Here is a 55,201-nt window from a genome sequence, read left to right as displayed (position 1 = left end):
CCATCCGAGATCAATGGACAAAAATAAAACTGTCCTTTGGTTTGATGAGTCCAAATTTGAGATTTTTTGTTCCAACTGCCGGGTCTTTGTGAGACGCACAGTAGGTGAACGGATGATCTCTGCATGTCTGGTTCCCACCGTGAAGCATGGAGGAGGTGGTGTGATGATGTGGGGGTGCTTTGCTGGTGACACTGACTGTGATTTATATAGAATTCAAGGCACACTTGACCAGCTTTGCTACTACAGCATTCTGCAGCGATACGCCATCCCATCTGGTTTGCGCTTAGTGGGACTATCATTTGTTTTTCAACAGGACAATGAACCAACACACCTCCAGGCTGTGTAAGGGCTATTTGACCAAGAAGGAGAGTGATGGAGTGCTGCATCAAGTGACCTGGCCTCCACAATCACCCAACCTCAAACCAATTGAAATGGTTTGGAAGGAGTTGGAACGCAGCGTGAAATACAAGCAGCCAACAAGTGCTCAGCATATGTGGGAAATCCTCCAATACTGTTGGAAAAGTTATTAAAATAAGTTGAATCACCCGTATAAGTATACCGGGATGCACAGGTATCAACTTTGAAATATTCTTTGTTTTTGGGTAATGGCTAGGCTAATGTTGCTTCTAGCACCTAGCATGGCACTTGGTAGTAGCCTGCAATTCACACCTCCCATGTAGATAGTGATAATTAGCATAACTGTCAGTGCTCCTCTTTCCCGCCCAAAATTACTTTGTTCATTGAGCAGCTTTGCTGATCAAGCCAGTAGGTGGAAACCAACTTCAGCGCTGCAATTCATTGCCATTTTGCCGACGTAGGCGATGACTCTACTTCCGTTGGTGGCAAAAATGTTCTTAACCGCTGGGACACTTTTGGGGAAGCTATGAACCCAGTGTGAACCGGCAGAGTTCTATCATGGAAGTTCTAAAGAATCAGGAGAGACTTGGATAATTGTTCAAGCAATCGTACTTTAATATTGATTAATTAGTACAATAATGGAGCTGGTCAACGAACAAGCCATAGGTGATTCGTTGAGAGCCCCACAATACAGGAAATGCAGACAGATGGCCGCCTTGCTTCGCGTTCCTAGGAAACTATGCAGTTTTTTTTACGTGTTATTTCTTACATTGGTACCCCAGGTCATCTTAGGTTTCATTACATACAGTCGAGAAGAACTACTGAACATAAGAGCAGCGTCAACTCACCATCAGTACGACCAAGAATATGACTTTCGCGAAGCGGATCCTGTGTTCTGCCTTTCACCCAGGACAACGGAATGGATCCCAGCCGGCGACCAAAATAAACGACTTCGTAAAAGGGGGAAACGAAGCGGTCTTCTGGTCAGACTCCGGAGACGGGCACATCGTGCACCACTCCCTAGCATTCTTCTCGCCAATGTCCAGTCTCTTGACAACAAGGTTGATGAAATCCGAGCAAGGATAGCATTCCAGAGGGACATCAGAGACTGTAACGTTCTTTGCTTCACAGAAACATGGCTCACTGGAGATACGCTATCGGAGTCGGTGCAGCCAGCTGGTTTCTCCACGCATCGCGCCGACAGAAACAAACATCTTTCTGGTAAGAAGAGGGGCGGGGGGGTATGCTTCATGGTTAACGTGACGTGGTGTGGCCACAACAACATACAGGAACTCAAGTCCTTCTGTTCACCTGATTTAGAATTCCTCACAATCAAATGTCGACCGCATTATCTACCAAGGGAATTCTCTTCGATTATAATCACAGCCGTATATATTCCCCCCCAAGCAGACACATCGATGGCTCTGAACAAACTTTATTTGACTCTTTGCAAACTGGAATCCATATATCTGGAGGCTGCATTCATTGTAGCTGGGGATTTTAACAAGGCTAATCTGAAAACAAGACTCCCTAAATTGTATCAGCATATCGATTGCGCAACCAGGGCTGGAAAAACCTTGGATCATTGCTATTCTAACTTCCGCGACGCATATAAGGCCCTGCCCCGCTCTCCTTTCGGAAAAGCTGACCACGACTCCATTTTGTTGATCCCTGCCTACAGACAGAAACTAAAACAAGAAGCTCCCGCGCTGAGGTCTGTTCAACGCTGGTCCGACCAATCTGATTCCACACTCCAAGACTGCTTCCATCACGTGGACTGGGATATGTTTCGTATTGCGTCAGACAACAACATTGACGAATACGCTGATTCGGTGAGCGAGTTCATTAGAACGTGCGTTGAAGATGTCGTTCCCATAGCAACGATTAAAACATTCCCAAACCAGAAACCGTGGATTGATGGCAGCATTCGCGTGAAACTGAAAGCGCAAACCATTGCTTTTAATCAGGGCAAGGTGACCGGAAACATGACCGTATACAAACAGTGTAACTATTCCCTCCGCAAGGCAATCAAACAAGCTAAGCGTCAGTATAGAGACAAAGTAGAATCTCAATTCAACGGCTCAGACACAAGAGGTATGTGGCAGGGTCTACAGTCAATCACGGATTACAAAAAGAAAACCAGCCCCGTCACGGACCAGGATGTCTTGCTCCCAGGCAGACTAAATAACTTTTTTGCCCGCTTTGAGGACAATACTGACACGGCCCGCAACTAAAACTTGCGGGCTCTCCTTCACTGCAGCCGACGTGAGGAAAACATTTAAACGTGTCAACCCTCGCAAGGCTGCAGGCCCAGACGGCATCCCCAGCCGCACTCTCAGAGCATGCGCAGACCAGCTGGCTGGTGTGTTTACGGACATATTCAGTCCCTATCCCAGTCTATTGTTCCCACATGCTTCAAGAGGGCCACCATTGTTCCTGTTCCCAAGAAAGCTAAGGTAACTGAGCTAAACGACTACCGCCCCGTAGCACTCACTTCCGTCATCATGAAGTGCTTTGAGAGACTAGTCAAGGACCATATCACCTCCACCCTACCTGACACCCTCAACCCACTCCAATTTGCTTACCGCCCAAATAGGTCCACAGACGATGCAATCTCAACCACACTGCACACTGCCCTAACCCATCTGGACAAGAGTAATACCTATGTGAGAATGCTGTTCATCGACTACAGCTCGGCATTTAACACCATAGTGCCCTCCAAGCTCGTCATCAAGCTCGAGACCCTGGGTCTCGACCCCGCCCTGTGCAACTGGGTACTGGACTTCCTGACGGGCCGCCCCCAGGTGGTGAGGGTAGGTAACAACATCTCCACCCCGCTGATCCTCAACACTGGGGCCCCACAAGGGTGCGTTCTGAGCCCTCTCCTGTACTCCCTGTTCACCCACAACTGTGTGGCCACGCACGCCTCCAACTCAATCATCAAGTTTGCGGACGACACAACAGTGGTAGGCTTGATTACCAACAACGACGAGACGGCCTACAGGGAGGAGGTGAGGGCCCTCGGAGTGTGGTGTCAGGAAAATAACCTCACACTCAACGTCAACAAAACTAAGTAGATGATTATGGACTTCAGGAAACAGCAGAGGGAACACCCCCCTATCCACATCGATGGAACAGTAGTGGAGAGGGTAGTAAGTTTTAAGTTCCTCTGCGTACACATCACAGACTGAATTGGTCCACCCACACAGACAGCATCGTGAAGAAAAAAAAAAAACTAGGAGGCTGAAGAAATTCGGCTTGTCACCAAAAGCACTCACAAACTTCTACAGATGCACAATCGAGAGCATCCTGTCGGGCTGTATCACCGCCTGGTACGGCAACTGCTCCGCCCACAACCGTAAGGCTCTCCAGAGGGTAGTGAGGTCTGCACAACGCATCACCGGGGGCAAATTACCTGCCCTCCAGGACACCTACACCACCCGATGTCACAGGAAGGCCATAAAGATCATCAAGGACAACAACCACCCGAGCCACTGCCTGTTCACCCCGCTATCATCCAGAAGGCGAGGTCAGTACAGGTGCATCAAAGCTGGGACCGAGAGACTGAAAAACAGCTTCTATCTCAAGGCCATCAGACTGTTAAACAGCCACCACAAACATTGAGTGGCTGCTGCCAACACACTGACTCAACTCCAGCCACTTTAATAATGGGAATTGATGGGAAATGATGTAAAATATATCACTAGCCACTTGAAACAATGCTACCTAATATAATGTTTACATACCCTACATTATTCATCTCATATGTATATGTATATACTGTACTCTATATCAACTACTGCATCTTTATGTAATACATGTATCACTAGCCGCTTTAACTATGCCACTTTGTTTACATACTCATCTCATATGTATATACTGCACTCAATACCATCTACTGTATCTTGCCTATGCCGCTCTGTACCATCACTCATTCATATATCGTTATGTACATATTCTTTATCCCCTTACACTTGTGTCTATAAGGTAGTAGTTTTGGAATTGTTAGCTAGATTACTTGTTGGTTATTACTGCATTGTCGGAACTAGAAGCACAAGCATTTCGCTACACTCGCATTAACATCTGCTAACCATGTGTATGTGACAAATACAATTTGATTTAATGATTTGATTTGATTTGATATTGGACCTAAAAATCTTAGTCATGGCTGGTTCCACCTTTCCCTGGCAGATCAGGGAAACAGAAGCTACCTTGTTTTCTTCTTGTGGCTATGTGTATCAGGTCATAGCGCACAAACAAGTGATAATGTTTGTTCCGTTACTCCTCTCTGTTCAAGCCAGCCTCTATTCTCTTCATATCTCCACACAGCGGTACCCTTGGAAGACAGTAAAAAAACATGATGGACTGAAAAACTGTGGTCACTCTCAAGAGACTCTTTGCCTTGACCGTGTGACTAAGTTGAACAAAGGCAGAGTGGAAAAATACCAGCTCCTTCTTACAAGACCATCAAACAGACAGTGGAAATGTACAGGTTTAAGGTTCATACAGTGCATGTGCATAACAAAGTTTAGCATTAAGAACTATTAAAGTAATTCTTTATTACATTGTCTCTGCTTTTTTTCCTCACAGTTCAGCCATTGGTGGTTTTGCATCACCTCACCTTAGCTGAGACCAACGGTGGGATTGCATCAACCAATGGACAAATTCCTGTCGGTTCAAGCTGGTTTCATAGCCGTAAAAAAGTATCCCAGCAGTCCCAAAAAAGTATGCCGCCGACAGAAGTGGAGTCACTTCCTACGTCAGTGAAATGGCAGCAGCGCGGTATATTATTTAGTATTTTTTTAGGGGTAGATCAGCTTTAATATTACAGATAGACCGTGGCTAACGTGTTGGGCCAGTAAAATTATATCTATTATACATTATACATTTTCCTTCATTATTATTTTCCCCTAACTCTACCACCCCTCCCCTAATTGGAGTAGACTAACGGACAACAATACTTAGTCTTACACTTCCAGCTTATGCATACTACATAAATTTGACGGGCAGTATATTTTACATTAGTTAACTTTAGTTTGTTTTTAGTCCAAGCCTTCAGTTCTCTCTACACATCCATCTTTTGCACATCTACCATTCCAGTGTTTAATTGCCATATTGTAATTACTTCGCCACCATGGTCTATTTATTGCCTTAACTCTCTTATTTGACCTAATTTGCACTAACTGTATATAGACTTTGTTTTCTTTTTTCTACCTTATGACTGTATGTTTTGTTTATTCCATGAGTAACTCTGTGTTGTTGTACGTGTCGAACTGCTATGCTTTATCTTGGCCAGGTCGCAGTTACAAATGAGAACTTGTTCTCAACTAGCCTACCTGGTTAAATAAAGGTGAAATAAAAAATTACAACAAAAAAATAAAATACCATTAACCCCTCCCATCTATCCCTGAAGACCATCCAGTTTTGATTTCTAGATGCCATACATTTTTCCACTGTGCTGTGATGTTTCACAAAAGTTAGGAACCTTTCCCATTGTTTCTACAGATTGTGAATTAAAGATAAACACATTTGCTAAGAGTATTATTATATTATTGATCGATTGACTATGGCTTTTCAAATCACCCACAAGTGCTATTTGCAGAGTTAGCTCTATGTAAATGTTGCAATTTTTCAGACATTCCTGAACCTGTGACCAAAAACAAGCTACATATGGGCAGTACCAAAACAAGTAATCTAATTATTCTGTCTCTTCGCACGCAGCAAAATATGCAGAGCTGGGATGGGATGCATTCGGAAGGTATTCCGACATTCACTTTTCCACATTTTGTTACGTTAGAGCCTTGTTCTAAATTGTGTTAATCCAAAATGTGGAAAAAGTGAAGGGGTCGGAATACTTTCTGAAATCACTGTATATATAACATTCTATTGGTTGTAAGAATTTTGATCAAGTATTTTAATTGAAAAACTTTACGTTTTGAATCCGATATCATTTTGTGTATCAGTTTGTAAACCATGTGCCATGGAATAAGTACATTGAAAATCTCCTCCCAACTATTTTGCAACCTGTATGGTGCAGCTGTCAAGTTTTTGGTCCTTAAATGAAACTGGTGTGCTTTTTTATTTATCACAATTTTCTTTTGCCAATTTCGGTCTTAGTTGCTCTACACTGCCTGGGCCATGCAGCAATGCTGCCCGGTTAACAAACAAATGTTAGGCAGGAAAGAAGGGCAGAGCACTGAGTGTTTTGCTTGTTATCGCCATCTACATGATGGGGTGTGAATTGCAGTCAATTACCACGTGTCATGCGCTCAGGTAAAAGCAATAAGCCATAGCCATTAGCCCAAACAAAGAAAACCATGTTTCAAATTTGATACACCCAGGTATACTTATGTGAGTGAGTCAACTTCTATGAATTGTATATAATTTAATACCTTTTATTAACAAAGTGTGCTCCATTTGAAGTAGAAATAAACATGATTAAATTAACACAATTTGTATTAATTTTACACTAAAGGAAATAGGTTGACTGTTATGTTAATAACTGTAGTCATAGCAGTCTTGTGGCTATTGTAGTCTTTTGAAAAAAAAAAACAAAAAAAACAGCAATCTCTAAAGTTGTCCCAGGTGAGGCATGCATTCAATGGAGGGGCAATTACTCCTGTGCCTTCCACCACCTGAACAAGGCCACAGTCACGACTTCCCAGGTCGAAGCACTGAAGTTCCAATAACTCTGACAGCATGTGAACTCCCCCCATTAGTAACTTAGTAGGACTGAGAGCAAAACATTGAATGAAATATGTTTGTCCTATTGTTTTTGTTTACATTTTTTCAACTCCAACCAATGAGTAACAATGAGTCACAGGATCTGATGTGGTGTGTATTCATGGATGCCAAGGGAAGCCAGGTGTGCCAAAAACAATTTACAAATAAATTAACACAAATGATAAAAAATGTATCTTTCTTCCCTCTGTGTTTTCATAATTGTCCTTCAGTTCGCAATTGGCTGTATCTAACTCACCGGAGAAAGCGCCCCTCTGTCTCAGAATGTGTACCACATGTATCTGATGCTGTCTGGACAAAAAGAGTACGACATGTTGCCGCCAAAGCGTTTGATTGATTGATGCCAGTGAGCATTTGGCCTCAGTTGATAAACCAATTCTAAAGTAATTAGCCAATCAGCATTGAGTTGAGCTCAACTCTGGGTGGTCCTGGCGCAGCAAAACACCCCCCAGGGGAGGCCAGTCTGGATTTGGCTTCACACCAAAAGCAAAATGTCATTGTCAGAAAAAAAATATGTTTCTGGTCTGCTTGTTGTCCTAAAGTAGCTAGCTAGCTAAATCGGCCCTTTACTAAGCCATGGATGGAGATGGGAACTTGGACTTGCTATTTTTACTTAAATCTCCATACAGGCCAATGACTATAATGGCAATTCTGATCTAACTATAAATTCATACATTGTACCACTGGCCTGAGAAGATTTAAGTTCAGTATATATCCTAGATGTAGTAGGCTCACGTTAACTAGCTAGCTAGTTTAGCTATGGATATTCAATTTAGCTATGGATATTCAAGTTGATATTCAACATGTCATGAGTCCTTCAGTTTTAATACAATGGAGAAAACGTGTTTATATGTCCTTTTGCGCGCTTGGCGCCATTTTGTATTTGTTACAATGCTTAACAATTCCCAACTCCTCTTCAGATTCATATGCAGATCGCTTAACAATTCCCAACTCCTCTTCAGAATCACATGCAGATCACCATCTGGTCTGCTGACTTGCAGAAGGGTCTGATTTATGTCTCCTTAACCTGCTCAGGGCCATTCAGAGTTGTAAAGGGAGAAAAGAAGAGCAGTTTATTGGTCTTGTGATGGGTTGAATGGGGGCGCTGTCAATTACAGAACTGTAAATCTTGGCCTGGAGTGTGGTACTCTGTCCACTCGTGGGCTAACATTACAACATTCCCCTCTTGTGGTTTCAGCTTGGAAGGTTTCCCCTAGCTGTAAACCACAATGTAGGGCTGTCCACGAGTTGTAATTTTGATGCTGAGTCTCCTGACCACGTCGTCCAGTCAGCCATCTTGGTTGACCTAGGCAGTAACTTAGCTACAAAGTTAATGGCACATGACACTCAACCAATACACCATTCCTTTCCTATGAGTGGACGCTGTGGCACTTCATTTGTGGTTGTATGGAAGACTGTTCATGGCAGTTTAGGCAAAAATAGGTAAATAAACACATTAATTCTGGTTACCACACATTAACTATCTAAGTCGACATTTTGGAAAAATTACTCTATTAGGACACTTGTCTAAGATGTCTTACTTAGGGTGTTCCTACTTCAGTGGTGTGTTGCTTAAGGCACTAGTATTTGTGGACTTAGGGGCATCAGCTTAGGGAGCCTGCAGACCTCTGGGGAGGCAGTGGCTGTACTGCTTATAGGACTCTCGCGATCACTTGTCAGCTAACCAAAGACTGGTATTGACTCGAACCTGGCACTAGTGATTCTAGTATAGATCCTTGTTGCATCCTCCATTGGGTGTGTGCGCCTAAGCATGTAGTAAGAACAGACGCCAAGGGCAACCAAGGATCATGATAGCGGTCAAAATACTGTCAGGCATTGTCTACGAGTGGGTGACGGACCAGTCTTTGGACTTCATCAGCAGGGTTTATTACCAGGCCATCATTAAGTAGACTATGATCAACGACCATCGGTCCCTCATAACAAATTTGGTCTTGAATGGTACAGTTCAGCCAATTCAAGAGTGCGATTTGAAAATGAATCAGGGATTTTTATCTCAGTGCCCAGTCTGTCCCCGTGGAGATTGTACATAGCTAGGTCGCCTATGTGGACAATTGCTCCCTCTTGCACACTAACAAAGACAGTCTGGTTAGGAATGCTAATTTCAGTGATTGAGGTCATGAAAGTCATAAGTCAAGGCAGTGGATGTGAATGGTGTGTTAACAAGCCACTTGTCTTCTACTAACTCCACCTGAGTGGTGGACACATCATCCCTGGTTGTCAGCCTTGCATGGCAGCACTCATCGCTGGCTAGGGGTTTAAAAATGTTTGGTGTTGTTCCTAACAAATGGTTCGCTAGGGCAAAAGTAATGAACATCTTTAGTTCTAGTACACTAATAGATTGTTTGTCAGACAAAAGTCTGGCCTTTCCTCCTGGAAAGTTACAATCAGGGATGTGTTGATTTTCACGTGTGTTGTCTTGCCAGAACCATATGTTGAGTACGATTTTTAACCTGTAGATATTCTCTACATCAATGACAAAGAGCGTGAGCAGCAATCCCACATTCTTACCAGCTGTACATGGGCATAATCATGATTTATGACCTCTACCAATTTTACTATTGAATGCATAGTTCTATTAATGAGAGTAACATGCATGTTACCCAGAATAGTGCCTTGGAGTGTCTTTCCTACATGTTGTAACTTAAGTGACTGGGCTTTAATCTGCTGTTGGATCAGGGGCATCTCATCTGTTAGTTCTCTAACATAATTTTTGACAGTGGCCAGACAGACGGCGTTGACGGCAGTGGTACCTAAAGAGAGTAGTGACCCTAAAGCTCTTGCTACTGAGAGTAAGGCTCCAATGAATCGCTTCTGCCGTCTGGGCTCTGGTAATTCTTGGAGAATTTTTCGAGTTGGGCCAACATGTGAGCAGTGTCTAGCTGGGCGTGCTTAACTGCCTGGGGAATGTGTTCACGGTATACGTTCACAGAGTCCACTCTCTAGAGATTAGTGGACAACTGTGTACTCTACAGTTGGTCGTTAATAGTCCTGGATCGTTGTGCAGGATGATAACCGCTGGTGGTCTTCCCGTTAGTACGTCTGGTTGGTTAGATTCGACAATGGCACAGAGTGCCAGGATCAACCAGAGCAATCCCATCCTAATCTGGATTGACCTCCCGGGATAAGATACACCATTGCATTGTAAGGGTTCTTTGTGAAGGTTTGGAAGGTTGGAACTGGCAACAGATTAAGCATCCCTGTACGTGCTGTGTCACATCATGTTCCATGTGTGGCCAGTGGCCCACTTGTTGCAAGACTTCAGACGTAGCCTTGACCCCCTATGGCCTTCCGCAAGGCTCATCGTGGGCATGGGCTATCATCACCCCCCTTTGTGTCTTTGGGACCACACATCTGTGAGTGATGTTGGTGGACCGAGACACAAGCCAATAGGTTATGCCCAACTTTGGGGTGGAACAAGTGTGTGAGCAGGGCCCCATGTTCATGGGAATCATAGTTTTATTGAGGCCACCATCTAGGAGCGATACTCATCAACTGGCAATGGGTCCAGAGCACACAAGAAAGCCTCCTTTTTGTTCAGGGGCTGGGTGGAGTGCCATGATTTCTCATCCGAAATAAGGGATGCTGGAGTGACTGAGTGGCCAAGAGGGAAATCCTCTGTGTCTGGCTCGGTGTCATGGGGTGGTTGAGTAGCTGAAATCGGCTCTTCACTGTGGAGTACAGTGTTGCACCAAGTGTCTTGGGAAGGTGGTAAGGCCAGGGGAGCAGCTGTGTTCACTTGTCCACACTTGGTTCTTGCTCCAGTCTATCAAAAGGACCAAGCAATCTATTAAGTCTGACCCAATTAGCAGTGGCTCGGTTTCAAGGCTGGGAACGTACACAGGGTGAACAAGGGCCACTTTCTGGAAGGTTAGTTTTAGGAGAATTGTGAGAGGTGAAGTTGTTTGGTGTCACCTCGTTCCAATTTTAACTCACGTTTACCCGGGTTGACGATCCTTTTAAGGTCACCCAATAATGTCTGAGAATTAGGGAAATGGCAGAACCAGAATTGATCAGAGCTTCACAGGGCAGACAGTCCTCAGGGACTGTCGTAAAGGTAAGGCCTCTTAGAGTTGTTTTTACTTGCCATCTCCCCGACAAAGTGGAGAGGGGGTGTTTCATAGGGTTACGGCTCGTCATTAGTTTTTGTTTTGATGGTTAAAACAGACGTGCTTATTTCAGGGTCTGGAAGTCACATGGTTGGATTTTGAGTGGAAGCGGGAGCAGACCTATTAATGTTATACTGATGTTACACGCCTAGTGATAGCGATTTGTTTTCCCTGTTTAGCTTTTCATGTCTTTTCATCTCTTTGAGCAATTCTTCCGCAGAGGCCGTGCTCAGCATTGCATTCCCATTCCATATTTTGTTACCTTTTTGGTCTGACCCTTTGTCTGACTGATTAGCAACATGTGTTTTATTAGCTTGGCTGTCATGCAACCTATTTTGAGCGTACCGGTCGTTATTTTTATGCCTACCATGATAGGTGGGGGAGTTGGAATTATTGCGTTGTGGTTGGTAGTCAGGTTGATAATTTTGGGGGGTGGCCGCATTCCCTGTCTGTCGTGTAGGTGGCTATGGCAATGGATACAGAGGAGGAGAAGGTAGGTCCTCCGGAAGTTTAGTTTTCCTCCATTTTTGCTCAGCTGCCCGCTTCCCTGTTTTGTAAGCTTGCAATGAGTCACTCATCCACGGGCTGGAGTAGAGAGCCGAGCCTGTGGGAGGAAAGGAAACAGTGAGAGTTATGGGAGGAAAGGAGACAGTGAGAGTTATGGGATGCGGAAAGGGAGGAGAGTAGGGTCGAAGTGGCAGAATCAGGGGACAAGAGGGGAAATGATTTAGCAGAAGGGAGAGATTATAGGATAGAAGAGGAGAGAGTAGTAGGAGAGAGAGTGAACATTGCGACGGCGCATGGCAATCTCGGTAGGGCTGAGTGGTTAGGGTTGGAGGAAACGAAGACAGAAAAGGAAACAAAGCAATGATCAGAGTTGTATGAATACATTCAATAAAATGTGCAAGTTAAAAAAATGTTTAAGTCAATTGACGAGTATGAATATTCTGCTGTGAATCAAAAATACACATGCAGATTGTCACGACTTCCGCCAAAGTCGGCTCCCCACCTTGTTCGGGCGGTGTTCGGCGGTCGACGTCACCGGCCTTCTAGCCATCACCGTTCCATTTGTTTTGTCTTGTTCCCTGCACACCTGTTTACATTCCCTAATCAACTGCATATATATATTCCCCATGTCTTTGTGTGGGATTGTTTTGTTACGTGTTTTGTATTGACGCGCCTAGCTGGTTTTTCCCCGGGTACTATGTTTCAACCAGGAGTATGTTTAATTGTTAAACATTTTTGCTTATTTGTGACTTTGTCGAGCTTTGCACTTTTGCCTTTGGCTGGAGGTTTGTTGGACACCGTTGCATCCGGCTGTTGTTTGCTTCTGCCGAATAAAGTGTGCACCTGATCACAACTCTCTGCTCTCCTTCACCTGACTTCAACACCAGTAGCGCATACGCTGACACAGATTTAGAATCTGCACATGCTCAGAGTTCTGTCACGTTACCAAGAGATTTGTTAGCTTGGAAAAAAGTTTTGTACGTTTGTAGAAAGAGATTTGCAAGTAACATTTTTATTTGCGCTCTGGGGCAGGACCTTTTACTCCTGACCAATCAGTTCCCTCTGCCAAAACCACAGCCGCCTAACCATTGGCTGGATTGTTTCATCAATCAAATCTCAGGATGTAGCTACCCACAGGATGAGGTAAATAAAAACAAGATTCAGTGCGGCTTGGCGGGGTCGAGTTTTGGAGGACGCACGGCTCTCGACCTTCGCCTCTCCCAAGTCTGTACGGGAGTTGCAGCGATGGGACAAGACCGTAACTACCAATTGGGTATCACGAAATTGGGGAGAGAATGTGAATATATATATTTCATACTCATAAATGGAATAGTTCTGAAATTATACCTGCAGATGTTACTGAATATATTCAAATGTCAATACCTTATTTCCCACCATTATTTGCAAATAAATTCAATAAAAATCCTACAGTGTGATTTTCTGGATTTTTTTTCTAATTTTGTCTCTCATAGTTGAAGTGTACCTATGATGAAAATTACAGGCCTCTCTCATCCTTTTAAGTGGGAGAACTTGCACAATTGGTGACTCACTAAATACTTTTTTGCCCCACTGTATCTGATATTGGTGGAAAGCCGACATTCTTGTTAATCTAACTGCACTGTCCAATTTACAGTAGCTATTACAATGAAATAATACCATGCCATTGTTTGAGGAGAGTGCACAGTTTTTAACATGAAAAGTTATTAATAAACAAATTAGGCACATTTGGGCAGTCTTGATACAAGATTTTGTACTGAAATGCAATGGTTCATTGGATCACACTAAAACTTTGCACATACACTGTTTCCATCTAGTGGCCAATATCTAAATTGTACCTGGGCTGGAATAATACATTATTTTACTTACTTACTTACTGACTTTATTGTCCCCATGGCGAAATTTTGTTGCAGTGTCATGTACATGTTTAAAGTGGCATTTAAATGCAAAACAAAATTGACAATACATTTTTCATAACAGTTACATACCAATAAAACATTATTTTTTTGAAGACTAGCCTGGCCTTACTGAGTCGATAGGAACATTAGCCCGAGCCATTTAGGAGGGATCACACCTGTCACAAATTATTGCCTAGTTCTGTTTTTCCTGCTGAGGGGTGCCCTATACCTGCGCCCAGAGGGGAGGAGTTCAAAGTCCGGGTACAGGGGGTGGCTTGGGTCTAAAATGATTTTGTGAGCCTTGCGGAGGGCCCTGACCTTAAAGATCTCATCCAGGCCTGTCTGTTTGACTCCAAGTACATTGCTTGCTGTGGTGATAATCCTTCTCAGCATATTTCTCTGGCTGACAGTGGCATTGCCAAACCAACAAACAATACAAAAAGTTAAAATACTCTCAATGAAAGACTTGTAAAATATAGTCAGTATAGTACATTAAAAGATCCCAGCTTTTTGAGAAAGTACAGTCTCTGTTGGCTCTTTTTGTAGAACAGGTCTGTACATTTACTCCACTGAAGCTTATTGTCCAAGAGGACACCCAGGTATTTGTATTCCTCTACAATCTCTATATTCTGACCTCTGGTAGATGTTTCAGAGGTAAGTGTTGGACACTTCCTGAAGTCTATGCACATGTCTTTGGTCTTGTTGGTATTGAGGACCAAGTGTGATTCCTCACACCACTCTGCAAAGTCATCTAGGACCGGGCCATGATGTTCCTCGTCATCATGCAACAGGCTGATCAAGGCAGTGTCATCAGCGAACTTAAGGAGGTGTCTGTCACGATGGGAACTAGTACAACTATTAGTGTACAGGAGTGGGGACAAAACACATCCCTGAGGAGAGCCTATGTTGGTATTGCGTATGCCTGACACGTGAGGACCTATTTTGACTCACTGTGAGTGTTGGCTCAGGAAGTCCAACAGCCACAAAACCAGCCCCCCATCTAAGGAGAAGTCCCGAATGAGTCTCTGTGCCAGAATGTAGGGCTGGATTGTGTTGAAGGCAGAAGAAAAGTCAACAAACAGAACCCTAACATGGGATTTGGCACCCTCTAGATGTCTATAGACCATGTTAAGGAGGGTAAAAATGGCATCATCAACTCCTCTGCTAGGCTGACAGGCAAACTGAAATTGGTCGAGAAGCTTCTGGGTGACGCTGAGAATATGACTTTTCACAAGTTTCTCAAGGCATTTCATTACTAAGGATGTCAAGGCGACAGGGCGGTAGTGATTCAGCACAGAGGGATAAGATGCTATAGGAATTGGTATAATTATTGAGTTTTTCCACAATACTGGCATGTGTTGCTGGTGTTGCTATTTTTCCTAGTGTGACATTTCACATACTGGTGGTATGTGCGCAGGACTTTGTGCAAGGTACAGTTGTTAAAATCCCCTAAAATAAATGTGGGTGCGTCGGGGGAGATGGATTCCAGTTTCTGTGTTTGATTATAAATAATCTCTGATGCCTTTGTTATATTAGCTTTCGGGTTGAATGTACACAACGGTAATAAACAATTGGGGGAACTCACGGGGCAGATAGCAAGGTCGCAGTGACACAGAAAGCAGTTCAATGTCAGGGGAACAGAGTCTCTCTCTTACCAGGATCGATTTACACCACTGGTCCCTGACAAGCAAGCAGAAAAATTAAAAACATAAAAGAACGCCACACCAAACACCACGCCACACCAAACGTCACACACACTGCAGGTATGCAACGGTACCAAGAAAATGCATATCCTTGCTTCAAGGCAATGTCATACAAGGCAAACATTATTTTTTTTAAGTGTCCGATCCTTAAGAGGTTTTAAGTCTTTCACACTTCATGATACAAGCTTGCAAAATTAAATGACACGCTTGCGAATAATACTTGCAACCACGAATCTCAATGTGTGACCACGAAATTCTCAATACAAACGTAGTTCTGTCATCGCTATAATCCCATACACTAATTGCCTAGCAGAGGTGAAAAGCACACCTCCAGGTATTAATTGCTGATAGCCTAGGAGAGGAGAAACCACTCCCCCTCCAATACAGCCACTGATGACCAAAAAAAGTCACAAATTGCCCTGCCCTTTAATCCTGGTTGATGTGTGAAAAATCATCTGCAATTTATGAGTAGTCAGCCGTTCACACACCAAGTAGGCTACTGGGAAGACAGGCAGCACTTAAAGTAGATGGCCCTAGCTAGCAAAAATAAATTACTAAACCACAACAGATAAAGACAAAAATTGTACTTATCACTCCTGAGGATATCAGGAGTCCTCTAGCTATAGAATGAAGCACACATCTATAGAATGACGCATACCATCACTGGACAGAGTCATATATAACATGTAATAGCATAACACAACAGATTAGATCAACTGGATTGACACTCTCACTCACGGTTTCACACAAAAAAGCTGGAAACAAACCACATCCCCAAATTTTCCTCTGGTAAAATAAAGGTTAAATGCATTTTTTTTCTCTAAATATTGTGCTGACGCCACTACATTTTTAATGATCACTAAAAGTTGAAAGAACCCTTTCTTGAATTGCAAAGAACCATTGACGGGCTCAAAGGGTTCTTTGGGTCAGTATGGTTCCACATGGAACCATCACCTTTCACAAAGAACCCTTGAGGAACCGTCATTTTTTGGGGGGTGTGTACACCACATCAAGAACTTATGCTTGAAAGATACTTGAATGTTTAATGTTTATCTACATTTTAAAGCTTCACAAAATAGACAGGGTTTAGTCAGACGCACGTGTTAGCGAATGTTACCATGCAATTTTTTGGAAAGAGCAAGATATCAAGACCCTAAATGAAGATGTACTGTATGAATGAATACATGTTACATGTACCTACGATCAGTAGATGGCGCCGTTATACAGCTGTGAGAAGAATGTGCTATTAGAATTCTGGAAAAGCCTGTGTATACTTATAGCCTTGGGAAAGTTATAATCAAGTGATCAACTTATTCACCAAGATGGCAAGTGGGTACAAGTTCCCAACAAAGAGACTGAATGGTGTGAAAATACAAATACATATTTGGTGTGTCACTATGATCAAGCATATTCCATACGAACAATGAATTGCCCCGTCAATACATGGATTCCTTTGCATAACTCAAGATAATGTGAAATCCCTCCCATTGTTACACTTGAGTGTAATTAGATATGTATTGTCGTTTTGACTCTTTCTTTCTTTGATTTGATGAGATTTGTACGTTTCAAGGTTAGATGTAATAGGGTATAACCCCATTTAAAGTACAGTGGGGCAAAAAAAGTATTTAGTCAGCCACCAATTATGCAAGTTCTCCCACTTAAAACGGTGAGAGAGGCCTGTAAATACTCATCATAGGTACACTTCAACTATGACAGACAACATGAGGGGAAAAAATCCAGAAAATCACATTGTAGGATATTTAATGAATTTATTTGCAAATTATGTAATTTGGGAATGGTGTCTGCCCATTAAAATCAACCGGGCATATCTGATGAGTGTCTAGCACTAATGAGTTTGGAGAATAAGAGTGTTATTTCACGTGCCAACACTGAGGAGCTTCCCAAAGTACACGAGACTGTCGAATTGGCAATCAAAATGACACAATTTCTCACTAAATGTATAAACACACACAGATCTTGGCACGACTGCTGGTGCCTTTTCTGTGAAGTCATTTGAAATTCTGGGCACTTGTGTAACAGGGTTGGTTAGGTTTCGACTTTCCACTGCAGATATGTATTCTATGTTTATGTATTCCGATTGGTTGGTTCGGAATACATAAACATTGAATATAAATCTGCAGTGTAAAGTCGAGGCTACCCTTGCAGATAGGGGGAGATTGCGAACGTCAATTCTCCCCAGGATGATGAGTCTATGCACGTGTGAGGTCACTTTCTAAACGACTGTATTCTATTTTCATTTTAATGTTTACGAGTTCACTATGTACATTTCCTGATGTGTGTGTGTGTATTTGGGTGTATGTGTGTGTGTACACAGTGCCTGTTAGATATTGGGGGCTTCCTGTGCTTTTGTATGTATAATTGCTGTATGTGTGATAGTTAGCTAGCATGCTTGCGCTGTAACGATCACATTAGCCCCTGCTAATACACATAGTCCAGCGGGTAGGATAAATAATTGTTCCATTTTATGATACAAATTTCAAACATGGTTCACTAATACTAAATGCCTTAATCAACATTTTAAAGATTGGAGGCAATCTGGGAAGAGTGTAAATCAACCAGGTTAAACATCCAGATTTTCTGTTAGCAGAAAATAGGGTAAAATCATTCCAAACAATATAAAAATTACTTTAATTTAATCTACCCACCAAATAAACTCTACAGATAATATAGACAATCATTTGGATCATAAAGTACTCTTAAGACCTTAATAGGGGTCATATTGAGGTCATTTTGACCATAGTCCAGTGCATAAAAAATGGTGGACTTTGTGGTAGAGCCGCCAAATTTCAAGTATTTTTGTAAATAGTGCCATCACAGATTTTGTCCATTACCTCCCTGGTGGCCATTTCCAATATGGCCAGCAACCAGCTGCATTGGGAGATATTGGACTAGATTCATTTGTCGATATGTAAATAAATAATTTGTACATATAACCCAATGATGGTTTCAAATATTTGAGGGTGTCTGGAAAACACTATTTAAAAAAAAACTTTTTTACAAACTTTGTGTTAAAGGCTAAAATGTCTTATCATAAAAGTATTTGTTAAAATGGGTTATCTGTCTCTCTGCTGGACATAATAAGTTCCTGTGTGATTTTACCTAAAGTGATGAGCACAGGGCAGGTTTCCTGTCATTTTTCATCAAATGTACACAAAACAGAATACCATATCACATATCATTGCAGTCAATAGACTTCAGGAAACACACATTTTACTTTTTAGAGTGTGTACATGTAAACTATTGGAACTAATCGTGTTCACCACTCTTCTACTAAACGTTTAAATGATACGTATAAATGGCATTATTGCGTTCTCCAGAGCCCAAATATTTTAAGCCATCGTTGGGGTGTATGCAACAATTATTTATGGAGACATGGCCAATATGGCCCTGTGCAGCTGGGCCATCGCATGGCCATCATATTTCTAATGTTGATCATTGAAAGAATGTAGCCGGCTACATTTCCTAATGTTTTCCTTGAAGTTAATCTTGCATTTTACCGGGGGGAAAAGTAGGCTGGCTACAACGAGAAAAGTACAGGAGAAAAGTAGCTACACATCAGTCAGAGCGCTGTCTACTGATAGAATTCCCGTTAGTGCATCCAAGTGGAAAAGTGCAACTGAAGCAGAACATTTGTCTGATGCCGAGCAGAAATTCTAATACGAAGTTTACAAAACAAAGCAAGATATTTCTATTTGTTTTAACTTTTTTTTCCTGCGTGAAAAATGCAGAATTCTGCGACCCCTAAGTTTAACTTGCTAGTTATCTAAGTAGCTGAATTAATTTGGTGACGGGGCATCATATTGTGTAAGCTTTTTGCCATGTTTGAGAAGTCAAAGCCCTTTGGATTAGTTATTTGTACAGCTTCCACTCTTGATTTACATGAATTCTTTCTTAGCCGGTCTTCTCCTTCCCTCTCTTGTCCTGAGCAGAGCAGACAGCCCTGTTGCCCTAGCGACTCCAGACTCCACACAGACACAGAATGTACACATTCTGCTCCAGACCCAGTACTGTTCTTCCTTCAGACAGGCATGCATCAAAATGTTGTTCATTTTCACAAAATGTTGTTAATTTACATAATACCTCTTGTTCACATTCACTTGTAAATGTCCAAACTCACTAAAAATGATATTCGGTAGCTCCTACCTATATATGTATAACGTTATGAGCTGGATTACCTGTCTGTAATTTGTTTATTTATATTATTTAGCTAGCAGCCTCCATGGAAATTCCATATTACTTGCACTACTTTTGTTAGCATTCTGTTAACAGATGCCCAATTGTATTTTTTTGTGTTTTTTGGAGCCCCCTTGTGTACTGTGTATGTACTAGAGTATATCCCAGGAAGAGATGAGGACGGTATGACGATACAAAAATCTGGATACCGCCCAACCCTAAACATTACAAAGTCATTTTGATATTGTTTGGAAGGATTTTATCCTATTTTCTTCAAACAGGAAATCTGAATGGCAGCCTTTTTATAAAAAAAGCCCACCCTGGTTATCTGACAAACTTCCCAGACTGCCTCCATCTTTACAACATTCCTTAAGGTACACTACATGACCAAAAGTATGTGGGAACCTGCTCGTTGAGCATCTCATTCCAAAATCATGGGCATTAATATGGAGTTGGTCCCCCCTTTGCTGCTATAATAGCCTCCACTCTTCTGGGAAGGCTTTCCACTAGACGTTGGAACATTGCTGAAGGGACTTGCTTCCATTCAGCCACAAGAGCATTAGTAAGGTCGGGCACTGATGTTGGGTGATTAGGCCTGGCTCGCAGTTGGCGTTCTAATTAATCCCAAAGGTTTTCAATGGGGTTGAGGTCAGGGCTCTGTGTAGGCCAGTCAAGTTCTTCCACACCGATCTCAAAAACAATTTCTGTATTGACCTCGCTTTGTGCTGAAACAGGAAAGGGCCTTCCCCAAACTTTTTCCACAAAGTTGGAAGCACAGAATAGTCTAGAATGTCATTGTATGCTGTAGCCTGAAGATTTCCCTTCACTGAAACTTAGGGGCCTAGCCAGAATCATGAAAAACCACCCCAGACCATTATTCCTCCTCCACCAAACTTTACAGTTGGCACTATGCATTGGGGCAGGTAGCGTTGTCCTGGCATCCACCAAACCCAGATTCGTCCGTCGGACTGAAAGTTGGTAAAGTGTGACTCATCACTGCAGAGAATGTGTTTCCACTGCATTTCACGAAGCTCCTGAAGAACAGTTATTATGCTGAAGTTGCTTCCAGAGGCAGTTTGAAACTCAGTAATGAGTGTTGCATCCGAGGACAGATGATTTTCGCAGATGACCCATTGTTGCTCCTAGACATCCCTTCACACAACGGCATGCACAGTTGACCAGGGCAGCTCTAGCGGACAAATTGACTTTTTGGAAAGGTGGCATCCTATGATGGTGCCACGTTGAAAGTCACTGAGCTCTTCAGTAAGGCCATTCTATTGCCAATGTTTGTCTATGCAAATTGCATGGCTGCGTGCTCGATTTTATACACCTATCAGCAACAGGTGTCACTTATTTGAAGGGGTGTCTGCATACTTTGTCATGTATATATTGTATCTATATAGTATTAGTGTACCAAGTTTGACACTTGTATCACAAAGTGGAACGAGCTCTGGTATGTTTGGTTCTTAGCCACTGGACTAAAAGTTGTTTCCATGCTACAGATGACTCTACAGCCATCGGCAGACTTCTTTCTGTACTGCATACTTGTTACTCTTGCCCCCGAAGAACGCGTTAAAGATTCCCTGAGATAAAGTGAGAGTAAAAGATTCCCTGAGATAAAGTGAGAGTAAAGAGAGAATGAACCGGGAGAGGGAGAGAGAATGGAGCAAGTGCGAAATGTAATTTCCAAAATTAGAAAGTTCAATTAGCGTCTCAAACATGATCCTTCCAGTGAACTATTTGTATTTTCTAAGACTGCGAGTAAAAATAAAACCTCCAGACCAAATCAAATGAAATCAGTTCATGGCGACTGTATTTCACTAGCCGTATTTCATAAACATTTACAAATAGAGCAATTATCAACGAGAGTAAGGGGATCTGGTCTGTTTCTACGGTTATGCCTGTTATGTGTGGCACAGGAGAAAGCACAACGATAATAATTAGAATTGGCAGCACACTCGACAGACACAGCAGCACAGGGACTACAGTAAAACTTGTCCCAGCTGCCGTGGTAATGTTAAAAGAAAGAGTGTTGTTCAGACGACCCAAAAAGTAGGCGCGTCCACAAGAAGGAGGCGGGAGGCAGAGGAAAGGGGGAAAATGTGGGGTGAGCAAAATAAGAGAGACAGATTGAAAGGGAGTCGGGGAAAGAAATACGGGATAGAGGGGTAGAGATCGGACGGGAGAGAGAAACTGCATGGGAGTCTCTCCAATTTGATAGGAAGAGTGTAGAATAGAAGAGCGGACTGGTGGTGCATGCACTAAGCATAGCCTCTCGATCAGAGCACTTGACTGCGCTCATTCAAGAAAAACACACGCATACAAAAACAGACACACACACAGGGGAAGGAGCTGGGAGCCGGGAAGGCAACTCAAGACGAGAAAAACCGAATGGGGCAAAACGCGTGAGTTTGAGAACCAACAGAAGTCGCAAGGGGGAGCGGGGGTATTCCACAGGGGTGGGGAGGGGGGGGGGGACAAGCGCCAGCCAGCCATGGGAAGCAGAGAGGCGGGAGAGAGAGAGAGGGTAAACCAGAGGAACGTGTACCCAGCAGGACACAGACCCTCACCAGCAGCCCTGCAGCTTCCCAACACCAGACGGCCACTTATCCCAGAGATGACAAGCGGGATGAGAGGGGGCCGGATGGCTAGCTCTTGCTCCTGAGCAGTTTAACCAGGGGTGGGAGGGGGGTTGCAGTCCACAAATGTGGTCGTTGCGGAGGACCATGGGGCCGGGTCCATTACGGGGTGGCTGTTTGCTCAGGTGGCTGGGGTTGAAAATATGCCGCAGGAGCACGCTGGTGTTCGCCCTGCTCTGGTTCGGCACTTGGGTGTTCCTCAATGGCTTGGTGTTTGTGCACCGGACCATCCTCTCCGACTACTGCACGGATGACAAGAGCAAGAGGATACTGCAGAGAGTGGTGAGTAGCCTACGGGGGATGGAGGGCTCACGCTTACGCTTCTGTTTTGATGTTGACATTGAACTTGAGTTTAGTGTGTGTGTGTGTGTGTGTGTGTGTGTGTGTGTGTGTGTGTGTGTGTGTGTGTGTGTGTGTGTGTGTGACAAACATGCCACAAACCACATACTACAAACATGCCACAAACCACATACTAAGCAAAATAATATAACAGGTTAAGATACTGTAGAGTACACAGATTCAAATATTGACTGATCCAAACAAACTGACTTGGAAACAAAATATTTTCTCAGGGTAAAGTTATTTAATCAATCTGTCTTGGACAAATCCCTTTTTAATTCCACCAACCAACACTCACGCAATTAAGCTGAATTGACTCAACTGAATCACAACTCAATTGAAGAGCATTCCTAAGCAGTTGTAGACAATAAACCTCCCTTATTCTTAACCTCCTCTGGGCTGCAGCACAGCAAATTAGCGTTGTGTTATAAAACATTTTTTTAATACAGAGTGTTAAATCAACACTGAAAGTGTCAAGACTGAGGACCTACATAGACACCATAACAGTGTTAAATTAACACACGACTCTGTGTAAAGCTGAGTTCCTTGCCTTCTGAGTAAATTGTAGATTTACCACCCATGACTGTATTTGTTAGTGAGAGAGACATGGTTGTTGCATTTGGCCTTCAGTAAGTGATATCCTAAGTGAACATTTTATCATAATGTTTTTTTTATGAACACAATTTAACACTGGTCTGGTGTGTATGAATGTATGTATGTATGTATGTATGTATGTATGTGTGTGTGTGTGTGTTGTGTTATTTAAATAAAAAACACTGGAAAACTTGTATGTAGCCTATCACATTTATGCCTTTTAATACAATTGCTCTATGCGCCCAGAGTCCACAAACAATCCCAATGTTTACTTAGGAGACATAATTATCTCTGCGCTGCCATGCTCTCTACCAATTACACCGACTAATGTTTCAACCCCAGCATCTTTATGTAGCCCTAGAGGCATTTCACGGACTATGCATTTCGTGGACTGCAATTCTGTCTGGGATTACTTCTTGGTTCTAAAGTTTTCACATAAATCTCCCTTTGAACCAGTGGATTACACACAATGTTGTGAGTGCGATGAAATGGAGGAAAGGTGCAAAGTTCGCAGCATTTTTCCTGAAGGGAATTCCACTTACAGGGTAGAATTAAAAGATTAAACAAAAGTGACAAACAAGCGTGACAAGAGCAAACATAAGGATATAGGATAAATATTTGATTATCTATGCCTATTTGTGTACAATCTGCCCAATCAGATATACAGTGCCTTCAGAAAGTATTCACACCGCTTGACTTTTTCCACATTTGTTATGTTACAGCCTAAATTTAAATTTGAGATTGTGGGTCACTGGCCTACACACAATACCTCATAATGTCAAAGTGGAATTATGTTTTTTGAAATATTTACAAATGAATTAAAAAGGAAAAGCTGAAATGTCTTGAGTCAGTAAGTATTCAAGCCCTTTGTTATGAAAAACCTAAATAAGTTCAAGAGTAAAAATGTACTTAACATGTCACATAATAAGTTGCATGGACTCACTCTGTGTGCAATAATAGCGTTTAACATGATTTTGTAATGACTACCTCATCTTTGTCCCACACATACAATTATATGTAATGTCCCTCATTCAATGAGGGACATTACATATAATTCAATGTAATGTCCCTCATGCCTCGCAAAGAAGGGCACCTATTGATAGATGAAAAAGACAGTGAATATCCCTTATCCCCTATCAATACACCCAGTAACTACAAAGATACCGGTGTCCTTCCTAACTCAGTTGCTGGAGAGGAAGGAAACTACTCAGGGATTTCACCATGAGGCCAATGGTGTCTTTAAAATGAGGATGGATCAACAACATTGTAGTTACTCTACAATACTAACCTAAATGAAAAGAAGGAAGCCTGTACAGAATACAAATATTCCAAAACATGCATCCTGTTTGCAATAAGGCACTAAAGTAAAACTGCAAAAACTGTAGAAGAAATTAACTTTATGTCCTGAATCAACACAATCTCACACCAAATTTGTGCAAATATGTACAAAAAGTATTTCAGCAGATTTTGTGTGTTTTTGTGTGGCTTAATTCGTGTGAAAATACATTTTGGGGGGGGCATACTTTTGAAGTTATTAGAGCAATGCATGATGGGCAATGGTGTTCTACACTTCCTTATTTCGTGTCCCACATTTATTTATATAAAAACCAACGTGTTAACAACCCACTATTGTTAATCAACCAGGTTGTCACCGCAATAATTATAATATAATAGTATCCTTACCTTTTTTATTAATGCCAATACGGTTTTCTATGCTTGGGATACTGGTGCACTTGTAGTCAGAAAGACTGTTTTTTTGTGTGGGCAACAGTGGCCTAGATGATTTTCTTCATAACACATTTCATATTTTGTGAAATGAGCCTGCATTACACAGATTTCTTCATAATGCATTTAATACAAGGCTCCACTTTTTCGTGTTCATTACACAATGGCTTTTTTTTGGGGGGGGGGGGGTATCGATGAAGGTATTCGATTGGGGAATGAGGATACATTATTATGATGGGAAATTATAATACACACTATGATACACGCACACAAACACTTAAACACATATACAACACACTCACTCTGTTTGTACTCATGTTATAGCCAACTCTTGATTTTTGTCTGAATTATTTGTAATAAAATATTTTTTATCTAGTTGTCATGTATTCATTATCTTTAAATGTTGGTAGTTTGCATCTGTCAGTAATGATTAACATGGTTAAATAGTCATACATCTCTGCTTGATTCAGCTTTTGATATATTTGGCATTTCTATACATTTTCTGTATTTCCACTGAAGAACGCAATAATTAATCAACACACTATTCAGCTATGGGTTTCACAACCTTATAATAATGATACAAGTTATATCAGCTTAAAAAGGGTTAATTTACAAAGTCTGGGGTAAAATATGTTTGACAAAGTGGTATAGGAGAGTCTGACATACAACCCCTAACTTGAGTTCAGCCTTCCCCAATGAGAACCAAGAGCGGCTTACCTTCATCATTCACAACTGGGAAAGGCCTAAATTCTAGGCTGTAGACAATCCTACATCCATCTCATTAGATGCATAACCTTTATTTAACTAGGCGAGTCAGTAAAGAACAAATTATTATTTACAATGATGGCCTACCAGGGAACAGTGGGTTAACTGCCTCATTCAGGGGCAGAACGACAGATTTTTACCTTGTCAGCTCAGGGATTTGATGCAGCAACCTTTCGGTTACTGGCCCAACTCTCTAACCACTGGGCTACTTGCCGTCCCAGATCAGAACAAGAGGGATCAACAGAGACTGATATTACTGGTTTCCATCCTTAAAAAGCATAGTTGTGTTTTGCCGCGTAACACACATTATTTGTCTACCCATATGATGTGGATCATTGTCAGGTTATTAGAACATCGTGCTTGCAATAACACTTTAAACAGGCTGCTTGTAAATGTGTAGAATGTGTTTGTTTTGGGTCCACACTGGTAAGTTTACTTATGTAAATTAGACAGTCACAGAGGATCTGTCAGACCCATTGATGCTTCTCCATTGTTCACTAGATGTAGCAATGTAATTACACCCAACGCAATGTTGAAAAAACACAATGTTTTTATACCACATAACTCGACGTGAGCTGGATGTGATCCCTACACTGCCACCAATGTAGAGGAAGAAAGTGAAAGCTGCAACAGGGACTCTAACCAGGGCTCATACGTGGCAAAGTGAGTTCTAACGGCCGTTGACATGAAAGCCTAGCAGGCCTCTGGGCAGAGGCAGTATGCCTACAATGCTGGCATATGCCTTGTTACAATAGCCTAAGTATATAACATAATCGACACGACCGCAATAATCATCATGAAACAGCCTTGGAAGTGCCATAAGTGTAAGCCAACATAATTCATTATTTTACATGAATCTGTTTAACTACATTGATATGGCTTAATTGATCATAGTCCAGACTCGTTATTGTTGCTAAAAACCATGCAGTTGCACCAAGGGAATTGAAACCAAACAGATTTTTTTTGCAAGTCTTCTGTGTGCCCACATTAATTGATTCATTCATTTCCCATCATGAAAATGAATCCCAATTCCCCAATAAATGCAACCCTCATAAAATACGACATCACACTAGTATCCCAAAGTATTAAGCGAAAACAGCATTGACATGAATAAAAAAATTCAAAAAACATAAGGCTACTATTTTATTTTTAAGTATTTTGTTGACAACCTGGTTGATTAACAATACTGAGTTGTTAACACATTTTTTATATATATAAAAAAAATGTGGGACACAAAAAAATGCAGTGTCGAACACCATTGCCCAAAATGCATTGCTCCAATAATATTCATATGATATGATATTCATATGAATGAAGTCGCATAAAAATGTGTTTTTCCCTACATAAAAGCTTGGAATCTGCTGAAATACGTTTTGTACATATGTGCACGATTGAGTGTGAGATTGTGTTGCCCGAATACAAAGCCTTATATTTGGCGCAAATCCAACACATGACTGATTACCACTCTTCATATTTTCAAGCATGCATCATGTTATGGGTATGCTTGTCAACGGCAAGGACTGGGGAGTTTTTTAGGATAAAAATAAATGGAATGAGCTAAGCACAGGCAAAATCCTAGAGGAAAACCTGCTTCAGTCTGCTTTCAAACAGACACTGGGAGAAGAATTCACCTTTCAGCAGGACAATAACTTAAAACACAAGGCCAAATATACACTGGAGTTGCTTACGAAGATGACATTGAATGTTCCTGTGTGGCCTAGTTATAGTTTTGACTTAAATCGGCTTGAAATTATATGGCAAGACTTGATAATGGTTGTCTAGCAATGATCAGCAAACATATTGACAGAGGTTAAAGAATAAAACATTTAAAAAAGTTGCATATATTTTAGAAAATCTCTTAGAGACTTACCCAGAATGACTCTCAGCTGTAATCGCTGCCATAGGTGACTCTAACATTTATTGACTCAGGGGAGTGAATACTTATGTAAATTAGATATTTCTGCTCTCATTTTAAAAACATTTGCTTTAATGACAAAAAAAGACAACATGTGGTAAAGGCAAACACTTAAGTACCAATTGCTTATTGCATTGCTACATATTTAAATCCCAATGAACATTGCGCAAATCATTTTGGTAGGCAAGCCTGAACAAACAAAATACACAAGGTAATAATAGCTAGATTTCGTATTATGATTAAATGCAGGCAATCCATTGTCTCCCATCAACATTTACTCTGCCAACTTCATAAATAACGCCAAACATGCTTTGAAATTATGCAGCCATTCTAATAAATCATGTGGACAGACAAGAAATGAGCACAAAATATGCAAATATGGGTTGCTTTTGCAACAGGTCTTCAGTCAGTCGTTTCTGGTTTTGACTTTGTTGCAGGGCCTTATGTTGGCCAACCTTAAAATGTATCCCACTCTTTAGGGTCAAACTGACCAATGATTTACTGGTCAGCAATGTCAGCCAAGGTAGGACGCAAGTAAAAACACCCCAACTCTGTATTTGCTGTCTGAGTCTATATTCCTATTCAGACAAAGTTCCTGTTCTGTCTGATTTATATTCATCATTAATTGTTTGCAATAGTTGCAACACAATCATACTATTCATAATATGTACACACATACAGTACTCAGTATTTACTCTGAGTACATTCTGGTAAAATGTACAGATAAAAACATGTTAAGGCTAGGTGTGTAGATTTTCACATTTTTAAGGGATATTTCATCATGGCCTATAGATTATTTAGCTTTCAATCTACATTTCATTGCAGAGGAGGCTATATATGTATATATATTATGTGGCTTGAGGCGACCACTGAGGATTAGGTTGAAGTCATTAAAACTCGTTTTTCAACCACTCCACAAATTTCTTGTTACCAAACTATAGTTTTGGCAAGTCACTTAGGACATCTACTTTGTGCATGACACAAGTAATTTTTCCAACAATTGTTTACAGACAGATTATTTCACGTATTATTCACTGTATCACAATTCCAGTGGGTCAGAAGTTTACATACACTAAGTTGACTGTGCCTTTAAACAGCTTGGACAATTCCAGAAAATTATGTCATGGCTTTAGAAGCTTCTGATAAGGCTAATTGAAATCATTTGAGTCAATTGCAGGTGTACCTGTGGATGTATTTCAAGGCCTACTTTCATACTCAGTGCCTCTTTTCTTGACGTGGGAAAATCAAAAGAAATCAGCCAAGACCTCAGAAAAAAAGTTGTAGAACTCCACAAGTCTGGTTCACCCTTAGGAGCAATTTCCAAACGCCTGAAGGTACCACGTTCATCTGTACAAACAATAGTACGCAAGTATAAACACCATGGGACAACACAGCCACCAAACCGGTCAGGAAGGAGACACGTTCTGTCTCCTAGAGATTAACTTACTTTGGTGCGGAATGTGCAAATCAACCCCAGAACAACAGCAAAGGACTTTGTGAAGATGATGGAGGAAACAAGTACAAAAGTGTCTATATCCACATTAAAATTAGTCCTATATCAACATAACCTGAAAGGCCGCTCAGCAAGGAACCGCCATCAGCAAGGAACCGCCATAAAAAAAGCCAGACTATGGTTTGCAACTGCACATGGGGACAAAGATTGTACTTTTTGGAGAAATGTCCCCTGGTCTGATGAAACAAAAATAGAACCGTTTGGCCATAATGTCCATCGTTATGTTTGGAGGAAAAAGGGGGAGGCTTGCAAGCCGAAGAACACCATCCCAACTGTGAAGCACGGGGGTGGCAGCATCATGTTGTGGTGGTGCTTTGCTGCAGGAGGGACTGGTGCACTTCACAAATAGATGGCATCATGAGGGGGGAAATTGTGGCTATATTGAAGCAACATCTCAAGACATCAGTCATGAAGTTAAAGCTTGGTCGCAAATGGGTCTTCCAAATGGTCAATGACCCCAAGCATACTTCCGAAGTTGTGGCAAAATGGCTTAAGGACAACAAAGTCAAGGTATTGGAGTGGCCATCACAAAGCCCTGACCTCAATCCTATAAAAAATTAGTGGGCAGAACTGAAAAAGCGTGTGCGAGCAAGGAGGGCTTACTCCCCTGTCTCAGTTACACCAGCTCTGTCAGGAGGAGAGGAATGGGCCAAAATTCACCCAACTTATTGTGGGAAGCATGTGGAAGAGTACCCAAAACGTTTTACCCACATTAAACAATTTAAAGGCAATGCTACCAAACACTAATTGAGTGTATGTAAACTTGTGACCCACTGGAAATGTGATGAAAGAAATAAACGCTGAAATAAATCATTCTCTCTACTATTATTCTGACATTTCTCATTCTTAAAATAAAGTGGTGATCCTAACTGACCTAAGACAGACAATTTTAACTAGGATTAAATGTTAGGAATTGTGAAGAACTGAGTTTAAATGTATTTGGCTAAGGTGTATGTAAACTTCCAACTTCAACTGTATATACAGGGACTAACATTGTCCCAGTGTTGCTATGGTTTGCTACGGTTTCCTGATGTGAAGTTAAGCATATCTACAGCTTGGAACAACTTCTCACATTGGTAAGGGGGCATATACACTAATTTCATCACTTCTCAGCTGGCAATAGGGACTTTGTGCTTTAGATAGCATCATGTAGCTATGCCTCTAAGCCCGGAGCAGACATGAAAGTGTCTGTATGTGTTCAGGACTATTGTCTATCTGTGAGGCGTTCAGTCAGAATAATCAAAGAACGGTAACATCCTCTGAGGATTTCCTCAGGTAGAGTCATATTTGTTTGTCAAGTTGTAATATCCATGAAATCTCTTTTCTCATCCATAATGATAACAGACAAAAGCAAACGAAGGGAAACAAAACAACAACAAAAAATGTAGACAGAGCTGAACTTCAATTTGAATATAACCTAAAAAAAACACTTTGGAATGCGTGCTTACTTCCTTACCTAACCACATAACCACATAAATACCTACAACACCACCCCACCCCTAGTTGTGCTACTGTATGTAATAGATAGTACTAGAAATATTAAAGTTTACAGGTTCTGATGTTGGATCTTAATTTGATCACCAGGTTTCAAGACAACTTTCCTGCAATGCAGGACATTTTGAACTTGTAGTGTATTTGAGGTTTTAAAAGGCATCTGCGGTTTGTAATTCCCACTTTGACTTGATTTTCCCTTAAGAAAAATGTATCAACCCCTACAAAAATGTCCATTCATTATAATCCACCTAATAATTCACATTTCCTGTTGCTACAGGATTATTGTACTGCTCTAGCATACTGGCACAAATTAAGATCCTACATCTATATGAATGCTAAATTAACTAAAATTAAATTAATCTAAATTAACTAAAACTAAATCTTAAAGGATCCCATTCAAAAGGCTATGTTGTGAGTCCTCTTTTTAAACAGTGGAGCCATCTTTTCGAAGGTCTTTTGGCAGCCTTTGCCAGTTGAACAAACCCCTTAAGATTTTTACTGCACACCTTAATAGCTTTCTGCTCCAGGGCTTACACTACAGCTTGGCTATTTTATTATTTATTTATGCATTTAACCAGGCACAGATGGCAATGCCTGGAGATAGGGAGTTGTACCAAGGCCATTTCAATGTGAATTCTAATGAGGGTTGTGTTTCATAGGATAATTACAGTAGACTACTGTTTTAGAAAGTATACATAATACATATATATTATACTTTATATCTGGAAAGTAACTGTAAATATGATATTGTGTTCCTTTTATACCATGCCATTGTGTATAATATGATTGCTTAATAATATTGTGACAATTCCACATTTTGTTGTGTTACAGCCTGATTTTAAAATTGATTATCTTGTGATTTTTCTGTCACTGGCCTACACACAATACCCCATAATGTCAAAGTGGAACAATGTTTTTTGAAAATGTTACCAATTAAAACCTGAAATGTCTTAAGTCAATAAGTATTCAACCTCTTTGTTATGGCAAGCCTAAATAAGTTCAGGAGTAAAAATGTGCTGAAAAATTCACATAATAAGTTGCATGGACTTACTCTGTGTGCAATAACAGTGTTTAACATGATTTTCTAATGACTACTTAATCTCTGTACCGCACAATTATCTGTAAGTGAATTTCAAACACAGATTCAACCACAAAGACCAGGGAGGTTTTCCAATGCCTCTCAAAGAAGGGTACTTATTGGTAGATGGGTAAAAAAAAGAAAAGCAGACATTGAACATCCCTTTGAGCATGGTGAAGTTATTCATTACACTTTGGATGGTGTATCAATACACCCAGTCACTACAAAGATACAGGCGTTCTTCCTAACTCAGTTGCCGGAGAGGAAGGAAACTGGTGACTTTAAAACAGTTACAGAGAGTTATGGCTATTATAGGACAAAACTGAGGATGGATCAACAGCATTACAGTTACTCCACAGTACTAACCTAATTAACAGAGTGAAAAGAAAAAAAGCATGTACAGATATAAAATATTCTAAAACATGCATCCTGTTTGCAATAAGGCACTAAAGTAATACTGCAAAAAGTGTGTCAAAAAAAATGTGTCATTAACTTTTTGTTCTGAATACAAAGTGTTATGTTTGGGGCAAATCCAATACAACACATTACTGAGTACCACTCTCAATATTTTCAAGTATAGTGGTGGTTGCATCATGTCATGGGTATGCTTGTAATCGTTAAGCACTGGGGAGTTTTTCAGGATTAAAATTACATGTAATTGAGCTAAGCACAGGCAAAATCCTAGAGGAAAACCTGGTTCAGTCTGCTTTACACCAGACACTGTGTCACGCCTGCTCCTGTTCCTCCCCTCCGGCATACGAAGTCGCCAGAGTACTAACCACCTTGTCCTGGGATTCATCATTACACAAACCTGGCTCTCATCATTACGCGCACCTGTGAGTCATTATGATTCACACATGTACTCCATTAACTTCATCATTTCCTCCCCTTTATATGTCACTCTCCCAGGTTCACTCACCAGTTGGTATTGTTCTTGTGTATCGGCATACTGCTTTATGTTAGTGTCATGTTCTTGGTTTTGTGGTTTTAATAAAACGTTTCACCTGCACCTGCTTCCAACTCACCGCCCCATCATTACACACTGGGTGTTGAATCCAATTCTCAGCAAGACAACCTAAAACATAAGACCAAATCTACACTGGAGTTGCTTACCAAGAAGACATTGAATGTTCCTGAGTGGCGGACTTACAGTTTTGACTTAAATCTACTTCTAAAACTATGGCAAGACCTGAACATGGTTGTCTAGCAATGATCAACAACCAATTAGACAGAACTTGAAGTATTCTTAAAAGAATAATGGGCAAATGTTGCACAATCCAGGTGTGTAAAGCTCTTAGAGACTTACCCAGAAAGACTCACAGCTAATCGCTGCCAAATATGCTTCTGCTAAGTATTGACTCAGGGGTGTGAATACTTATGTAAATTAGATATTTCTATATTTAATTTTCAATACATTTGCAAAAAAATATTTAAAAAATCATGTTACTTTGTCATTATGGGTTATTCTGTGTAGATGGGTGAGCGAATCCATTTTGAATTCAGGCTGCACCACAACAAAATGTGGAATAAGTCAAGGGTTATTAATACTTTCTCCTATGGAGATGGAACAGGTCATGAAAATAGAATATAATATTAATATAATGTATGTGGTAACTTTTGTGTTTTTTATTATGTGCTAGTAAACCAGCTGTTTGAGACTAAAAACAATATGACAAGGGCTTGAATCCCACAGCTAAACGATCAGATCATGCAACACTAGACTACTGAATAAAGGGGTTTAGTTTCCAAATAAGCAGCAATGAAGTTGTGCACAGTGCATGCATACATAATTATGGGATACTAGTACTTCCAGTGAACTGGACTTCTCGATAAAAAACAGGCCACCCTCTCAGTGCCCTCAAAATGAATGTATTTATTGTTCTTCTTCGTTTAAAATGAATAAACACAATAAAGTCCACCCCACATTCACACTCCACACAATAAGAGCAATTATGGCTTGATGATTTACAGTCCTGGCTTACATTGGCTGTGATGAGTGAGTCCAAATAATTATCACATTGTTCCCGTTTAGCAAATCGAGCCAAATGTATATAATCTAGGCTACAATGTATATATTTTAAACTATTGTCTGTCGAATAATGGGGAACAAAAGGTCTTCTCTGGACGTATTTGAGCATATCTTTGTTTTCGGACAAATTTTTCCAGTGAGAGAAATCTTAGTAGAGCTAAGGCCACTGTTGTAGGACATTCCAGACATGCCGACTCTGACCAGTGCTTGGGCCAGACTGCGCTCCGCTCAACGGTCCGCAGCACACTGGTCCACTGCACTTTTCTTGTGTGAAACTTGTGAACTGTCATGTGAACTGAAGCCACTACAGTTCAGCCATTTACTATAATTGTACAAAATAAGTATGCTTTTAATAACAGGAAACTAACCATATTTATGACACATGCATTGAACTAATGTAATTCCGAGGGATTCGTTTGTTATTACGTAAATGCGAAGGGACATTGCGTTATTTAGCTCCCTTACCCATTAGCGAATAAGATTACAGAATGGTGAGTACTGTAAAACCTATACTGCCACTTCCAGGTAGATTCTCTTCATGGGTAGATAGATGGCTTCGGGTTTCATAATAAGAAGTGTGTGTAAACAGGCAGCAGTTTGTGAACTTTGTCTGTTTGATTGAATCCCAGTCATAGAATAGGAATAAAACATAAATGGTACAATTAAAAGGTAAATGTTTTATAATAGAAAAGTGGACCAATCTTTGCAGTGGTGCAGACACTTTAGTAAACCTTGCCATTGGGTTAAATAAAACAATGAATGTGATTAGCTTTTATTGGGCCTTTTAAGGTCTATGTATTTGGACTTTAGTATATGGAACGTGCTCCAGAGATGGAGTTTGGGCTTTGCCCAGCCAGCAGCTATTTCCCTGATTCTGATTGATGGTCAATAAATGTTTGCTTTGTTCATTACCTTTTTGGGGATTTCGAGACATACAATGTAAAAGGAGGAAAAGAACAGAAAGCAAACACCTGCTGATTTTTTGTTGTTGTTTCTGTTTCGACCCTGTAATCATGATGATGTGACTTGGCTGGTCAACCGAAGGTTCATTAATGACTTGGACTACTTCAAAGTCTGGAGTGTGTTGTTTCCCTGAGCCCACGTATTCACGTCATTAGCTAGAGTTTGAAATGCCAAACAAACATGCTGTGGGCGCCAGCAGGGCTATTTATTGACTTGAACTCTTGTTGCCGTATTTTGGCTTCTCTGTACATATCCACATCTGACAGTATGACATGTGTAACTATAGCTGAAGCCACTGTTTCTCCACAAAGCAATTATATGTACATTGTAAACGCCAATGCTTATACAAAATGCCAGCAAAACATCATGACAGAGTCCAAACACCACAGTGGGAAAGTTTACATACAAACAGAAGCTAAAAACAGCTGCAGTCTGACATTATGCAAGTCCCAGGAAATCCAGGGAATTAAAAATGGATGTGCGGAACTTGGATGCCTTGCTGAGGAGGAAAAAAAAGAAAAGAAAAGAAAATACACGATTTGGCCTGGGCTAGATGCCTAGGCTGGGATATTATGGCCACGGCACCGGTTAGCCTACACAAGGCCGAGAGATAGCAGGGGTGCATTAGGGGCCTCAAAATAATTGCAGGGGTCTCTGAGTTCAGCTCTCTGGAGATAAGGGGAGGACACTTAGGCCTTTCAGATGGCTGCAATGACCGTCAAAACTATGTGATACAGCTCAAGACAGGCCACTTTCATTTGTGTTGTCACCCAGCCTAACAGATAGCAAAGTTGGAGAGCAGGAAAGTCTGCCAATGCAACCATAGTATGAGACTCAATATCAGGCACAAGCCAAGCAGAGAAGGATGAGAATACTGGATGAGAATAACTCTTTTTCATTTATTTTGTGAAATATACACTACCGGTCAAACGTTTTAGAACACCTACTCATTCAAAGGTTTTTCTTGATTTCTACAATTTCCTCATTGTAATAGTGAAGACATCTAAACTATGAAATAACACATATGGAATCATGTAGTAACCAAAAAAGTGTTAAACAAATCAAAATATATTTTACATTTTAGATTCTTCAAATAGCCACCCTTTGCCTTGATGACAGCTTTGCACACGCTTGGCATTCTCTCAACTAGCTTCACCTGGAATGCTTTTCCAACCGTCTTGAAAGAGATCCCACATGCTGAGCACTTGTTGGCTGCTTTTCCTTCACTCTGTGGTCCGACTCATCCCAAACCATTTTAATCTGGTTGAGGTCGGGGGATTGTGGAGGCCAGGTCATCTGATGCAGCACTCCATCACTCTCCTTCTTGGTAAAATAGCCCTTACACAGCCTGGAGGTGTGTTGGGTCATTGTCTTTTTGAAAAACAAATGATAGTCCCACTAAGCGCAAACAGATGGGATGGTGTATCGCTGCAGAATCCTATGGTAGCCATGCTGGTTAAGTGTGCCTTGAATTATAAATAAGTCAGCAGTGTCACCAGCAAAGCACCCCCACACCATCACACCTCCTCCATGCTTTACGATGGAAAATACACATGTGGAGATCATCTGTTCACCCACACCGCGTCTCACAAAGACACAGCAGTTGGAACCAAAAAACTAAAATTTGGACTCCAGACCAAAGGACAAATTTCCACCAGTCTAATGTCCATTGCTTGTGTTTCTTGGCCCAAGCAAGTCTCTTCTTCTTAATGGTGTCCTCTAGTATTGATTTTTTTGCAGCAAAATCAACCATGAAGGCCTGATTCAATCAGTCACCTCAGAACAGTTGATGTTGAGAAGTGTCTGTTACTTGAACTCTGTGAAGCATTTGTTTGGGCTGCAATTTCTGAGGCTGGTAACTCGAATGAACTTATCATCTGCAGCAGAGGTAACTCTGGGTCTTCCATTCCTGTGGCGATCCTCATGAGAGCCAGTTTCATCATAGCGCTTGATGGTTTTTGCGACTGCACTTGAAGAAACTTTCAAAGTTCTTGAAATGTTCCGTATTGACTGACCTTCATGTCTTAAAGTAATGATAGACTGTTGTTTCTATTTGCTTATTTGAGCTGTTGTTGCCATAATATGAACTTGGTCTTTTAACCAGGTGACTTCCACATGAAGCTGGTTGAGAGAATGCCAAGAGTGTGCAAAGCTGTCATCAAGGCAAAGGGTTGCTATTTGAAGAATCTCAAACATAAAATATATTTAGATGTGTTTAACACTTTTTTGGTTACTACATGATTCCATATGTGTTACTGCATAGTTTTTTCTTCTTCTACAATGTAGAAAATAGTAAAAAATAAAGAAAAACCCTTGAATGAGTAGGTGTTCTAAAACATTTGACCGGTAGTGTACATATGATTATGCCACATGGACCAAGTTGTTGTTATGTTAATGATTTTGTAGCACATCTGCAATGAACATAAAACAATCACTAAATTGTAATGAATATAAATAGTCCACAACCACAGTTTTCAATTATTATCAGTGAAGTTAATGTTCAATTTCGTGTTATTTTACCAATTAATTAACTTCAATGTGTCACTACATTGTGCGCATGTGAAGTATGACCTATGCTTGTAAGCTTGCAATTGCAATGCAAGCCTACAAGCCTAGAGAGGAAAGGGTGTGGAAGGACCAATAAACATCTGTGAGGGTTGGTGATAAGAGAAACAAAACTATGCCTAACGTGTTAATGCCATGCCACCCAGTCAAGGCTATTAAGCATCTCACTGAAATCTTGAGAGAATCAAGATGACAGCTGTTTACTTTGGAATGTAGGCAGAGAGGGAGTTTCTATGTAATCCCGCTAGGAACACTAATCATTTCCAACCTCTGGATGTACATCTATGCACTGAGATGTACACCAATCACATTGGCTCGCGAATCGGAGACATAAAAAGCAGGTTAAATAGAGGGCGAAGCTGTATTGTAGTGGGATGTAATTTAATTCACCATCAACTGGAACATTTTCAGAAAATGTACTGCCTTGTACAGGATTGTCCATTTTCATTTCAGTAGCACAGTAATACAGTGCCATTCCCTTATTAGGATGTGATGTAGACTACAAATCAAATTTTTCAAATCTGCTGTTCAAAAATAAACGTTGTTTCCTGCAAAATTGTTGGTGCCTCGTCATTTTAGAAGAAAAAGAGGATTTGCAAAAAAAACAACAACAATGTTTTGTGACTCTGCCATGACAAGCTTACTATGTACACCAAAAATAATGTGATTTTGTCTGTGTGTGTCTCTGTCTGTCCCAGTGTGAGGAGTACCGCGAGGGCGCCCTGACTGGTGACCTCTGCGAGGACCTGTGCGTGAGCGGCCAGGTTGAGTACAAGCGCTGCCTCTACTACGAGAATGGCAAGAAGGTGATCGAGGCTCGGTGGCGTGGCACTCCTGTGGTGCTCAAGTCCAAGCTGGAGAACTTCTCCTCCTACGAAAGCCTGGGCCTCCTGGAGTACCAGGACCCGGCCGAGGAGCTCGCTCCCCTGGACGTGGTCTTCTATGCCACCCTGGAGATCAGGAACTCCCTGGGGCTGGACATGGGTGGCAACGCCTCACTGCCACCGCTGTGGGGCCAGAGGCTGAGGGAGCGTGGGCGGCCCTACTCGCGGGCAGAGCTGGCATCGCTTTGGTCCCTGCTCCAGCAGGAGGAGTACGTCTTCCTGAGGGTGCTGCAGGACCTCAGCCGCCACGTGGCCAAGGTGCTGGGTTCCTGCGGACACTTCTACGCTGTTGAGTACTTGTCGGCGGGCCACGCCTGGGACCAGAACATATTCTCTCTGGAGGAGTTATCGGCGGGCCCATGGACGGCGAGGGACATGGTGCACCGCATCGCCCTCAGCTTCCTGGACATGGCATGGCGCTTCGACAATGACTTCTCGCACCGCCTCCACCTGTGCGACATCAAACCAGAGAACTTTGCCATCCGGAAGGACCTTACGGTGAGCTGACCACGTTCGCACACATACACACACACACACATATGAACACACTCACACACAGAGTACACTCATAGACACACACGCACATGCTTCAAAGCAATACGTTGCTGACTCTTTCACACAGGAACGCTAAAACAGCACGGAAGTCTCATTTGGAGATAAACCTGTCATTAAAACTGTCCCAGAGCGGCTGCTGGGTACCCCTCACAGATCTGAGATCGGCTTCTTTTTAGTGGGGGAGTTCAGATTCTTTCTGTGTAAACAAGAAACGGTCAGATTTAGCTCCCTTTTTTCATAGTAAAACAGTAATTAATCCACACAATAATACTGCAGCACATTCATCCGCAGAGTGCAAACCATTTGATGAGAACAACGCGCCATCTGAAGAATGATGAGGCTCCAAGTTGTTTAATTGTTTCCAACAAGGTTAAAAAAACAGCCGGTTGTGCCATTTTTCACAATTATATTACGTTGCTTTTTAACGTGGAGGAAGCCCATGATCCAGGCAACACACCGAGGAATAGGATTAAAGATGTATTTAAATATGCTTGTTGAGGACACCCCTTATGCATTCCACGATATAAGTTTGTCTGAGTTTCACCTGAGTTTCTCTGTGTGAAACCTATACACCTTTGGCTGACTCTGACCTATGAAGGACTGAGAGCAAGGTGCATATACACCTCACGTTGCAGTATTGTACCCCAATTGTGCCATCAGGGTGTCAATAATCAGTACAAAACATGTTTTATTTCTGCTGATGGGGGATTCAAAGCATAGACAGATATCCAAAATGAACTCTTTCTGAGTAACCTAGATGAGACAAGAGGAATAAAAAGTGAAAATCATTAACACAAAAGCATAGTGTTACCATAGAGGGTATTACAATTTATTAACAGTCCTCTCTGGTAGGCACCATTTTCATTTTATTTCCATAAAAATGTGATAAACTTGCCAGGGCCGTGAAGAATAAGCTGTTTGAGCAATCAATGAAAAACATATGTATTGTCTTTAGAGTGAGTAGATGTATTTATATTTTCATTCAACTTGGCTTAAGTTGCTGTACACCAATTGCTCATGTTGGCGGCGGTACCCGAAACTGGAGAACATTAGTTTGATGAGGCCCTCGATGAGATAACTATTGTTATAAGGACATCATTTAGTTTGCATAACAGTTAGCATGCCAAAAACCCAAATGATCTTTCGAAGTAAAAAAAAAAAAAAAAAAAACATGCAAGAAAAAAAGAAAGATGGAAGCTTTTACAATTTATCGACAGCGTAGAAAGTAAAGAGATGACGCTGTTTGAAATGAAATATATTATTCTCGTCCCTATTATGGTTTACATCAACCGTGAGCTCATTTGATAGTGTGGACAAAGACCAGGAGGAAGGAGAGGAGTCCAAAGGAGACATGTTATTGTCTATGTTTCGGCTGCTGCGTCGTCAAAAACAGTATCCTTTCAATCCCTCCTTTCTTTTTATCTCAAAAGTACATGTATATAGCTCCAGGTGATACTTTGTTTTTTTTTTACCGTGCAGCTGATCCCTTATTTAGTTTTCTCATGTGATAATAAACAGAGGAAAGGAATTCTCTGTTATATACTGGGGGGGTATATTGAAAGGGTGTATTGTGTGCAGTATATTAAATGTTGGGGGGGGGGGGGGGGTATACAGTATAGGGGCTATATTGTATATTGAAAATATATTAGGAGTATATATTTGGTTGGCTTGCGCCGTCGCATTAGCAGTGGTAAGTGATACATAGGATACCAATTATTATCATATCTGTCAGATCTACAGCTCCTTAAAGCGCTATGCTGATTTAGCTGGACGTGATGGATGAGTGAAGAGCAATGTCGAGAATACCATCTCTTATGTTCACTGATCACTAAGGGCTCTATTCAGTCTGTATCGCTGAAGCATCACAGATTGCGCACTAGAAAAATTAAGGTCATTTCCGTTTGAGCCGACATACCGTGAATGCAGTCTCCTTGACCAGGAGAACATTGCCTTTAGTTGTCAATCACGCTACGAAGCTTCGCCTTCCGCGATACGGATTGAATAGAGCCCTTAAGATTCTTTCTACCTTTCAGAATTCGACAGTGACTTGTTTTTTTGTTTGTTGGTCTTCTGACACGTTTGCTACAAATCAGCTGAAGCTGACATGAAGTGCTGCAGTGGCGTCATTCCTCACGGGCCGTCACTTCAGCAAAGAGGACGATTATAACAAGCCATAGAGATGAAACAGAATCCCAACGCCCTTAAACAACAGCATGTGTGAAAATGTTTTTTTTTTTTTACTGTATAATTCCATGTCAATGAGATTCAAAATATCTCCCACAGGAATAGCTGCAATGTGGTTATTCTTGATTTATTCCTTTTGCTTAAAAAAAAAGAACAAGTGGTGAATGAAAAGGGAGGTAGAGGAAAGTAGTGAACGTAAGTGAAGATACTGAAAACAAACAAGGCTAAATAAAAATACCTTTGATTGATTGATACAGCTATTAAACCCTTGCCTCTGGGGTCAATGTGAGCTCCGGAGTTGGCAGCAATGAAACTCCGGCACTTACTCACCTCTCTCTGTGCTGTTGTGCAGGTGGTGGCTATAGATGTGGACATGGCTTTCTTCGAGCCCAAAATGCGAGACATCCTCGAGCAGAACTGCACTAATGACGACGACTGCAACTTCTTTGACTGCATCTCGGAATGCAACATGAAGACGAACAAGTGCAGCTCAAAGCGGAGGAATAGCAACCTGCAGGTAAGTGTGATTGCATCGAAATATGAACGTGATTGCATATTATTTTCAACTCACTCTACATCTCACCATTAAGTAAGTTATTCAATTCTTGGGTTGGTTGCTCCTCTGAAGAGCTAAACAGGAGCACTCAACTTTGAATTATTTTTAATTATGAATGTGTAGTTGAGCGCTTCAAGGAATGTTAATTGCTTATGAGAACACTATGGAATTTCAGTGCATGATTATAATACAAGAACCAACCCAAGATAGATAAGACCTCAAGAGACTATTTCTCACTTTCGCTGTAAACACAGAGGAAATCATTTTCGCTGTAAACACAGCAGTTGTCAGCTTTAGCAGAAATCACCTTTACCGCCCGGGATTCAATACGATCGTGTTTTTTGTCAGCATTTTAATTGCTATGTTTCCGCGTTTGCGGAGACTATATCCACAGTTGACCTTTCAATGTTGACCTTTCAATGGCACATTGTTCAAATCAGCGATCGGTTTGAAACCCGGCGCAATGCAGACGCAATGCAGTACAAAAGCGCAACATGACTGCAAAAGAGACAGGTTGGAATGTCTGAGAAATAGTGGACAAATGAAACTTTTTGGTAAATTAGTGGTGTTTGAATTTGTTGATAAAATGCGGGACATGATTGTTTGGTTGCGGGATGCTGGACAAAAGGCCAAAATGCGGCACGGTCCCACACAATCCGGGACATGTTGTCACCCTTGTCAATACCTAGTCTTTGACATAATATGCGTCCAATTGATAAGTTGAAATACTGTCGTCACTCATACTGCCGGATGCCCTGGAGAAGCAGAGAGCTCCCAGACAATGTCGCATATGTGATGACACCAGGTCCACCTCAAGGCCACAGGTGGCTGCTGCGAATGATACCTTTCCTCCGCTCCTGATCACTTATCGCGACCCTCGCTGACCCCTACCTCTCCATTGTACTGCCTGCCATCCAGGAGACAATGGTGGCTTTGTCTTTAAACGATTGCGGGGGTCAAGGAGACGATTTGTGTCTCGGGGGCTCTCGTCCCCTTCAAACAGGCGTGTAATAAGAATATGACTGATGATGGCCCCGGTGATAATGAAATAAGAACTAAGGAACAGTAGGTTACTCTCACAATGACCAACCCCCCTCCCCTTTTCTCTTGTCCACCCCTCTTTCTTCTCCTCTCTGACTGTCCACTTCTGTCATCCCCCCTCCCCCACTTTCCTTGTGTTTCTGACTGTCCCCTCCTCTTCTCTCCCCTCTCTGTTACCCCCCTTCCTCCGTTCCTCTTGGGTCTGCCTCACCCCCTCTTCTCTCCTCCTTTCTTCGCTCCTCTCTGGACTGTCATCCCGTCTTCTCTACCCCTCTCTTCTGCTCTGGACAGGTGATCTGTCAGAAGATCTTCAGGCCCTGGTTCTCTCCCACACTACTGGGCGCCAAGGCGGGCCTCCCCCTCCAGGTGGACCTCCAGCGGGCGGTGCAGGAGTGCGCCGAGACGCCCTGGGGAGAGGACGAGGAGCATCCCCAAGCCGTCCAGAAGCGCTTGCTGCACCTACTTACGCGCCTTCTCCACCAAGGGACCGCCTCTGAGCGTGGGGGCGCAGATGGAGAGGGCATTCACTCCCACACAGCTCTTAACTTCTGAGACATTGCACTGTTCACTCTCACAAAAACTATACACTGAAGAAAACAGTCATATTGGCTTCATGAGAGTTATTTAAAGTGTCTAGATGTTTTGTGATGTGGTTCCTGCGGACTGATACTGGTTGTTGATGTAACAAAAGATGCACTGATGGTGGTAGTACTGACTATGTGTCTTTAGTACCTACGGTAAGCAGACAATGGCAGTTTCTGAGGTATAACTGAAGCATCTGCCAATAATTGGTGGTCTATCAAGCAAGCGGTTCTTATTTGAGTCATCATTACATTAAATAAATGCAGATACTTTCTTTGAACCCTTTTGTACAGTCGATCTATTACTATGATCTCATGTTGATCACTAAGGATATGCCCCTTTTCTCCATTTTCCGCCCAAAATGACATACCCAAATCTAACTGCCTGTAGCTCAGGCCCTGAAGCAAGGATATGCATATTCTTGGTGCCATTTGAAAGGAAACACTTTGAAGTTTGTGGAAATGTGAAATGAATGTAGGAGAATATAACACAATAGATCTGGTAAAAGATAATACAAAGAAAAAATCTACAGTTCTTTTGTATTTTTTTTTGTACCATCATCTTTGAAATGCAAGAGAAAGGCCATAATGTATTATTCCAGCCCAGGTGCAATTTAGATTTTGGCCACTAGATGGCAGCGGTGTATGTGCAACGTTTTAGACTGATCCAATGAACCATTGCATTTCTGGTCAAAATGTTGTATCAAGACTGCCCAAATGTGCCTCATTTGTTTATTAATAACTTTTCATGTTCAAAATGGTGCACTCTCCTCAAACAATAGCATGGTATTCTTTCACTGTAATAGCTACTGTTAATTGGACAGTGCAGTTAGATTAACAAGAATTCAAGCTTTATATCAAATATGTCTATGTCCTGGGAAATGTTCTTGTTACTTACAACCCACGCATTAGCGTTAGCTCAACCGTCCCGTGGAATGGACACCGATCCCAAAGAAGTTATAAAAAGTTACTTCAGTAACAGTCATGCAGTGTGACACACATAGCTTTTTAAAAATGTTTCCCAATATCTGTTTGATACCCGATTGCAATCAACTAGCCAAACTCACAGCTGCCTGTTGTCAGATCTGCCTTTTGTTTCAAGTAACATGTCAACACCTTCCAGGCTAATGGACGGGGAGAAGTATAGATCAGAAACAGCGCTCGGTTCCCACCGTCTGGCCCGGTCGCTTGTTCCAATGGGAAATGGCGATGCTGTCGGGCAAGTACTCCCCTTCTCTCTACAGTGGACTTTAGCTTCCAAGAAGATCAGGTTCCCTACGCTCTCCAGCTGGTTCACCACAGGATAGGGGGAGGAAGGAGACGAATCCCAGGCTTTGGACGGGAAGGGCGGGTGGGATGAGGGGCAAAACCCATCACATCCACAGGGGGCATTGAGAGTGTGACACGGACCTGGTAACATCTTACCTGCAAGTGAACTCCGGCCCTATGGGGACCTACAGGGAGAGCCACTGATTTATGTTCAAGTGTCTCAGCTTTCTCTCAAAACACAGACCTCTGCAGCTCCCAGAGTCTCCAAGGTGATACTGAGGGTCTGGTTTGGATCTACTCCTAGGGACTAAGCCAGGGGATGGTGGAGATACTGTAGTATGAAGGAGAGTGAGAGATGAGTGGACTCTAGGTTCTAGGAAGGTCTTCAGCTGGATCACTGTCACGTTCGGAGATAAACAGATTAGTTTAGATAGAGTTACTGTAAAAGGGAGAGATGGAAAAAAGGAATGAGAGCGCAAGAGACTCTTTCCAGTCCCTACTGTCAACATTCCACTACCTCATCTTCATGGGAAAGAAAAAGCCATGGGCTTTTATTCCTAGGTTCAAGTGTGCAGTGGAAATCTGCTGGCCTCTGTTTTTGTGTGTGCAGACACAGACCTCGTAAAACATTGAGTTTTATAAGATTGGATCATAAAACCGGCGTCATCAGCGGTTGCATCCTGTTCATACTCTAACTCTTCTAACAAACATAAGGGAAAGTGTCACTTGATATGCCTGACCAATGATGTTCTGAAGTTTTGTGCTGTCTCTCCCTGAAATCATGTTTAATATCAACCTATCAGTAATGTGATGATCACAATGTCCCAATAACTGTCTGTTTCATATTGGACAAGGCAGATTTCATGAGTTGACGAGATACTATAGCTTGGAATAATTATCTACATTTAATGATCAGAAACACTTGGGACTTGGGAGATAATGCCCCCCAAGTGAAATGTATTTTTTTTTAAAGCACGGTTTGGTAAGATTTAGATATGTGCATAATGTCTATCCTTAGGCAAACACATTTTTAAGGGGAATAAGTGGGCAGATTTTTGTTGTTATTCAATAGGAACAAAAACTTTAGATTTAGACAAATTCTGGGCAAAATGCCCCCTGAAGATTAGTGTGTTAAAATGCATTTTATTTAGTATTTTTTTTGTAATTGACTCCTAAAAGATAAAGTCTAGGTATCTTATTTTAATGAAATAATCTCACTATTAATATCTTCACTATATTGAGGTTTTGATGTAAGTCAATGGTACATTTTTTTATTACATTTACATTTGTTCCCTTCCTGTCCAATCATCCTAAAGTTTCTCAAAATTGACTGTGTAACTCAAAGAAGTTACTTATAGATGATTTGAAAAATGATAATATACAGTGCATAAAAACCTCAAATATCACATTACATACATAAGTATTCAGACACTTTACTCATTACTTTGATGCACATTAGGCAGCGATTACAGCCTCGAGTCATCTTGAGTATGACGCTACAAGCTGGGCACATGTATCTGGGTTTCTCTCATTCTTCTCTGCAGATCCTTTCAAGCTCTGTCTGGTTGAATGTGGAGAGTCGCTGCACAGCTATTTTCAGGTCTCTCCAGAGATGTTCGATCGTGTTCAAGTCCGGGCTCTGGCTGGGCCACTCAAGGACATTCAGAGACTTGTCCCGAAGCCACTCCTGTGTTGTCTTGGCTGTGTGCTTAGGGTCATTGTCCTGTTGGAAGGTGAACCTTCACCCCAGTCTGAGGCCCTGAGTGCTCTGGAGCAGGTTGTTTTCTCTGTATATTGCTCTGTTCATCTTTGCCTCGATCCTGACTAGTCTCACAGTCCCTGCCGCTGAAATACATCCCCACAGCGTGATGCTGCCACCACCATGCTTCACAGTTGGGATGATGCTAGGGTTCCTCCAGATGTTACGCTTGGTTTTCAGGACAAATAGTTCAATCTTGGGTTCATCAGACCAGAGAATCTTGTTTTTAATGGTCTGAGAGTCCTTTATGGGTCTTTTGGCAAACTCCAAGCGGGCTATCATGTGCCTTTTACTGAGTCGTGGCTTCCATCTGCCCACTTCACCAAAAAGGCCTGATTGCTGCAGAGATGGTTGTCCTTCCGGAAGGTTCTCCCATCTCCGCAGAGGAACTCTAGAGCTCTGTCAGAGTGACCATTGGGTTCTTGGTCACCTCCCTGACCAAGGCCCTTTTCCCCCGATTGCTCAGTTTGGCCAGGCTGCCAACTATTGGAAGAGTCTTGGTGGTTCCAAACTTCTTCCATTTAAGAATGATTGAGGCCACTGTCTTCTTGGGGATCTTCAATGCTGCAGAAATGTTTTTGTACCCTTCCCAGATCTGTGCCTCTACGGACAATTCCTTTGACCTCATGGTTTGGTTTTTGCACCTTATATAGGCAGGTGTGTGCCTTTCCAAGTCATGTCCAATCAGTTGATTTTACCACAAGTGGACTCCAATCAAGTTATAGAAACATCTCAGGGATGATCAATGGAAACAGGATGCACCTGAGCTCAATTTCAGGTCGCATAGCAAAAGTACTTCCGTTTTTTATGTTTAATACATTTGTACAAATTTCTACAAATCTGTTTTCACTTTGTCATTGTGAGTTATTGTGTGTAGAATGATAAGGAAAAAATATATTTAATAAGGCTGTAACGTAACGCAATGTGGAAAAAGTCAAGCGGTCTGAATACTTTCCGAATGCACTGTAAATAGCGTATATTTGATGGTCCGAACACATTATGTCCCTTATCAACAAGAATGACAGAAAATAGTCAAGACAACTAGCTTAATCGAGCCTGCGCCATGTATATCTTAATACTTTCTGAATGCACTGTAGGTACCATTGACTTGCATCGATTGCCCTAGGGGTATTTTGCCCCCACTGGATTTTGCCCCAAATTGTACTACTATATTAAAAATCCAAATTCCCTCTTATTATTTAATTATGTAAGCAAGGCATAAGGGGAGCTGATATATGGTCAATATGGTCAATATACCACGGCTAAGGGCTGTTCTTAGGCACTACACAATGCAGCCCTTAGATGTGGTGTATTGGGCATATACCACAAACCCCTGAGGTGCCTTATTTCTAGTATAAACTGGTTACCAATGCAATTAAAACAGTAAAAAATATTTTTTTGTCATACCCGTAGAATACGGTCTGCTATACCATGGCTTTCAGCCAATCAGCATCCAAGAGCCAAACTACCTGCTTTATAATTATCTTTAGGCTCCCCTACTGGTATTATTATTTTTTTACATGTATAGATCTAACATTTCTTAAAATTGACAGAAAGCAGAATATCATATGATAGACTGAACAAAAATCTAAACGTAACATGCAACAATTTCAAAGATTTTACAATTACAGTTCATATAAGGAAATCAGTCAATTGAAATACATTCATTAGGCCCTAATCTATAGATTTCACATGACTGGGAATACAGATCTGTTGGTCACAGATACCCTAAAAAAAGGTAGGGGCGTGGGTCAGAAAACCAGTCAGTATCTGGTGTGACCACCATTTGCCTCATGCAGCGCAACACATCACCTTCGCATAGAGTTGATGAGGCTGTTGATCGTGGCCTGTGGAATGTTGTCCCACTCCTCTTCAATGGCTGTGCGAAGTTGCTGGATTTTGGAGGGAACTGGAACATGCTGTCCAAACATGCTCAATGGGTGACATGTCTGGTGAGAATGCAGGCCATGGACAAACTGGGACATTTTCAGCTTCCAGGAATTGTGTACAGATGGGGGCAACATTATCAAGCTGAAACATGAGGAGATGGAGGCAGATGAATGGCACGACAATGTGCCTCAGGATCTCATTATGGTATCTCTGTTAATTCAAATTGCCATTGATAAAATGTAATTGTGTTCCTTGTCCGTAGCTTATGCCTGGCCATACCATAACCCCACCGCCACTATGGGGCACTCTGTTCACAACGTTGCCATCAGCAAACCGCTCACTCACACAACGCCATGTACACCGTTCGCCATCTGCTCTGTACAGTTGAAACCGGATTCGTCCGTGAAGAGCACACTTCTCCAGCGTGCCAGTGGTCATCGAAGGTGAGCATTATTCTCTAAAACGACAATGAAGCCGGCTTACGGTAGAGAAATGAACATTCAATTCTCTGGCAACAGCTCTGGTGGACATTCCTGCAGTCAGCATGCCAATTACACGCTCCCTCAAAACTCGAGACATCTGTTGCATTGTGTTGTGTGACAAAACAGCACATTTTAGAGGTGCCTTTTGTTATCCCCAGAAGAAGGTGCACCTGTGTAATGTTATTGATATTCCACACATGTCAGGGTGAATGGATTATTTTGGCAAAGGAGAAATGCTCACTAACAGTGATTTAAATACATTTGTGCACAAAATTCAAGAGAAATACACTGTATGTTAAATATTTTATTTCAGCTCATGAAACATGGGACCAACACTTTACATGTTGCATTACATTTTGTGTATATCATTTTGTTGGAGTAATTTAAAAAGTTGAGGTGAGGCAGATTTTATGTTGAGAAAGTGTTGTGGCATTCAGCGAAAGTGTTGAAAGAAATGTTGCAGACATAAAGTGGTTTCTGGGAGAATTACATGGGGTGGCGTGGGGACGTTTAACCCCAAGCCACCCTAATGCTATTGGATTGGGAAGAGACAGAAGTGTGAATGAGAAAATGTATGGCTAGTCTGTCATTTGGAAAAAAATTAACACAGTGTAAATTGCTGTGGGAGCCCAATAAAACCAGCGAGCTGTGACAAATTAAATAAATATTTAGCGAAAACGCACAGAGTTCCAGACTAACAAGCTGCTTTGCCAAAGTTTGCCACTCTTTTGTTTAGACAGCAGCACAAATAGGGAAAATGTGAATCATGAAATACGCACCAAATCCAAAATGCACATAGCTCAGTATTTTCCAGTAAGATATACACCTATGGAAAGAAATCGAACATACTGAGACAAAAACCCAGTTACTACTAGGTTCCTCTTTGCAGTTTCAAGCGTCCACACCTTGTCATTGGTGGGCTTAGAACCGCTGTTGTCATGGTTCTGTGGTGTGGAATGGCTGGGCCAGGCTTTGTTGCAATGCATATTATCACGTGTGACACTTTGAAGTTTCTGCACCCCTGTGATGTCGAGACTGGAGATGCGAGCCTGGCGAATTGCACACAGATGTGCGGAAATTGGTCACATATTTTGAGCGTTATCGACTTCGCAAAAAAGCTGAGAAAGGTCAACTGTTATAATAGTTTGCGGACTGCTATGCTACAACCCACATGAACAGAATACTATAGTATTCCCTGTAGTGTTTTTGCGGACTAATATATTTCCTTCATTGTCTTTGTTTGATTATCTTTGACATAGAAGGTTTCACGTACAGAAGAAATAATAAGAGTACATTTTCCATAACCTGTAGGTAGAACTGGGGCCTGACCAGATAGCTCAGCACTTCTGCTGTTTTATATGACATTTAGAGAACACAATATATGAAGTATATTTGGCATGAAGGTTTCTCATTTTGGGTGGCACAAATTACGGTATGGGGAGGGGAATGGTATATGTAAATTAAATACTGTATATTGACAATAGTTTAAAAAGTGTAGTGTTTACGCGGACTGTCGTGTTTTTGCAGACATTATTATAGTTTTTACTACAGTATTATCCGCAAAAAACACTGTAGTATTTACTATAGTATTTTACAGTATACTAAAACATTGTATAGTAAGTACTACACATGATCGAGGGATATTACAGTGTGTAGTATAATATTCTATAGTATACTACAGAATACTGTAGTATTCTATTGTAAACTGTAGTATAGTATTTCATGTGGGAGGGTGGCAACACAACAGCAGTTTTCCAAACAGCAGTAGTCCCAAAGTAGTGATAGGAAATGCAACACAGAAAAGCTAGCGCAGTACAATTATTAATCTTATCACTATTGCAATTGCATCACTGCAATTTAAAGGGACAATACAAGTTTTTCCTATATTTTCAGACCTCACTAATGATCTTCTGTTTAAAATAAATCCATGTGCCAGGCCATTTGTTTTGTACATCCAGTTATATAGCACAACCCAAAATAAATGGAAAAGATAAGCACAAAAAACCTGGAAATAATATGGTGCTTATCTTTTCAACTCAGATGAGTTTGCGGCGGGCGGAAAAACTATTGAGGTTTGAAAATATTCGAGAAACTTTGATTTTGGAGTGTAATGTCCCACTAACTAGATACATCTGCATAGATAAATAACTGGCATGTTCTCATATCCTGTTTAGTTGAGAATCTTGAATGGCACCATCCATCTGGAAGTCATAGAGGAAATTAGTAGCAAGGACTTGATCAACTGCTATCATATGGGCCACCGACTTGATATAAGGCTGGTAGGCCCAACTAAACAGTTTCACATGTCTCCGGCAGAGATTCTCCGTTGCGCATCAGTTGTCTGGGCAATTTTAGCAATGGGGCTATGGAAGGAAATATGTGGGTGAGACAAAATTCTCTCACTGACTTTATATCTAGTGATGGATTAATGTGTTGACAATCATCAGTGTGCTTTGGGAACCAGCGCACCGCTGTGGATTGACTAATATGGACTCTTGACCAAAAAGTCAAGAGTTCAAATGTTGGTTAGGAAAATGTTACAATCTAAAAAAAGGCTGGGTTAAAAACAACCCAATCTGGGTAAATATTGGACAGAACACATGTTGGATTATTTTGACCAAGCCAGTTGGCTCACAAACAACCTATTGCTTTCTTTAAATGTGGCTGCTGAGGCTGGGTTATTGAGCTATGAGCCACTGGGTCAGATCAGAAAACTGGATGCATGGCTTAGTAGGGGCGTGGCTTTCATGTAGTTATTTTTCGCCACCCGTGAGAGTAAATGTCAATATGCTCTGTTTTATGCTCAACACATTCAAATCAAATTGAATATTATATGTTATATGTTATATGTTACTGTAACAAATTAGCACATTCCTTGTGTATGATCATATATTTTGATACATTGAATGTTAATATTGTGACACTATGTTGTACATTTTGTACCTCCTGTTTCAGGAAGTGATGTCACTGAGTACTGCCCCAATATATAGGACCTTCCACCCCCACCTGGGATTTGGATGTCTGATGAAGACCTAACAGTCGAAACGTTGTTATACATAAATATCACCTGGGAGGATGAGCAGCAATGTGCTGTGTTTTCCTTTCTGTTTTCCCTGAAATAAAAGACCCCAGAAATGTTTCATAATCCTCAAAAAGCACATTTATTTTTAAAAAAATGGCACAAATGTATTTACATCCCTGTTAGTGAGCATTTCTTCTTTGCCAAGACAATCCATCCATCCACTTGACAGGTATGCCATATCAAGAAGCTGATTAAACAGCATGATCATTACAGAGGAGCCCTTTGTGCCGGTGACAATAAAAGGCCACTCTAAAATGTGCAGTTTTGTCACACAACACAATGCCAACGATGTCTCAAGTTTGAAGGGAGCTTGCAATTGGCATGCAGACTGCAGGAATGTTTACCACAGCTGTTGGCAGAGAAGGAATGTTAATTTCTCTACCATAAGCCGCCTCCAATATTGTTTTAAAGAATTTGGCAGTACTTCCAAACGGCCACACAACCACAGACCACGTGTAACCATGCCAGCCCCGACCTCCCCATCCGGCTTCTTCTCCTGCAGGATCGTCTGAGACCAGCCACCTGGAAAGCTGATGAAACTGAGGAGTATTTATGTCTGTAATAAAGCCCTTTTGCGGGGAAAAATTAATTCTGATTGGCTGCAATAATAAATGTAAAAAAATTAAATTGGCGCTAATCTTTGGATTTCAAATGACTGGGCAGGGGTGCAGTCATGGGTGGGCCTGGGAGGGCATAAGCCCACCCACTGGCTGCACCCCTGCCCGGTCATGTGAAATCCATAGATTAGCGCCTATTGAATTTATTTTAATTGACTGATTTTCTCATATGAACTGTAACTTGTTGAAATTGTTGCATGTTGAGTTTAAATATTTTTTCAGTATAAATATTTTGTCATTTGTATCAAACTGGGCTGAACTACACTCCAATGTTTTTTGTAACAAGATGCTTTCGAGAGCTGTAATTTTTTTTTTCTAAATACAAAATACTTTTCTATACCATTTATTATAGCGGTTCATAATTTTGTGCCCCCCTTTCACCCTGCATTGGTATCCGAAGTCTGATGACACTATGGTGTGATAAGAGTGTCTGCTAAATAACTAAATATCAATGTATATGTAAAAATTAACAATTGCAAAGCATGCTGAGTATTATTCTTATGAGCTCCTCCCCAAAACAAGGCAAAAATAATAACACTCAGTGTGTTTTGCAACTAATTTTGGTATGTTAATTTTAACATATACATTTTTGTCATTTAGCAGAAACTCTTATCCAGAGTGACTTACAGTCAGTGTGTTCAACTAAGGAAGATTAACAACAACATATCACAGTCATAGCAAATAAAACATTTCCAGAACTGTTACTGAGAATGTTGTTGCAGTTTGGGCCAGCTACTTTTAAAATACTAAATACTGTTGAAGTCAGAAGTTTACATACACCTTAGCCAAATACATTTAAACTCAGTTTTTCACAATTCCTAACATTTAATCCTAGTAAAGATTCCCTGTCTTAGGTCAGTTAGGCTCACCACTGTATTTTAAGAATGTGAAATGTCAGAATAATAGTAGAGAGAATGATTTATTTCAGCTTTTATTTCTTTCATCACAATCCCAGTGGGTCAGAAGTTTACATCCACTCAATTAGTATTTGGTAGTATTGCCTATAAATAGTTTAACTTGGGTCAGACGTTTCGGGTGGCCTTCCACAAGCTTCCCACATTAATCACACAATAAATTGGGTGAATTTGGGCCCATTCCTCCTGACAGAGCTGGTTTAACTGAGTCAGGTGCCTTGCTCGGAGTGAGGCCTCCTTGCTCGCACACACTTTTTCAGTTCTGCCAACAAATTTTCTATAGGATTGAGGTCAGGGCTTTGTGATGGCCACTCCAATACATTGACTTTGTTGTCCTTATGTCATTTTGCCACAACTTTGAAAGCATGCTTGGGGTCATTGTCCATTTGGAAGACCCATTTGCGACCAAGCTTTAACTTCCTGACTGATGTCTTGAGATGTTACTTCAACATATCCACATAATTGTCCTCCTCATGATGCCATCTATATTGTAAAGTGCACCAGTCCCTCCTGCAGCAAAGCACCCCCACAACATGATGCTGCCACCTCCATGCTTCCCTGTTGGGATGGTGTTCTTAGGCTTGCAAGCCTCTCCCTTTTTCCTCCAAACATAACGATGGTCTTTATCGCCAGTTCTATTTTTGTTTCATCAGACCAGAGGACATTTCTCCAAAAAGTACACTCTTTGTCCCCATGTGCAGTTGCAAACCGTAGTCTGGCTTTTCTATGATGGTTTTGGAGCAGTGGCTTCTTCCTTGCTGAGCAACCTTTCAGGTTATGTCGATATAGGACTCATTTTACTGTGGATATAGATACTTTTATACCTGTTTCCTGCAGCATCTTCACAAGATCCTTTGCTGTTGTTTTGGGATTGATTTGCACTTTTCACACCAAAGTACGTTTATCTCTAGGAGACAGAACGTGTCTCCTTCCTGAGTGGTATGACGGCTGCGTAGTCCCATGGTGTTTATACTTGCGTACTATTGTTTGTACAGATAAACGTGGTACCTTCAGGCGTTTGGAAATTGCGTTTGGAAAGGATGAATCAGACTCGTGGAGGTCTACAATTTTTTCTGAGGTATTAAAACAAGTTTTAATGACTCCAACCTAACTGTATGTAAACTTCCGACTTCATCTGTACATTTATTTTAATTCAAGACATCTCAAAATACAAATATTTTGTAGTTTATTTTGATAAATTGATCTTTATGGTATTCTGTAATTGTATTTTGCAATTATTTTTTACATTTTTGCCCGTCCCTGCCTACAGTAATGTATCCCTTTCCTTGTGGTATATAGTTGAGAAACATTTGCTGTTGTGTCCAACCAACAAAATTCAGGAAAGGAAAAGGGTTCCTCATCAAGTAACCGAGACAAAATTCATCAAGAGGATGGGGAGAAGAAATCCTTTTGATGCACAAAACAAGCTGTTTGTTTGATCTTATTTATAATCTGGCCCTGCGAATGAAATGAAATGCTTAGTGAGATGAAGTCGCTTCATTAATCCTCATGGTTCTTAATACAGTTTCTGAGAGAGCAGCCGAGTTGAAGTAAACGTATTGACCATAAATCATATCGTCTCTTCGCAAATCCGTATGAACAACATAGCTGTACACTGTTAGACGTTTTTGTAATTTTATCAGTAAGTTACTGTACTAATCAACAGCATGATTCTGTATAAACTGAATACAATAGATTACTGTAGAATGCACAGTATAATACTGTATATTTGTACGACAGCACACTAACGCCTATCTGTCATTTCAACAGTAAAACACTGTAGAATGCATAGTAAAATACAGTAATTGTGTTTAACAGTGTTAGTTATGGCACATTGTGAGAAAGTGTTGTGGGTGGGGAAATAGTCCCTGGCTCATTAACGTATTTTAGATAAACAAATGAACAATAAACAAAATGAACAATTAATAAACAAATGAACAAAACAAGAAACAATAACGCCTGAGGAAAGAACCAAGGGGAGTGACAGATATAGGGAAGATAATCACGGAAGGGATAGAGTCCAGGTGAGTGTCATGAGGCACAGGTGCGTGAGACGATGGTGACAGGTGTGCTGGATAATCAGCAGCCTGATGACCTAGAGGCCGGAGATGGCGCATATGTGACAATTTTATGGATTCTCCAAACAAAACAGTAAATTACTGGCCAATTGCTGCCAGTAATGTACTGTAATTCAGAATACAGTACCATACTGCCTTATTGGAGCCACAAAAATCATTCTCACTC

General features: G+C 41.3%; 1 protein-coding gene across 1 annotated transcript; it reads left to right on the top strand.

Annotated features, from left to right (window-relative positions):
• The first annotated feature begins 21,634 nt into the window (after positions 1 to 21,634).
• On the top strand, positions 21,635 to 43,225 carry dipk1c (divergent protein kinase domain 1C). The gene is made up of 4 exons (XM_021563079.2): positions 21,635 to 22,445; positions 37,842 to 38,525; positions 41,119 to 41,283; positions 42,655 to 43,225. The coding sequence occupies exons 1-4, from the start codon at positions 22,230 to 22,232 to the stop codon at positions 42,913 to 42,915; spliced, it is 1,326 nt and encodes a 441-aa protein (XP_021418754.1). The 5' UTR covers positions 21,635 to 22,229; the 3' UTR covers positions 42,916 to 43,225.
• Positions 43,226 to 55,201: the final 11,976 nt, after the last annotated feature.

Source organism: Oncorhynchus mykiss, chromosome 15 (genome assembly GCF_013265735.2).
Source record: "Oncorhynchus mykiss isolate Arlee chromosome 15, USDA_OmykA_1.1, whole genome shotgun sequence".
NCBI lineage: Eukaryota > Metazoa > Chordata > Actinopteri > Salmoniformes > Salmonidae > Oncorhynchus > Oncorhynchus mykiss.
Note: the sequence above shows the minus strand (reverse complement) of the source record. Positions and strands in the feature narration are given on the sequence as shown.

What these genes read in the sequence shown, in the direction of transcription:
- dipk1c (XM_021563079.2), top strand. Translation starts at nt 22,230, where the DNA reads ATGTGGTCGTTGCGGAGGACCATGGGGCCGGGTCCATTACGGGGTGGC. An exon ending in CCATCCGGAAGGACCTTACG is followed by an intron (nt 38,526 to 41,118) that starts GTGAGCTGACCA and finishes GCTGTTGTGCAG; the next exon opens with GTGGTGGCTATAGATGTGGA. An exon ending in GGAGGAATAGCAACCTGCAG is followed by an intron (nt 41,284 to 42,654) that starts GTAAGTGTGATT and finishes TGCTCTGGACAG; the next exon opens with GTGATCTGTCAGAAGATCTT.